At 36.6% G+C, this 72089-nt stretch overlaps 1 pseudogene across 1 annotated transcript; it reads right to left on the bottom strand.

Moving 5' to 3' along the window:
* Positions 1 to 14310: 14310 nt before the first annotated feature.
* Positions 14311 to 15330, bottom strand: LOC104680843 (annotated as a pseudogene). The gene has a single exon (XR_750514.2). The product of XR_750514.2 is annotated as a ras-related protein Rap-1b pseudogene (transcript).
* Positions 15331 to 72089: the final 56759 nt, after the last annotated feature.

Below are 72089 nucleotides of genomic sequence, written 5' to 3' on the forward strand. Positions count from 1 at the left end.
ACACAACAAAAAAAGAGAATTTTAGACCAATATCCCTGATGAACATTGATGCAAAAATCCTCAATAAAATACTGGCAAACCAGATCAGCAGCACATCAAAAATCTTATCCACCATGATCAAGTGGGCTTTATCCCTGGGATGCAAGGCTGGTTCAACATTCGCAAATCAATAAACGTAATCCAGCATATAAACAGAACCAAAGACAAGAACCACATGATTATCTCAATAGATGCAGAAAAGGCTTTTGACAAAATTCAACAGCCCTTCATGCTAAAAACGCTCAATACATTCGGTATTGATGGAACGTGCCTCAAAATAATAAGAGCTATTTATAACAAACCCACAGCCAATATCATACTGAATGGGCAAAAACTGGAAAAATTCCCTTTGAAAACTGGCACAAGACAGGGATGCCCTCTCTCACCACTCCTATTCAACATAGTCTTGGAAGTTCTGGCTAGGGCAATCAGGCAAGAGAAAGAAATCAAGGGTATCCAGTTAGGAAAAGAAGAAGTCAAATTGTCCCTGTTTGCAGATGACATGATTGTAACTTAGAAAACCCCATTGTCTCAGCCTAAAATCTCCTTAAGCTGATAAGCAACTTCAGCAAAGTCTCAGGATACAAAATCAATGTGCAAAAATCACTAGCATTCTTATACACCAGTAACAGACAAACAGAGAGCCAAATCAGGAATGAACTTCCATTCACAATTGCTTCAAAGAGAATAAAATACCTAGGAATCCAACTTACAAGGGATGTAAAGGACCTCTTCAAGGAGAACTACAAACCACTGCTCAGTGAAATCAAAGAGGACACAAACAAATGGAAGAACATACCATGTTCATGGATAGGAAGAATCAATATCGTGAAAATGGCCATACTGCCCAAGGTTATTTATAGATTCAATGCCATCCCCATCAAGCTACCAATGAGTTTCTTCACAGAATTGGAAAAAACTGCTTTAAAGTTCATATGGAACCAAAAAAGAGCCCGCATTGCCAAGACAATCCTAAGTCAAAAGGACAAAGCTGGAGGCGTCACGCTACCTGACTTCAAACTGTAATACAAGGCTACAGTAACCAAAACAGCATGGTACTGGTACCAAAACAGAGATATAGACCAATGGAACAGAACAGAGTCCTCAGAAATAATACCACACATCTACAGCCATCTGATCTTTGATAAACCTGAGAGAAACAAGAAATGGGGAAAGGATTCCCTATTTAATAAATGGTGCTGGGAAAACTGGCTAGCCATAGGTAGAAAGCTGAAACTGGATCCTTTCCTTACTCCTTATACGAAGATTAATTCAAAATGGATTAGAGACTTAAATGTTAGACCTAATACCATAAAAACCCTAGAAGAAAACCTAGGTAGTACCATTCAGGACATAGGCATGGGCAAGGACTTCATGTCTAAAACACCAAAAGCAATGGCAGCAAAAGCCAAAATTGACAAATGGGATCTAATTAAACTAAAGAGCTTCTGCACAGCAAAAGAAACTACCATCAGAGTGAACAGGCAACCTACAGAATGGGAGAAAATTTTTGCAATCTACTCATCTGACAAAGGGCTAATATCCAGAATCTACAAAGAACTCAAACAAATATACAAGAAAAAATAACCCCATCAAAAAGTGGGCAAAGGATATGAACAGACATTTCTCAAAAGAAGACATTCATACAGCCAACAGACACATGAAAAAATGCTCATCATCACTCGCCATCAGAGAAATGCAAATCAAAACCACAATGAGATACCATCTCACACCAGTTAGAACGGCAATCATTAAGAAGTCAGGAAACAACAGGTGCTGGAGAGGATTTGGAGAAATAGGAACACTTTTACACTGTTGGTGGGAATGTAAACTAGTTCAACCATTATGGAAAACAGTATGGCAATTCCTCAAGGATCTAGAACTAGATGTACCATATGACCCAGCCATCCCACTACTGGGTATATACCCAAAGGATTATAAATCATGCTGCTATAAAGACACATGCACACGTATGTTTATTGCGGCACTATTCACAATAGCAAAGACTTGGAATCAGCCCAAATGTCCATCTGTGACAGACTGGATTAAGAAAATGTGGCACATATACACCATGGAATACTATGCAGCCATAAAAAAGGATGAGTTTGCGTCCTTTGTAGGGACATGGATGCAGCTGGAAACCATCATTCTTAGCAAACTATCACAAGAAGAGAAAACCAAACACCGCATGTTCTCACTCATAGGTGGGAACTGAACAATGAGATCACTTGGACTCGAGAAGGGGAACATCACACACCGGGGCCTATCATGGGGAGGGGGGAGGGGGGAGGGATTGCATTGGGAGTTATACCTGATATAAATGATGAATTGATGGGTGCTGACGAGTTGATGAGTGCAGCACACTAACATGGCACAAGTATACATATGTAACAAACCTGCACGTTATGCACATGTACCCTAGAACTTAAAGTATAATAATAAAAAAATTTTTAAAAAGGCATATCTTTAAAACTGAAAAAAAAAATTCACACCTCAAAAATGTGCAGTATACCAGATGTTAATTATATCTCATAAAGCTATTAATATTTAATCTCAAAATTTTAGCTTTATTGCATTTTAGGGCATTATCCAATTTTGAATCTAATCCAATTATCATAGCTTCATGCAGTATTATGAAAATAATGCCTATAAAGATCCAGTTCCTCAAACACCCTTGGAACAAATTCTGTTTTCTGTATTCATTACCTTGGGCTGCTATAATAAAATACCACAAGCTGGTGTCTTTAAGCAACAGAAATTTCTTCTCTCACAGTTGCGGAGGTCAAAAGTCTGAAAACAAGGTGTCTGCAGGACCAACCTCTCCTCTGGATGCTCTAGGAGAGAATCTTTTCCATGCCTTTCTCTTAGCTTCTGATGTTACCATCAGAACTTCAGATAGTGTTCCTTGGCGTCTATTAATATTAACACACAAATCCTTTTCAGTCTCAGCTTCTGTCTTCACATGGCCCGCTCCACGTCCTATCTGTTTCTCTTCCCTCTTCTTATAAAGATAACCCATGTTATTGTAAGCCAAGACATCATTTTAGCTTGATTACATCCGCAAAAACTTTGTGTCCAAATAAGGTCTCATTTACCTTATGTGTATAACTAGGGGTTAGGGCTTGAACATATGGGTTTGGGTAGGGGAGCACAATTCAGGCCATGACATTCATTGTTTCAGTCATTAATGAATTAAGGGTGCTTTGATATTATTACATTTGAATGAGAGTGGTTTATAAAATTGCACTTTGTCATGTACTTCGTTCCACCCTGATGCTTAAAGGGAGTCGCCTGCCTCAGCCAATTAAACTATGTTGTCTCTGCAGTGCGTTTTATCACAAGAACGTGACTTTTAAGCATAAGAACACCTTGTATTCCACCACTAAAAACAGAAAAATGGAATCTACCTTCATTGCTTCCCTATTTCTCTCCATCTTTCCTGACTTGGTATTTTGTTGTTGCTGTTGCTTCCGGTTGTCGGTCAATTTTTGTTTCTATTCTTATTTTGCTGAGAATTCTTATAAATCAGTGCTGGATTTTGTCAAATTATTCTTCTGCATCTCTACAGATGATCATTTTATGTTTTTATTTCTTCGATAATTTGGTGAATGGGATTGATTAATTTTTAAATAATGAATATCCTTGCATTTAAGATAATATTTTTCACTATTAATGTTATCTCTGAAATGAAAGCTAAAACCAGTTAATGGATATAAGAGGTGCATGATTTTTAAAATTGTATAAAAATAGATATAAAAATACAAAGAAATATAAATAATTTTAAAACTATGTAAAAATGTAAATGTCAAATTGATAGAGCATTAAATGAAGCTTACAATATTAAATACAATCTTTAGAAACTCTTGCAGTGTAGAAAAAAAATAGAACTGAAAACAAAGCAGAAGAAATCACAGATATAAAATTAAAGAGGATGGAATTAAGCACCTGAATTCCCACATCTAAAGCGAAAATCTAAGAATTTAAATATCATTCAAATACAGACTAAAATACAATATAAAAGAAAATTTCCTGAGCTAATTTTTAAAATACTGCTTAATTTGTAGATCAAAATGCAGACTAATTTTCTGACTATATTACTACAAAAACTTACTACAAATATTTTATAATATTTTAACTCAAATTATAAGAAAAACATTTGCAATAAACACATAAGATTAATATTTTAATTTCTGAAGTATAAAATGTCTGGATAGACTCGAGCTTGTTTCTTTAGTTTTATATGTGAAGACAGGAAAAATTCTGTTTTGTTTTGAAAAATACTTTGAACTAAAAATGCTGTATTCCACATTTGTTAGGAATGGAAGTCTTTAAAATATGAAATGTTTTCAACAGAATAAAAATAGTGAAAATGAACTTAATCTGAATAAGTTTAATCAAAATTATATGTTGAAAACATAAAATAGTTATGTGTACTATCAGTGACTACTAACCCAACAATATAAAATTAAGTAAAAATATTATTACCATATTAAATACAAATTAAAATTAATTATAAAAGTTAAGATCTATGATTAAAGTATTAAAACAAAATGAGACTATATTCAGAAATTTAAAAGTAAATTTGTGAATGACATATTTTTTGAAATAATAAATTCTTTGGCATATTTTGTATTTTTTATTATAAATGAAAATTATTTATTTGAAATATTTAAAGAAACAAAATATTTGCAGCTCTATTTTATTGAGAAAGTAATTACAAAACAAAAACAAGGAGTGTTTGTAATTACAAAAGAATATATTAATAATGTTATTTAAAAGAACAAAACCAGAAAAACTTTATATTATTTCTAACAATAAATGCAAACCATCTAATTTTCTGAAAAGGGGTGGAAATCAATATTTAACAAGGAAGATATTATTCTTAAACTGTAATACATACATTGCCTAAAAATAAAAACGTAGTTGAAGATATATTGTGAAAAACAAAAAATGAAGAACTGATAATGTGCAAAGCAAACTCATAATATAGTGTACTAATTATAAATCAGTGTATTCACAAAACCTGAGTCCTCAATTATTATTGGCTGTTATTGGCATATTAATTATAGAATATTAAATATAGAATATAATAAAACAATTCAAAATAAAAAAGAGAAAGTAATAGACATGAATAGAGACAAAATGAAGCTGTTCAATATTAAAAGCCTTTCTAAATTGCTTGTGTTTTTCTAGTGACCTGTTTTGCTATGCAGTGTAGGGGCAGGTGTCTAGATTTTAGCTGCAGATAAACACAAATATTGTTTTCCAGATCTCAGAGTGATCAGTTACATAAAAATAGGCCATAAACCATATATTTCATTCTTATGGTTGACAAACCTCTAATTCACCTGAAAATATAAAAAAGAAAGAAGACAGAAGTGACAGTGGTTGGAAGTCAAGGATAAGATGAAGTTGGCAAAAATAAACTTTCTTCTTTTGGGCAGCAATGCATAATAATAATAATAAAAACCTAAACTAAATTCAGTTCATTTCCATAAACTAGGACTTATTTAGAAACTTTAAGAAAGTCTTTGAACAATTTCAATTAAGGAGTAAATAGGGGCCAATTTATTTCATAGTGTGGACTCTCAAGACAATATACAGCAGTGCTTCTCAAAGTTAAACAGTATATGAGTGACCTGGAAATGTTATGAAGATGCAGATTTAATAGGACTGGGGAGGAGTCTGAGATTCTCAATTTCTAATTAATTAAATTACAAAGAAGAGGAGAAAATAAGGTTATTACTTACTTCATATACATTCACAAACACAGGGTAATCAAATAATTGTTTAAAGTATTGCTCTGATAATAATTAAATTACATATTTCATAGGAAACATTTTCTTACATTTGGATTTAATCTATTATTAGAATAATAATAGACTCTTGACTTTATATAACTCTATATTCCAAACAGCTAGAAACTTTTGGATAGCAATTGTTCACCATTTAATAACATTTTTTCCAAGGTATCTAATGCACCCAAGGATAAAATAGCTGCCTTCCAGTGATTTCCAATTTATTCAATTTTCAGGCAATTTGTCTGCCCATACAATGACAGATTATAGTTACATTCTTGCCAGTCTCCAAACAGCTAAGTCAATTGTTTTCAATCTTTTTTCTTCAGCAACTCCATCTCTTAAAGTACTTCAGAGTAGTTCCTGAAAGGATTCCTCTTTAGTTAAATAGCTATACAGCTCTCCCATCATCCAAAGTAATCAATGGAGAGATAGCAATATTTTTCTTTACATTAGGTCAAATTCCATTGCTTCCTTCATCTTGTAATCTAATCAGAAACACCACTATAGATCCAATAATTGAGTTTAGAGTTTCAGAGTATTTGGGGTCACAGAACGTCTATGTCTATTTTGTAAAAATTGTTGCATATTACTGAAATAGCTAGTCAAACACTGCAGTCTGCTTAAAGTATCAAAATAGAAATGTTGAATGATGTGTCTGCACAGAGTTAACTTAAGCAAAGAATCTGCCAGGCTCTTATGTCTATTAATGCAAATTCCTGAATACAGTTGACCCCCACTATGGGTGGATTTAACCAACCATGAATCAAACATATTTGTTAAAAGAAATACCAAAAGTAATTTTTAAAACAAAATCCAACAATAAAACAATGCAAATAAAAAACAATACAGTATAACAATTATGGGTATAACATTTACACTGTATTCAGTATTCTTAATATAAGTAATCTAGAGATGGTATAAAGTTTACAGGAGGATGTGTATAAGTTACATGCAAATACTAGGCCATTTCATATAAGAAACTTGAGCATCTCTGGCTTTTGGTATGAAGGGATGATGATGGTAGGATTGGTGGTGGTCCTGGAACAAACACCCAGCAGGTACCAAGGGGGACTGTAGACCCCAAAGCTGTTTAGGAATGAGTCACAGCAGCAGGATTGAGGTAGGAATGCTCCCACAGAAAACACCAACCACCTGTTGATTTTTGAATCCGCTCCTCTCAGGCGTGCCTTCAAATGCTATAACCTGGAGATTCAACTAATTTTCATGCTGCTAAGTAGGAATAGGTGATTCAATTCCCCAAGAAAGTGACAGAGGTCCCTTAAATATAGATTTACATTAAAGTTAATGGTGTCGAATGCTAGTCATTGTCTTTTTGCTTGGTGGTATCCTCTCAGAAAAACCTTTTATCATACTTCTAATTCATTTACCAGATATGTAGAATAATCAAATTGTCTATCAATGTGTTTTTCAAATATTTTGTGAAGTGGCTAGGGTGATAACATGTTCGAACATACGTTCGTATTTAAATACAAATGTATTTTTGTTGAGTGATTACTCAAGGTCACTGAGGAATCCACAAGGTTAAACTCTTGACTCTAGAACCATTGTTATATAGAGATATGTAGATACCTGCTTTAATATTATAGGCTTAGCAAAATATTTAATAAATAAGGTCTTAGTAAAACAACACACATGTATTTATCCACTTATTTAATTTTGGTTTTTTATTTCTTCTGAACATAAATTCCTGAGGACAAGGGCCTTTTTTTCACAGTTCATTTTTGGATTCCAACACCTAGCCAGGTCTTTGCAAAGAGCACTGAATTTGAAATAAATTTCTCAGTTAGTGATTTGAATCATATAAAATATTTAGTAAATTTGAAAACTTAGTAACTGTGTAAAGTGATTAAAACAAACATACAAGACAGTAATAATCCCCTGCCCTTTGTCTTCTTCCTTTATATCCATTTAATTCCTATTCTTGTCTACCTCCTCTGCCCCACACAGGAAATGTGGTTAGCCCATGGACTGCAAAGATGGTTCTCATACAATATTGTTCTGATGGATAATGAGACTCTTTGAAAGTGGAACATAAACAGATAAAACAAAAACAAACAGAAAATAACCCAGAAACCTAAACTCAGCTTCAGTTAAAGCAGAAAATATCTGTCCAACCCAAACCAGGCATACTCAACTTCCTCTTCCTCTGTAAGAAGCCCGATCCTACTTCAGTCTGGAACCACCTGGTCTTCAGATTTGCCTGGTGCTCACCAGCTAAAGAAATCTTTTACAACCTTTATTCAGTCAAGTAAATCGTTTCCTTTTGGCAACTTGCATGTTTTTTTTTAGGTTTTCATTTATTTATTTTTTTTATATTCAAAGTCATATTTTCTTCCTTTTATTCACTTTGCAGGTCTTTCTCACTTTAATTTTTTTTTTGTCTTGTTTTGCATTTGTTTACTTTAACTTTTTTTTTAACTTATCTCTCTTATTTTGGAAATTATTCACATTATCAGTTTTCTTTTGCTAGGCAATTTTGATATTCTAATAACCATTATTAACATAAAATATAAAGTTTATTAACACCAAGCCCAAACAATACAAAGTCTTACAGCTCTTTAATTGCAATTATTTAATATTTGCTACTAAATTGTTCATTATTTATATTTACATTGTTTTTCTTATTCCCACAAATCACATATTGTTGGTGTGTATGTTAAATAAAATTGTGATTGCTTATATATTTTTTTCACATCCTTTCTCCTTCTAATATTTTGGAATTACTTCCAGTTAATTATCCTTTATTCTATAGTATATACTTTAGAAGTTACTACTCTTGCTAGTAAACCCTCAGTTTTTGGATTGTCTGAAAATGTCTCTATTTTGATGTATTTTTGAATTCTAAATCTAATTGACATAAAATTCTAGATTTGCCATTATCATTTCTTAATCCTTCAAAGATACTCCACAATTTTCTGACTTTCGATATTTTTATTGGTAAAAATGGTGATTGTTAATTGGCTTGCATATTCTATTTTGGATATTCCATTGTTTCCTTATAATTTGTTTATTTTTATAATTTGTTTATTCATCTTTACAATGAATAAATATAAAATACCAATGGCATGAGAAGAATTAGAATAGAAATAAATACAAGGATAATACTTATATTTCCCTGATGACAACTTAAAAATATTAGTACAGGTGGGTACATAAAATTTAGGGATTTGAATTATTACCTAATGCAATTCTGGTTATAACGTCACTAAAGGATTGTAAACATCTGCTGGAAAACCCATGGGGAAAAAATGCAAGTGCAACTGGTGTCATAGAAACACATTTTCTAATGGGAAGCTCAAGTGGTGAAATATAAATTGGAACCACTAAAAAATTTAGGTCTATGAAAATACTTCCCCAAATACAGTCTTCTTGTTGGATAGGAGGTTTTACTGTGATATATTATTTCTGACAGCCTTCTTTTTTTTTTTTTTTTTTGTTTAGCAAACAAGTAGAATTAAGTGAATTAACTATCATATCTAACCTATAAGTACAAATTACTTTCCCTTGAATTTACATAACTGATAATTGCATATCCTTATATGTGTTTGAGATTAACTCAGAGGAAAAAAAGGTGAAATTTTGTTTCCCATGTGACACTTTTATTTCCTTTTTAAGTTTTCAAAAAACTTTAAATAATATTTTTGTCTTCTTTTGAGAAGTGTCTGTTCATATCCTTAACCCACTTTTTGAGGAAGACATTTATGCAGCCAACGGACCTGAAAAAATGCTCATCATCACTGACCATCAGACAAATGCAAATCAAACCACAATGAGATACCATCTCACACCTGTTAGAATGGCAATCATTAAAAAGTCAGGAAACAACAGGTGCTGGAGAGGATGTGGAGAAATAGGAACACGTTTACACTGTTGATGGGACTGTAAACTAGTTCAACCATTGTGGAAGACAGTGTGGTGATTCCTCAAGGATCTAGAACTAGAAATACCATTTGACCCAGCTATCCCATTACTGGGTATATACTCAAAGGATTATAAATCATGCTGCTATAAAGACACATGCACATGTATGTTTATTGCAGCACTATTCACAATAGCAAAGACTTGGAATCAACCCAAATGTCCACCACTGATAGACTGGATTAAGAAAACATGGCACATATACACCATGGAATACTATGCAGCCATAAAAAAGGATGAGTTCATGTCCTTTGTTGGGACATGGATGAAACTGGAAACCATCATTTTGAGCAAACTATCGCAAGGACAGAACACCAAACACTACATGTTCTCACTTATAGGTGGGAATTGAACAATGAGAACACTTGGACACAGGGTGGAGAACATCACACACCGGGGCCTGTTGTGGGGAAGGAGGAGGAGGGAGGGATAGCATTAGGAGATATACCTAATGTAAATGACGAGTTAATGAATGCAGCACACCAATATGACACAAGTATACATATGTAACAAACCTGCACGTTGTACACATGTACCCTAGAACTTAAAGTATAATAAAAAAAGAAAAAAATTATTTTTGCCTTTCATAAGTATCTATTGAGTTACTGTTAGGTGTTGGGAACACAAGACCTAAAACTCCTGACAAATATATTCTATTTAGAAAGTCAATTTGTACATTAATAAATGCATATATAATACCAGACAAGATGGTAATGCTAACCAGTTTGACTTTGAGGCACAGCACTCAGAAGGTAAATGCCCCTGGAAAAATCATTGAATGTAAATGCCCCTGGAAAAAGAATGTAGTTGGAAAAAACATTCTGAGGTAAAATTATGCAATATTGGTATGAATAATTATAGTGACACACATTTTGTCACACATTTTTGTGCTATGCCATTGGTAGAAAAAGAGTCATAGTTGAAAAAATATTGCAATCACAAGATGTCAATGGAAATGAAGGCAAGGATATCTTTTGGTCAATTTTCTTGAAAATATTGTCTTTTTCAACAGGGCAGTTTCTTGAAAATGTAGTCCCAGTTCTTAGCAATTGTTTATATACTGATGGACTTATATCCAGGGTCTTCTTGATTTAAAAAAAAAAGTCAAAAAATGATTTTATACATTGAAAATATTTTAAAATTGTGATACATATGATTCTTGCCCTCTCTCTGTCATATTTTTCCAATTTTTTGTCTGTCTTTTCTTTTCTTGCCTTTTCTTATCTGTCCTTTCTCTTTCTTTTCTTTTATTTTTGTTTTCTTTGTCTGGTCTTGCTTTGAGTTTCTTTTCTTTCTTTCTTTCCTCAGGCACATTCTTAATCCAGATGAATTCATTGGAGGTGATATTTTTATGCATAATATACACAGCAAATTTCTAGGGCATTTCATTTTTTACAAATCTTTGTAAGAAAAGGTTATCTATTAACCTAATGACATTGTTACAATGTTTTCTAAATTTCAATGATTCTCAGTTTCTTGCAGCTATTACATTACCAAGTATACCTCAGTAAAAATTTAGTCAGTCACAGGGTTGAAGTTGCTGATTGCTCACTTGCTCAAGCCAGAAGCTTAGAATACATGCTTGGTTCTTCACTTTCCTGTGGGTTTATGTCAAATCAATTTCAAATCTATTGATCTTATCCTCTAAATAACATATAGCACGACTACTTTTTTCTCTCTCACATTAATTCAAAAGAAAAAGACTGATGATTCCTAACATCCTGGCTTCAGTAATTGGGAATGATGACATCACTACTGGAATGAGAAAACTTGGCGATAGTAACCAATATCTGAGGAAAATCAGTCTCCAGAAATATTCTCCCTACTTCCATTTCCCATATCCCTGATTCATTTTTTTCCCAGCAGATTCTACTGTAGTGGAAATTTGGCCAGATTTCTTCTCTTTTTAAAATTATTAAATGGATCTTCATGTGACATAGAATACAATCAAACTCTTTATCTCAACCTACAAGGCCATGTGTAATTTGTCTATTTTTATCTTTTAATTTTCTCAAATCACTAGCTCATTATGGCAAGAAAAACTGCTCTTAATTCCTCAAAATATTCCAGGCTTACACAGATTCAGGAACGGTGCATACGCTTTCGAAGTCTTTTCTCCACCTCCTTTTTAGTAACCTCTTCTTATAATTCGAGGTTCTGTTTAAATGACACTCCCTCACAGAAGTCTTCCCTATTCTACATGGATCCTCACTACTTATTTTCTGAGGCTCTTTTTGTTGTTGCTTTCCTGTGAAACACTTTTCACAACTGGAAATAATTTTATTGATGTGTGTGTTTATTTTCTCATCTATGTTCAATACAGTGGGGCCATTTCGGCCTCCTCATAATTGTATGTTTGATGCCAACATAGTGACTAGTAGGGAGAAAAATTCAATAAATATTTTCTAATGAATGGATAAAAATTTTTAACAAATTAGTGGCTATATTTTTGACAGCATACCTTAGTTACAATCTACTCCAGATTGTATCCTTCTGAAACTATTATTTTAAATACAGTTTGAAGTATTTCTGCTTTTATTATTTTTCTTGTAAGAAAGTATCTTCATAAATTACTCAACATATAGTTGTATAAAGATGACTTCCAGTTTTGTCTTAGAAAATTACGCAGAAAAATCTATCTTATACATCAAAATAAATAAATTTTAACTTACAATGTGAATTTTTTATGGTAATTTAAGAAGCTTTTTAATGAGCTTCAACACAAGGAAAAATAATTAACCAGCTCTTTTTATCTCTTTTGGATTTTAATGTTTTCTGCAAATAACACTTTCTCCAGATGTCCAATCTCCTATCCATTCTGTACAGTTTTCTTTTTCTATTTTGTTCAAACTCATCTCTACACAAACATACATTTTAGCTACATTTCAGGGAGATGGCCCTGTGTGTGGACAATATCATATTGTTGGACCACAGCCATGAATATGCTTCTGAGGATATTGCCAATTTCTTTTGCTAAGCATTACCTTGGTCTTAGTAATTTTTCTACTTATGCAGGATAAAAAGTGAAATGCCAAGTCAACTGTACAATTAAAAGTGCTTAAGAAACAGACATTTAGATATCTAAATGTTAACTTTATTAGAAATAGATTTTTAGTCATAATAATTAGTGATCACAATCCATATGCATGCTAAAACTGAAGAACAGAAGTTAGGTAAAAGTGAAATCTGCATATCTATGACATTGTTTAAAAGTTGTAGAAGACAATTAACTTCTATTCATCCTTCTGATAATAGTTCAAATAAAACTTTCTCTGAGAAGCCTAACCTGAATCCCTTTGCTGAATTTAGTGACCCAGCTATTAGCTCTGCCTTTTCTTGTTATAATCTTTGTAACAAGTTTTTAAAACGGATAATCTTGATAGAGTACAAATCAAATATATCTACATCTTTCTCCAATCGTTGCCTTCAACTGGCAACTCAAAGGTTTCTTTATTTTAAGCTCTTTGGTATTAAATTCTAATCTGACCTAAAATCATTTGTTAGTGAAAACTGATTTGATCACCTTTGAACTACTGAGAGTTTTATTCTCCAAAAACACTTAGGATATGTAACAGAAATACATATATATATTTGGCATGCCAATCCAAATTTATTAAACTACTGATGCTAAGTTATACAAAATTGCACCACTTTAATTAAGGCTTTTAGTTTACATTTGGCCACCTCAAAGTAGTTGTAACATTAGGTTGGTCAATTTAAATACTGTGGCTCCCTGTTGGATAGATACACAATCTTTACATCCAAACATTAATGCATACAAAGCAACAGGGCATTGTTAAATAAAACAGCAACAGTTACTGCAAATTAGGCCTTGTGACCAATTACATTTGATTAAAATTACTTCCCACATTCACATCCACAGTACTTGTCCACCATTTAACATCTCAACCAAAACATTACACATGTGAAACGATCACTAACAGGCAAAAATACTAAACCTGTATATTTGATATTGCAAATACACTTATGCATGAGCAAGCAAGGGGTTCACAATGAGAATCTACAGCTGCAGAAGCCTGAAAATGATTTACAAAAATTGTTAAATCATTAAAAAATTGTTTGAAAATATACAATTCTTGTTGTACACCCCCAGTGTACACACAACTATGTGTATGTAAACAAAAAAAAAGGAAACATATAATAAGAGATTTGAAAAGTCTGGACATTTCCTTCCCAACAGGTATTAAAGGCAATGTTTTTAAGACATTATACTGAAAGAACTATCATATTTTAAAAACAAGATCACTGTCTCCATAGGTTTTTTAAAAATTAAAAAACCTATATAGCTGTGTTAATCAAAGCGCTTATTTTGTACAATAATAATGACCCTGAATTTCTTAAAAAAAATTACAATAAGCTACAAGTATCAAAGAAGCGAAGTTATCTGGAGTAGTCTATCTAGGAGTTCTTTGGACTTTCTTTTATTATGCTAAAAATAGTGGTGCTTTTAGGATTTACATTATTGTACTCCTCAATATAAAGTATGGGGCATGTTAAAGTATACAGTACACCATTTTCATACACATACAACATTGGTGGATGAAGAATGTCTCTTAGCAGTAATACTGGATGTAGCCTCTGGTTTTACCAGCTGCATACTCTAGGACTATTATATAAGTAAAAATCTCTCTTGTGATACTGGAAAGTGATTAGAATATGCAAACTGATATAGTAGCTTTCATCTGCCTCTTAAAGGTTACACCACAGGAAAGTCCATTTAAGATGTTGGTAGGTTTAACAAAGTTGGAATGCTGGCACTGTTGAATTGGGCAACAGTTCTTCAAACCTATCTCAGAGCTACAATGCATTTAGTATATTAAAGCAGCTGACATGATGACTTTTTGCTAGCCTTCCCAGGCACTGGAGGTTTTCTGTTAATTTGCTGCACTAGGTCATAAAAGATCTCATTAACATTTCTTTTTGATTTTGCAGAAGTTTCTAAGAATGTACAGTTGTTCCATTGTCTTGCTAGATTTCGACCTTGTTCCTTCTCTACAACTCTTTCATCTTCCAAGTCACACTTATTACCAACAAGAATCACTGGAACATCATCAATGTCTTTAACTCGAAGAATGTGTTCTCTCTCAGGTCTTGTAAATCGTTAAATGTGGACTGTGCTGTGATGGAATAAACTAATGCAAATCCTTGTCCATTTTTCATGTACAAATCCCTCATTGCTGTAAATTGTTCCCTTCCTGCAGTGTCCAAGATTTCAAGCATACACTGTTGTGCATCTGCTTCAACTTGCTTTCTATAAGAATCTTCTATCGTAGGATCATATTTTTCTACACAAATTCCTTGAACAAATTGTACAGTCAAAGCAGACTTTCCAATGCCTCCTGAGGCAAGAACGACTAGCTTATACTCACGCATGATGCAAGCTTGTCAAAACCTAGTACCTCTCACACTGTCACCGGGTCCCCGCAGCCAGCGTCGCCCTGCGCTCCCTCGGGGTCGTTACTCTCGGCGCCACGGCGGTCCTGCCGCTGCTGCCGCCGCTCCGGCTGGTTTACACGCCTGACTCTGGGCGAGGTTTGGTGATGTCCCAGAAATACATATTTTATCATGAGTGCTATCCCAAACTCTATGAGTGTTTCTGAGTATATGATCTGTTATAAATTCCAGTCTCAGGAGTTTCAGGTAACAACTGTTGGGCTTGAACAGCGCATATATGTGAAAACATTATACTCTTTATTTTTAAATATGAAAAAATACATATTCATCTGATTTTGTTATTAAAAGTATGATCTCTTAAAAAGCCAGGTTTCTTTACATCCCATCAATTAAATTAGAAATAACTTCCATCAAGTGGTAAGCTGGTAGAGGCCAGGGACAATTTTTTATGCTTCAATGCCTCTGTGAACATTGTCCAGTATTTGGCACAAAGTAACTGTCTGCAGTATGGCTAAGTTAACAAAAAGAAGGAAGGAAAGAAGGAAGCAAGGAGGGAAGGAAGCAAGGAGAGAGGGAAGGAAAGAAGGAAGGGAGGAAGGAAGGGGAGAATGAAGGAAGGAAGGAAGGAAGGAAGGAAGGAAGGAAGGAAGGAAGGAAGGGGAGAAGGAAGGAAGGAAGGAAGGAAGGAAGGAAGGGGAGAATGAAGGAAGGAAGGAAGGAAGGAAGGAAGGAAGGAGAAGGAAGGAAGGAAGGAAGGAAGGAAGGAAGGAAGGAAGGAAGGGAGAAGGAAGGAAGGAAGGAAGGAAGGAAGGAAGGAAGGAAGGAAGGAAGGAAGGAAGGAAGGAAGGGGAGAATGAAGGAAGGAAGGAAGGAAGGAAGGAAGGGGAGAAGGAAGGGGAGAAGGAAGGAAGGAAGGAAGGAAGGGGAGAATGAAGGAAGGAAGGAAGGAAGGAAGGAAGGAAGAGGAAGGGAAGGAAGGAAGGAAGGAAGGAAGGAAGGAAGGAAGGAAGGGGAGAATGAAGGAAGGAAGGAAGGAAGGGGAGAATGAAGGAAGGAAGGAAGGAAGGGGAGAAGGAAGGAAGGAAGGAAAGAAGGAAGGAAGGAAGGAAGGGGAGAATAAAGGAAGGAAGGAAGGAAGGGGAGAATGAAGGAAGGAAGGAAGGAAGGAAGGGGAGAAGGAAGGAAGGAAGGAAGGAAGGGAGAATGAAGGAAGGAAGGAAGGGGAGAATGAAGGAAGGAAGGAAGGGGAGAATGAAGGAAGGAAGGAAGGGAGAATGAAGGAAGAAGGAAGGAAGGAAGGGGAGAATGAAGGAAGGAAGGAAGGGGAGAATGAAGGAAGGAAGGAAGGGGAGAATGAAGGAAGGAAGGAAGGAAGGGGAGAATGAAGGAAGGAAGGAAGGGAGATGAAGGAAGGAAGGAAGGAAGGAAGGAAGGAAGGCAGAATGAGAAGGAAGGAAGGGCAGGAATGAAGGAAGGAAGGAAGGAAGGAAGGAAGGGAGAAGAAGGAAGGAAGGAAGGAAGGAAGGAAGGGGAGAAGGAAGGAAGGAAGGAAGGAAAGAAGGAAGGGAGAAGGAAGGAAGGAAGGAAGGAAGGAAGGGGAGAATGAAGGAAGGAAGGAAGCAAGGAAGGAAGGAAGGAAGGGGAGAATGAAGGAAGGAAGGAAGGAAGGAAAGAAGGAAGGGGAGAAGGAAGGAAGGAGAGAGGGAAGGAAAGAAGGAAGGGGAGAAGGAAGGAAGGAAGGAAGGAAGGAAGGGAGGGAGGGAAGGAAGGGAGGGAGGGAGGGAAGGAGGGAGAGAGGGAGGAATGATAAACAGATTTGACTCAATTTAATACATGAACTTTAGAATATGACTATAAAATATACATATTAATATTATATATGAATATTTCATTCATATTATATTCACATTATACAAAAATTTAGACATTGTATATTATATATGTAATATGTGTGTAAGTACACTGCAGTATTATTGTATCTAGAAAAGAGAATTTGAAACATGTGAGGTTGCTAAGATTTCATATAAGTATGTAATCTATTAAATACCAAAATATTTTCTTTTGAATAATTTTAAAATAATGTCCTGTACTAAGATCACAGAACAACTCAACAGGAGTCTTTATTGATTTTCCTTATTTTTATTATGAAGATTTTTCAGACATAATGAAAATTTAAAATAATATTTCACACAAGATTAATATAATATCCACCTATATTTAGTAATTGCTAACATATTACCATATATTACTCATTTCACTCTCTAAATATCTCTTTAGATAGTAGAGTCATGGATATTTGAATATTTTGGCCCAAAACTTTTCAGCATGAAATTCCAATAAATTAGGGCACTCTCCCACAGTGCCAATGGGTAAGATTTATTTTTTACTGCTGGACTGAAACAGCTCTATAATTATCTCACAGAACATCTGAAAGTCTGGTACTGATTCTTGGCCAAAATGAGGGCAAGATTAAATACAGGCTGTTTAAAGTTTGAAACTCCTGTGGCTAGTTTGAGTATAGATGGCTTACACCTGGTATAACCAGGCATGCAGCCTGACAAAAGGTTCACCTGGAAATTTGGGAGACTTTCCTTCTAAGTCAAAATTCCTCGCAAAATCTTGATGGATTGTATTCCAGAGATGAAGTATGTCCTATCCAAACACACATACACAACACACACACACACCCTTGCAACCTTGGATAGAAGCACCTGAAATGTTTGCCGGAGCCTCTGGTGCTTGCCTGCCCTTGTTTCCTTTTACTCCATCATCCTCTGCTGCTTTAGTAAAAGCCTCGTGTGCGTATGCTCTACAGAGTCTTATGAGTCTTTTCAGTATCCCCAACTGTGAAAACACTAACAATAATCATTTTAACAACTATGAAAATTAATACTAATTCCATAATATTATATAATGTCTTCTCTATATCCAACTTTTCCTACTTGTTCACAATTCTCTCTTATATATTTCTAAAAAATAGTACCTCATCAATTTCATATTTTATATTTGTTTGGTAAGTCATCATATCATTTTATCTTTTTATCTATAACAATCTCACCACTTTTTAAACCAATATTGACTTTTTGAAGTTCAGGTTGGTTATTATTGCATAGAATGTTCTACATCCTGTATTTGTTTCATAATTTCCTGCTGGTGTGGAGTAACTTGCCATGTGTTCCTGTATTTCTTGCAAACTGGATATTAGCCTTAGAGGTATAACCACCTTTAGGTTAAACATTTGTATGGAATACTTTACAAGTGGTGTATTATTTATCACACATCGGAAGGTACATGCCAAGTTGTCCCATTATTTCTGATACTAAATTATATTTGTGGTTCAAGTTTTGCACTTCTAATTTTCTTTTGTAATTTATAAGTAACTATAGGATGATGTTTTGTTGGTCATGTTATAATCTGGTGCTGATTCTCTACATTTTTGAAGTCACTAGGTCTACCATCTAATTATGCCAACTAAATTAAAATTAAAATGAAATTAACTAGTTTGATAGAGTAGCATTTTTAGTCAGAGCTCTTTCGATTGCCAACACTTCTAACCAAAAGACCTTTAGGCTAAATGAGGTGTAACTGGAAGATACTGGAGATATCAAGATTCAAAGGGTGCTCTCTAGGAAGTGGAACAGCTCAAGGGACCTGGCAACTGGAACCAGGGATAGGACTCCATAGTGACTAAGGCTTCACTTCTCACCTCTGCTTCCATATGAGTGCGATGTTATTTTCTACATGACAGATACGTTTATTCTTCACCAATAAAAGGTAGGAAACTCACTCATAACCAAAGTTGGAGGAGACAGTTTTTTTTTTTTTTTTTCCCCCAGTTTGCCTGTTAAAACCATGAGGAATGATTAATCTGCCATGGTGCTTGATGTGGCCCAGGGATGTGCTCAGACTCAGTCATGTAGGGGCAGGTGGTATTAACATTAGTTCAAACTTGGAACCATGGCATGTGTTAGAAATAATGGCTTATATTAGAAACTGGACATAAAATTGTTGTGAGCAAGAAAGTTACCTCAATTTGAGTCTACTAGAAGTTTCAGAGTGCCATTTCACATGGCCACAAAGTTCAAAAGTTCAAAAAGAGACAAAAGTTTGACCAAGAAATCAGTGATTTTTTAAAAAAGAGAAATTGAGTTCAATCATGTTTTTTATATCTTTTACTGTACTAAGAAAGTTTTTTTTTCTCAATAATTGACTAAAAGTTCATTAACTACTGCACAGACTTCAATATTTAGAAATGTAATAATGGACTTGCTAACTACAATTGAAGTTAATGTATTGTTGGAACTAGCTATTGTTAGAAAGATTCATTTGCTTTTTATAATAAAATTTTACATATGATTTATAGATTTACAAATTATAACAATTTATAGATAATTACCTCATTAATTTATTGAATAACCTGACTAAATTACTTAGTCACTGAATTAAATACAACCCAGCCTTAATACTTTGGGTCAAGGAACATTGACCAAATATATATATATGCCACATGTTCCTTGAAATTTCTTACCAAAGTAAATTGTCTCATTAGAAATACAGAAATAAATTGGTAACTAAATAGAACATGTTCTGTATTTCAACTTGAAAAATTAAAGAAATTCATAATTCTTAAAATCAAAGCAATGATCATTTGTTTCCTAATTATTATTATTGTGAATATACTTAAAATTTTGGCTATGCTTTTAAGAAAGATGTACTTCTATTAAAAATTATTAAAATAAACAGCAGAGAGACTGACTTTTCAAAATAGTTTATCTGGGAAGAGCAAGGAACTGTGATTTGGGATATGTGTATCGTAGTGAACCATAGGCACATTTGAAAAAGCTGGGGGAGTCAAAGCTTTCTTAGGGGTAAAAGGTGAAGTTCCCCATCAGATTGCCATTGACATTCTTCACAGAATTAGAAAAACCTATTTTAAATTTCATATGGTATCAAAGATGACCCGATATAGCCAAGACAATCCTAAGCATAAAGAATAAAGCTGAAGGCATCACACTACCTGACTTCATTAATACAGAGCCTCGGTAACCAAAATAGCATGGAACTGGTACCAAAACAGACATATAGACCAATGAAGGTGAACATAGACCTCAGAAATACACCACACATCTACAACCACCTGATCTTCAACAAACCTAACAGAAGCAAGCAATGGGGAAAGGATCTCATATTCAGGAATAGCATGGGAAATCTGGCTAGCCATATGCAGAAAACTGAAACTAGACCCCTTCCTTACACCTTATACAAAAATTAACTCAAGATGGATTAAAGACTTAAATGTAAAACCCAAAACCAGAAAAACCATAGAAGAAAACGTAGGCAACAACATTCAGGACATAGGCATGGCGGGCAAATACTTCATGACAAAAATGCCAAAGCAATTGCAACAAAAGCCAAAATTGACAAATGGGATAGAATTAAACTAAAGAGCTTCTGCACAGCAAAAGAAACTATCATCAAAGTGAACAAGCAACCTACAGAATGGGAGGAAATGTTTGCAATCTACCCATCTGACAATGATATAATATCCAGAATTTATAAGAGACTTAAACATACTTACAAGAAAAAGACTAACAACACCATCAAAAAGCAGGCAAAGGCTATGAACAGACACTTCTCAAAAAAAGACATTTACGTGGCCAACAAATATATGAAAGAAGCTCAACATCACTGATCATCAGAAAAATGCAAATCAAAACCACAATGAGATGCCATCTCACACCAGTTAGAATGGAGACTATTAAAAAGTCAGGAAACAATAAATGTTGGAGAGGATATGGAGAAATAGGAACCCTCTTACACTGTTGGTGGGAATGTAAATTAGTTCAACCATTGTGGTAGACAGTATGGGCATTTCTCAAGGATCTAGAACCAGAAATACCATTTGACTCAGCAATCCCATTACTAGGTATATGCCCAAAGGAATATAAATCACTCTACTATAAAGGAACATACATATGTATGTTTATTGCAGCACTATTTACAATAGCAAAGACATGGAACCAACCCAAATGCCCATCGCTGATAGACTGGATAAAGGAAATGTGCTACATATACACCATGGAATACTATGCAGCTATAAAAAGGAATGAGATCATGCCCTTTGCAGAAACACGGATGAAACTGGAAGCCATCATCCTCAGCAAACTAACACAGGAACAGAAAACCAAACACTGCATCTTCTAACTTGTAAGTGGGAGTCGAACATTGAGAACACATGGACACACAGAGGGAAACAACACACACTGGGACCTGTTGGGGGTTGGGGGTTGAGTGGAGGGAACTTAGATGATGGGTTGATGGGTGCAGCAAACCACCATGGCACATGTATACCTACGTAACAAACCTGCACGTTCTGCACATATATCCCTTTTGTTTGTGTTTTTTCTTTCTTTTCTTTTTTTTTTTTTTTTGAAGAAGTAATAAAGAAAAAAAAAAGGTGAAGTTCATGGAAGTTATTTTAAAATAAACCTCTTTGACCCCAGAAGCTTGTTGCTGGTATGGACAAATACTCATTGGTGATACTGGCTATTGCTGGGAAGATATCTTCATAGAAAGCGTTGTATGTAAAATTTTTGTAGTTTTCAGATAGTCCTTGTGATAATTCTTTTAGAGGCATCCATGCATGAATGACCTTCCTTTATATTCTCCTGGCTCCATTTTGTTGTGGTTTGACTTAAGTGAGTCAATTTCTTTGTTGGTAACTTTCGCATTTCTCCATTTTGACCAAGAATTTTTTTCTGAGAGCGTTGCTGATTAATCAGCCTGTAGTTAGGTTTTGATTGTTTCTTGGTGCTGGAGTGGACCTTTTCTAGTTAGTCTGATCCTGCATCAGAGACAAATGGCCAGCAACTAAGAGCAGATGTCAAAACCTTTTTAGTCACATTTAAGAAACAAAGAAGTTCAGAAGGAGTGGCTCTCAGAATAAATCTGCCTGGATTTCATTGCTAAGTTCAATTGTGTCAGTTCCATAGGCATTGACTACCATTTGGAAGTTCTGGACAAGTGTTATTCTGTTAGATGCATCATTTCTGCAGAGGTTGGACTGGAAACAGATAAACAGTTTAAAAAGAATGATGTGGTACAAAATTAATAGTAACATGATAATATTGTCTATGACATGGACCCAAAGGCAGCCAACTAATGAATCAAAAGTCTAGGCAAGACTGAGTGAGATCTGTTGTAGCCATAAAGCCTGTCTTGCTATTTTATGCAATTAGGTCTCGATTTCCCCAGAGAAATATATTCAGGTACAGCATGTAGTTATTAGCAATGGCACAGACACTTCTTGTTCAACCAGTAGATAACTGAGAGTTATCTCATTCTGTTCTGTTCTGTTATCAATGGCTGCTCAGCAAGATACTTTAATGAGCACTGCTGGGTGGCAGTAGCCTTTGCAGTGAAGCCTGCAATGAAACCCAAGGTGGCAAATAAGTCATTAGGGATGTTGCCATAGTTACCCACTGGGTGGACTAAAGGATCCCTTAGGTCATGTAAAGATGTGGGTTTGACATGACAGATCCAAAATTTCATTCAGTTACAGAAGCTACTGAATGTGAAATTCTAACCACAGTGTTATCCTGCCAAGTGAAAAATGTAGGCATAAGCATGAAAAAAATAAGAAGGATAAGAGTCCATTTTTTTGTTTTACAGTGCCTTAGGAAAAGCTTTTCACAGTGTGAAGTCATCAACTTCTTACTCTGGTTTGCGGTTTGAATATTCCTGGTTATAGCATGGGTCATTTTAGTCAATTCTCTTTGTAGCCCACACAACAGCCACAAGATTTGTCTCTCGAAATTTACGTGGAGTTTTCTAGCTCCAACCTATAGGACTTTAGGAATAGGACAGTCTATGTTCTTAGTTGGATAATCATAGCCAGATGTTGGAGGAAATTAGAATAAATACCCTGTTTTATTTATAGATAGATAACAAAAACTAACAAAAGCTTGAAAACAACAAAGAAAACTACAATCTAATAACAGGTGTACTGCAGTTTTTCTTCAGAAATGTAATTTTTCTTTCTACAATCATCCCTGTTTCTACTAAAGATAATCAGAGTAAGACTAATTTGTCTGCTGAATAAGTTTATTCTCATTAAACTTGGCATTATTATTAACAACAGTGTCGCAAGAAAAGTGATGGAACATGGGCTGTTTTTAAGTTTCTTTTGCTGGAATTTTTGGTAAGAAATCTCAGATTAGACTTTTAAAAGCCTTGCAAGGGTCAGAGGTCAAATGAGGGCAAGCATCAGACTTTGGCTGCAGTACCTACAAATTTGCATGAATTTCTCTCTTCTTGAGGTCTCCAATATATCTTGAGGTTCCTGGCCTGTCAAGAAGTAAAAATGTTTATTCACTCACTGTGAGCTTGGGAATCCTTGAAGCTAGGCATTGTATGCATATTCTCAAGTATGACATTCAAGTCAAAATCTTCATAATACAACCAATGTTTCTAATTCTATCCTGTTACAAAGAGAATAGATTTTTATTGAATTTATGCAAATAACTATGTTGCCATAAAATAAAAATATCAACAAGAGCTCTCTGAAGACTGCAGGTTCAGGTAGGAAGGAAAAATAAATATTTCCATTTTTATTTATAAAAGTAAACTTGACCAAATTGCCGTATGCTATAGATAGCTTTTAAAAAGTTTTCTCAAATCTGGAAAACAAAAAATGTAAAAAAACAGCAAAATGTTAAACAAAAAGTCACTCCAAAATATTGCCATCAGTTTGTTTAGTCCTATTCATTAAACTTACTCTACTTGATCTTGGTTAGATATTTTAAGAAGCCATTGTTTCTTCATTAGCGTTCTGGAAATTCTTTCCCAGGCTAGTGGTGTAATCTTAAACTCATAAGAAACCTAAATTCCAGCATACTTGTTAGAGTCCTTTTCATGAACCTCCTTGAAGAAGAAGTATTTTCCTTTATTCATTTTAAATTTATTCTCTACAATACTTCATTAGGGAGTTCAATGATTTGTACTCAGAAGTTATATAGCCAAGAGGCAAGCAAGTATAATAAACATCAGAATTGGACTGAGTTTTTTGCACTGAAGGCCATGTAGTCTTTTGCTTCAGGGAAATAAGAACAAAAATAAACAAAAATAACACATAGCTCCCTAGGCTCCAAAATCTTGATAGAAAATAACATCAACATTTAGTGAAATTGTAGGTGTTAACACATCATGGGAAAATAGATATTGTGCAAAATATTAAAATTAACACCTGGCACTTCTTTTGCCTAGATGATTTTTATTATAAACAATAAAATATATATAATATCTTAACTACAAACCTTTCATATTGAAAGGGCCTCTAACATGACTTGTTTTAACATTATGAAGGGAAAAAGTTTAGGAATTTCAAAGTGGAAACAATCCAACACTGACAAACTATAGTGATCAAAAATATTATCTTTTAATGAAAAACAAGCAAAATCCATAAAAGTAGAACTACCATTTGATATAGCAATCCCACTACTGGGTATCTACCCAGAAGAAAAGAAGTCATTATTCAAAAAAGATACTTGCACACACATGTTTATGACAGCACAATTAGCATTTGCAAAAATGTGGAACCAGCCTAAATTCCTATCAATGAGTGAATAAACTGTGGTATAGATAGATAGATAGATAGATAGATAGATAGATAGATAGATATGCGATGCATATGTGTATATATATGCTTAAATACATATATGTGATGGAACACTCCTCAGCCATAAAAAAGGAATGAATTAATGACATTCATAACAACCTGGATGGGATTGGAGACTATTATTCTAAGTGAAGGAACTCAGGAAAGGAAAACCAAACATCTTATGTCCTCACTTTTATGTGGTAGCTAAGCTATGAGGATGCAAAGGCATAGGAATGATATAATGGACTCTGGGGCCTCTAGGGGAGAGAGTGGGAAAGGTGTGAGGGGTAAAAGACTACAAACTGGGTTCAGTGTATACTGCTCAGGTGATGCGTGCACCAAAATCTCACAAATCACCATTGAAGAACTTACTCATGTAACCAAATACCTCATGTTCTCCAAAAACCTATGGAAATAAAAAATTTAAAAAATTACAGAAAGGGAATGTATTATGAGACAAGCCAAGTTTCCAGACCAAAACATGCTCATAATTTGAGATGAAACAAACCAGAAACCAAGCCAGCAAAGTTGCGTTGATTCCTTGAAAACAATGGTTACCTATTGTCCAGCTTGAGTAGCCCAAGGATAAAGGAAACACTGAGCATAAAACACTCTCTTTTCTTTAAACCTACCACTCATACTACCTGCACTGATCACTCTCATCACTGCTATGGTAAAGCATGTAGGATGCAATTCAATTTCAATTCAGAGCTGTTACCTCCCCATGCAAAGCTGCCACATGGATGATCCAGACTTGGTGTTTTTCCTGAGAGCCACCGGTCACACATTTTCATGAGGTGACCATGACCACACACGTCCAGACCACTGCCTGACTAGGCCCTGTTCAGGAAGCATCCTGAGGTATCCATTCCTCACGAAGCCAAATAGTTCCCTTGGTCGACTCCTGAGTCCCCTTGGCAACCCAACAAGAATTCAAGCATTTCTACTGCTAGCCTTGTGTTGGAGCATGAGCGAATGTAAAAGGAGTAAGGCTCTTCATAAACCACAGCATACTTCAATGTGGTGCTGGGCCAGCCCGATTCTTGGGTACTGAATTTCTTTTTACTCATTTGTTGGAATTTTAAATCTTCTATTTATTTCCTTAAATGGCAGGTATCCTACCACATCTTCAATGAAATAAAAAGTGTATATATTATACATTGGGGAAAACAAATAGGGGGACAGTTTGATAGTTTAGCTCCATTTTTTTTTTTTTTTTTTGCTTTTATTTAACCTTTGAAAGTAAAACACAATTATTACAATAGAACACGTGAGCAGTAATAAGTGTAGCCCTATGTATCAATATTGTTGTACAAATTGGATGTGGTGGCTTAATCCAGAGCTGACCACCCTGATAATAATCCAGAAAAAACTATTTTTGCGTCTGTTTGTAAAAAGACATTTATTATTCTCAGCAGTAGCACATCATGAAATGACTCCTTCATCTTCATTTACATCACCAAGGGAAACATGGCAGGCTACAGAAACTGAGCACAGCAGTGAGCAGGGCTGTGCCCTGGGTGCCCTGATGTCACCCACATTTCCCTTGCACGTCCCAGGTCCTAATGAGCAGTGTAGGACAATGCCGAGTCAACCTACTCACCCTCGCCCATTCCTTCCCAGAAACTTAAAGGTGATCCCTATAATAGCACATATGTCCTTTCCCAAATTGTGTCTTGCTCCCCTAACCCCATTCTGGGCAGAAAAAAAAAAAACAAAAGATCTCTTGACTTGAATATTTGCTCATTTTAGAAACCCACATAATCACCATATACATAAAAAAAATTAAATCAAAATGTTGTTTTCACTAGGTTGACACCTATCTGCTTCAAGAATTCTCTAAACATGTTGAAAACCAGAGTAACTTCCTTAGGACCTTTCTCCCAACTGACCAGTCTTCCTGTGAATCATTTCAGCAGTTCCTTTGTGGTGATGTTTTCAAAGCATCTTCTAAGTCCCCTAATTCTATGAACTTTGCTACCAAAATAGTGAAGAATAAGCAAGGGGGAGAAAAAAACTTGCTGACAGCTATTTGGAAATCAGCAACAATGCGAAAGGAAAATGTATCACATGAAAGTTTGAAAGACATAGAATAAATGAGCTCCTTGGAAATTTGCCCTGGTGGAGTGATGATTCCCACTTTATCTTCTTAGGCAAGATAAAGATTCACCTTGTGTAATTACACAGCTTTGTTTAAGCATCTTGTAAAAGACTGAAAAATCAACTGCCTTCTAATTCTACAGGCAAACTAGAAAAAGGATCTTCTTGCTTACTGGTCCCTCAGGATGTTTTCCTGAAAAGAAAACCAACTTAGATATACTGGCTTTTCCTCTGTGACAAAGTGTCCTCTTAAAGCCCAACCCAAACTTGTTTGTACACTTACGCTTCTGAAAGCCTAGGTCCAACTATAGGGCTGATACCGGGAGAAAAGTGAAGTAGCTGGGTGGTGAGGAAGTGGTCTCTCCTTTCACATCTCTGTGCAGTAATGATATCAGGACCCCTCATGGACATCTCTATTCCATTCCTCAGTCAGTGACACCACAGAGCTCTGTTTGATACCAGGAGACTTAAAGCAGGGAAAGTCACAGAAACTCCAACTGATAGTAGGATGAAAATTATAACCTTCAAGGATCATTGAGCCATGAGATCTGCAATGCTACCAAAAGGGTCTCTGATCCTGATGTGGGTCTCTGTCTAGGATCCTTGAAGAAATTATGGCACCCACATCCAACCCTAACATAACTTCCACTTACGAAACAAGGAAGTTGTAATCAACTCTGGGTATGTAATAAACTGGAAGTTAAAAAATATAATTTTAAACAATCTAAAAGAATTTAATGTTGGTCTCCATTGCACAGACTTCCAGGAGAATATACCAACTTGATCTGGGGAGGCTGCAGAGGTACACAGAGGAGTATATGGGTTAAACCTTAATAGATCATCAATTTCAGAGATGAAGCAATTTTGTATTGTAGCTGACTGCAAATGCTTTTAGAAAAGAATGAAAGCAATTAGTCCCTGTGGATGACAGACTTGGAGAGGCCATGCTTAAAAATCTCATGGAGTTTATTATAATAATAATGTAATTGACAAAGAAATTTGATTATTTCTGTGGCATACAAAACTTGAAGATAATAACCAAGATTATGACTGATAACATATCAGATTTTGAAGAATTTAATATAATTTTGAAATATATATCAATAACATATTCTGAAACATAACTTAAAGAAGGTTTAGCACCACTTAGTATTTGACAATGCTACATATATAATTTAATATATCAAGTAAGTCTGATTAGTTTAATATATCTCTTTACAATGTGAGATACACATTCTTTGATCTTTCCAGGGATCCAAATGAGAAATATCAAAATTAACTTGAGGGCAAAAAGAGTTAATTTAAAATATCATTTTGGGAAGTTTGTCAAAAACATCAACTTAAAACACTTTATCAGAGTATAATAACAGCTAACCAAAGTGAAAATTAAAAGATTTCAAAAAATATAGAAATTTACATAATTGTCAACAAAAACAGATTTTTAATACTGAGAACACTTACTTTTCTCTTTTTTTTGTTTAACTTTTATTTTAGGTTCAGAGGTACACATGTGGGTTTGTTATATAGGTAAATTGTGTGTCAAGGGGTTTGGTGTCTAGATTATTTCATAAGCCAGATAATAAGCATAGTCCCCAGTAGGTAATTTTGTAATTTTTATCGCCCTCCCTCCCTCCACTCTAAAGTAGGCCCTAGTGTCTGTTGTTTCATTTGTGTCCATATGTACTCAATGTTTAGCTCCCCTTATAAGTGAGAACATATGGTATTGGGTTTTCTAGGATAATGGCCTCCAGCTCCACTCATGTTGCTGGAAAGGAGATGATCTCATTCTTTTTATGGCTGCATAGTATTCCATAGTGCATATCTACCACATTTTCTTCATCCAGTCTACCACTGATGGGCGTTTAGGTTGATTCCATGTCTTTGCTATTGTGAATAGTGCTGCAATGAACATATACGTGCATGTGTCTTTATGGTAGAATGATTTGTATTTCTTTTGATATATACTCAGTACTGGATTGATGGGTTAAATGGCGCTTCTGCTTTGAGTTCTTTGAGAAATTGCCACACTGCTTTCCACAATGGCTGAACTACTTTACATTCCCACCATCACTGTATAATCACTCTCTTTTCTCTACAACCTCACTAGCGTCTCTTAGTTTTTGAGTTTTTAATAATAGCCATTCTCATTGGTGTGAGATGGTATCTCATTGTGGTTTTGATTTGCATTTCTCTAATATTAGTGATGTTGAGCATTTTTTCATGTGCTTTCTGACCACATGTATGTCTTCCTTTGAAAGTGTCCGTTCATGTACTCTGTGTGCATTTAAATGGGATAGTTTGTTTTTCGCTTTGTTGATTTTTTTTTTAAGTTCAGCAAATGCACTGTGCTGGGGGTCTGTGATAGTCCCTAACTGCTGTGCACCCTCCCAAGCCTGAGAGCAGCAGGAGGGAGGGTTGCGAGACAGCAAAAAGGTGAACTGCCTCTCTCATTGGGAGCTTCATACCTGAGAAGTATAGAGCTGCTCTCAGCTGGAGAACTCAGGAGGACTAGGGTGGCCTCACTAGCATCCCAAGCCAGTGGGCCTTATCCCACAAGGTTCAGTGGTGGTGAGGTCTGTAGTCTATCACTGCTCAGCCCCCATGGACTTGGCCCCTTTTCTGGGAAACATGCAAGAAATTTGGCCTTCCCCACTGCTGGAGCTAGAGCCCTTGGTTTTGGGGTACCCATGGAACCAATGCTCCTGGGACTCCACACATACCTAAGAAGCAGCTTTATCCAGATACCACATGGTTCTCTGTTTTGGTCTGGCGGCCCCAGTTGGGGTATCTCCTGAGCCCAGAGATTCAAAGGTTTGTGGCGGAAATATGCATCCCATGGGACTCTCACTCACTCACCGTTTTCTTGTAGGGGGATTCCCCTGGATTCGTGCCACTCCTGGGTGAATGGTTGATCTGTCTCACTCTTCTCTGTGATCCAAAGGTCACACTGTGTCACCGATAAATCCTAATGTGTCCACCTGGATGTTCTGGTTGAAGAGCTAGTGTCTACTCACCTCACCACTCTTTCTGCTATTTGTGAGAGTGGCACACACTAGCTGCTTCTAGATAGCCATCTTGGCCCTGCTCTGACTCACTTTTCTCAAGTAATCAAACACCTAATAAAAGACAGCACAAAGCATAAGAAATTATCTTGATAAACAAAAATCTTGGTTTCTTAGGCCAGTTATCTAAAAGGTAGAGAAAATGTTTCAGTATTTTCTATTAAGATCAGATCAATACTCAAAGAAAACCTTAATGTTTTTGCACAGGGGACAAATTTCAAGTTTTCTGTTCCTGTACTTTTGATAATAGTACTCAAGCTTTTAGCAATATTTATAAATAATTCCCTTTTAACTTTAACCAATTCTTTTCACAAGATTAATCTTCCACAAACCTACAAATTTGTCATCCAGTTATCTTATTCAGTTTTTGTCTACATTTTTTCTCTTTTTCCTTTTGGAACAATAAGATATACTACTTTTAGACAAAAATTATTCTCATTTTCCCTTTACAAAAATGCATCCTCATACTTATAGCTTTCTTTATGTATCTTCCTTCCTTCACATAAAGATTTGTTTCCCTTCATTATTTCTAGTTTATGTTACTCTAATATTAATTTTATTTGATTCTTAGTAACCTTAATTTTTAGTGAAAATTAGTAAGCATTTTGAACTGCATCGTATTAGTATTTTGCAGATAAACACCATCTCATGACTTTCATTAACAGACCCAAAAATGTCTAGCTTTTCCATAACATATAAAACCAAGAGGCCAAATTTTAAACTTCTGTTAAGCAATTGATGTTTCAGTATTTTCCTTAGAAATGACTCAAATATTAAATCAATATATTACTTAATTTAATATAACATGACTTTAACATTTCAAGTCACAACAAAAGATTTTTGAAATTCTGACTTCATTATAAACCTTTTATCAATTTACATTCACTTAATTTACTCATTCTTAACAGTTATGCTTCAATTGTTCCTTAAACACAAAAACCCAACTAGCCATTGAGTGGATTTACAGCTTTATGACTTTATACAACTCAGTAATAGCAAACTTGTTTCACCAGTAACTTCAAGTTTATAAACTATATCTGTGCATTGTAATTAATGCCGACAATTCCGAAAACATTTCTATTTTACCAACAAAATTTAAAACTAGCTTTATCTGCCAAAGATTATTTCATCACATGAGCCAAAAGGCAATTGAGTTTCTATTTTTTTTGAGAGAATTCTCAGTTTAAGCACTTATATGTTTTCTCTGTAAGCTGTTCACGAATTTTGGTAGAAAAAAATTATACATACATACACACGTAGACATATTTAAAAATACAGACAGAGAAAGATCTTACAACTTTCATTAAGAATTTTTATTTGACTTGCAAATAGTTTCACTCCCTCTCTCAGACTGTCTTTTTTTTGTTTTTGTTTTTTTGAGATGGAGTCTCGCTTTGTCACCCAGGCTGGAGCGCAGTGGTGGGATCTCAGCTCACTGCAATCTCCGCCTCCCAGGTTCATGCCATTCTGCTGTCTCAGCCTCCTGAGTAGCTGGGACTATCTGTCTTTTAATGATCTGTTCAATCGCCCCACAAACAAGTATTTGTTAAGCCATTCAAAATGTGTACTTCCAAAGAGATGATTTTTAGGTGAAGGAATGTAGAAAATTTAAATCTCAAAGGCACAGAACTTAAACACCATTATTTGTTGAGATGAAAAAAAGCATATATAGGAAGCATTTAAAATGAAATGGTCAAGGGTAAGTTTACATAGATTTAGGTCTTTTGCTTTGTGAAAGCATCTAGTGCTTTAGGGGCTAGAGAGGGAGATATTCTTACATAGCAGAGATTATCATTACAGGCTTACATTTGTTACAAAAACTTTCAAAATAAACAGGTAAATGCCAAAAACTTACCTTTTAGGGACTGATTTAGTTCGCTAGTTGGTCTTTCAACTTAATGTGTTTTCTAATGAGATTAAATTCATGCATAAATAACCAAACCAAAAATCAAACCAAAAGAATACTCACCAGACAGGATGTCCTTTACAAGAGCAGAACCCCCAAAATGTAAGAGTTCACTGAAAAGGTGGGAGCTCAAACCAAGAGAGGACTTACCTGGCAGCATAAAGACAGCCTGTACAAGTGAAGATCACGATAGCCTCAGGTGAGTATCATACACAATTTCAAGTATCGCCAATCCAAAGAAGGCTTGTCCCCTTTGCATCTTGCTTCTGACATCAGATTATGTCAAATTAAACAACAGAGATACTGACTCTGTAAAATAAAGAGTGTGTTCAGGAAATAGCAATAAATTGCAATTTGAAATACACATGCTATGGTGGACCTTAAGCACCAAAGCAGCTGAGGGACTGTATTAGTTTGTTCTAGCACAAAGAACTACCTGAGACTGGGTTATTTATAAAGAAAAGAGGTTTAATTGACTCATGGTTTCACAGGCTGTACAGGAAACATGATTGGAGGAGGCCTCAGGAAACTTACAATCATGGCGGAAGGCAAAAAGGAAGGAGGCATGTCTTACGTGGCCGGAGCAGGGGGAAGAGGGCAAAGGGGAGATGCCACACACTCTTAAACAACCAGGTCTCATGAGAACTCACTCACTATCACAAGAACAATAAGGAGGAATTCCATCCCCATGATCCAATGGCCTCTTGCCAGGCCCCTCCTCCGACATTGGGGATTACAATTCGACATGAGATTTGGGTGGGAACACAAATCTAAACCATATCAGAGAGGAAAAAATTTTTAAAGTAAAAGAAAGTTTATGTAAGTTTTGTAATAAACCTCATGGGCCAGAGAAGCTTATTACAAGAGGTGGCAAATACTCATTGATAATATTGGCTGTTGCTGGAGAGATGTCTTCACAGAAATATATCTAACATTTTTGTGGTTTTGAGAGAACCATTGCAGCAGTTCTTATTATAGACATATGTACATGAAGGCCCCTCTTTCATGACCTCCCAGCTTCATTTTTTTATGGTTTGATGTAAGTGACTCCATTTTGGTACTCACAACATTCACATTTCTCCCTTTTGGTTGAAATATTTTTCTGAAAGCATGTCACACTTAAAAGATATAGACTGGCCACGCATGGTGGCTCACGCCCATAATCCCAGCACTTTCAGAGGCAGAGGCGGGTGGATCACCTGAGGTTGGGAGTTCAAGACCAGCCTGACAAACGTGGAGAAAGCCCATCTCTACCAAAAATACAAAATTAGCTGGACGTGGTGGCACTTGCCTATAATGCCAACTACTCAGTGGCTGAGGCAGGAGATTCACTTGAATCCGAGAGGCAGAGGTTACAGTGAGCTGAGATCATGCCATTGCAGTCCAGCTTGGGCAACAAGAGTGAAACTCCATCTCAAAACAACAACAACAACAACAACAACAACTGAAATAATTGTAAAAACTAACCAACTATAGTTCTCAGTAATGATAGTTTCATTACTGACAGCTGTTAGTAGAGTTAATTAACTCCTATCAACCTCATATTTTCCATTTAAAAAATAGAGAAAAAGTTTGATATGGGTTTAATGAGTAAATTTATATAAAATAGATCTAACTACTATATTTATCACAAAACAGATGCACAAACTATGTATTTTTCCTCTCACTTGTTCGTATTTAATATATCGTATTTTAATTGAGGAAATCATTGAGCATAGTGTAACAAACATTTTCCTAAGTTATTATAAAAAGGGTTTGAAGGACTTCTTAGACAGAGTCTGGCAGTGGAAAAAAAATCTGAATAGAAAATGAAAACAGCATGTGAATGTTGAAATAGCGTATTAAATATCTGCAACTCTAATATAGTTTATATTTGAATTTTAGTATAGACAGAAAAATTAAATTTATTTCTTTAGTCTTTTCAGTTGTTAAACATTTTATTGAACTCTTTATATGCCTTTCATATATATTGTGCTTCAAGTGTGTTTGTAGCAGCTTTTTCTGTTTAGAAATGCTTGAATGTCTCCATTGTCAAACAATCAGAAGGCAGTAATTGTATTTCCAATGTGAGGACAAACAATACTAGATATCCTGCAATCCTATATTGCAAAAAAATATTCACATCAAATGCCCCAATGGATAGCCACATAAGTGACCATCTGTAATTATTTAGTCAATAAATGAATATTTTACATTTAAATACTTTGAATGGCTTAAAACAAACTAAATTTTTAAGAAAGCAACTACTATGTAAATTGAAGAGAAAAAGTCTTTTTATTGTAGAAACTTCCGAGAGTCTTTCAACATTTACAAAAATTATGTTGCTAATGGCAATACCTTAGTTATTTAAATCACCAATAGAACACACTATAAAAACATGCATTGTCACATCTGTACCCTGTCACATGCAGGATAACGATAGTATTGAGTATATAATTATTTAGCCCTTACTTTAAAACATCAGATAACAAGCATCAATCAATTTCTATCAAATATTTCAACTTGGGTATTATAGCATAAGCAGAAGTATACTTTTACCAATATCCCAACCAATTTCTTTTCCTAATGAAACAATAAAACTGAGAATGTAGAGAGCATTTAGTAAAGTTGATATATATGTGTACATATGTGTATATATATACATGTATAATGTAATTAATATAATAGATGAGGTCAAAGAAGCAAGTGATACACAACTTTTAATTTGGATGGGATGTCCTTGAAGATTCCTGTATTAGCCCTTTCTCACATTCCTATATAAAAATACCTGAGACTGAGTACTTTATAAAAGAAAGAGGTTTAATTGACTCTCAGTTCCCTATGACTCGTGGGGCCTCCGGAAACTTACAATCATAGCAGAAGGTGAAGGGGAGGCAGGCACTTTCTTCACAAAATGGCAGGAAAGAGGAGGAACTTGTCGAACAGTTGTAAAACCATCAGATCTCGCGACAACTCACTCACTATCATGAGAACAGCTTGAGAGAAACCACCTCCATGATTCAATTACCTCCACCTGGTCTCTCCCTTGATATGTGGGGATTATGGGGCTTACAATTAGCCATGAGATTTTGAGTGGGGACACAGCCAAACCATATCAACTCCTAAATCTTAATAGACTTTATTACTAGCTGATATGCTTTGGATCAGTGTCCCTGACCAAATCTCATGCTGAATTGTAATCCCCAGTGTTGGAGGTGGGGTCTGGTGGGAGGTGACTGGATCATGGAAGTGGATTTCCCCTTTTGATGCTGTTTTCATGATAGCATTCTCATGAAATATGGTTGGTGAAGATGTGTAGCACCTTCTCTCTTCCTCTTAGTCCTGCTTCTGCCTTGCAAGATTCCTGCTCCCACTTTGCCTTCTGCCATGAGTAAAAGTTCCCTTTAGCCTCCCCAGAAGCAGATGCTGCTATGCTTCCTGTTCAGCCTGCAGAACTGTGAGCCAATTAAACCGCTTTTCTTTATAAATTACCCCATCTCAGGTGTTTCTTTATAGCCGTGTGAGAACAAGCTAATACACTGGCCTTCCTTCTAGAATGCATCTTAGCAAGCTCTAAAGCAGAGTAACCACATATATTAGAGAGGGCCAAAACTGACAGAATCCCACCTTGACCAAAGTTTAGTCATTCTCCTTTAGTCCCTCTTCTCAGGCCCAGTTTTAGCAAAGACTCCTGCTAAGCCAGTTCACTGAGAATCCCTTCACCCTTGATATCTTATCACTTTGGCATGCCTTTAGCAAGAATGCAGTTTAGCAAGAACCGCACCTCCCACCACCCCCACTCCCGCCACCCTTAATGTCTAATTAGTTTCTATCCACTGACCAACTCATTCACACTCAGCTCTTTGCTTATGCATTCCCAGCTCCATGCTGGGAGAAATTTTAGTTCAGTCTCTCCCTACTATAGTTATATTATTTCCCCCATTGCTGTAGTCCTGAATAGAGTCTTCCTTGGTATTTTAAACAAGCATCCAGTGTACACATTTCCTTTTAACAAAACATAGTGTCCATATGTAGAGGCAAGAGGAAAGCTAACAAAATAGAAAGTCATCCAAACCACACAAACCCTGGACAAGCTTATCATGTGTGGGAATAAAATACTGGAGGTGGGTTTGGCTTCTGAATAAAACCAGTGTGTAATTTGAAATTTGGTATTAAGAACAGTTAAATTCCCAGATTCTTTATCATCACTGAATACTTTATTAATTATTCTTCATTTAACACAACAGGAGTTAGGAGATTTATTCTCTGGAGAGACTTGTTCAATTAGTATGGGGATATGGTTGCTGTGTTGAGCAGAAATTTGGCTTATATAGACCCAAAGCTCAGAAAAAAAGTTATAGATCTAAAATGACAATCATTGACACAATAAAGTTCATGGAAACCATGATGGGAAGCATCTACGTGGAAATAAAAAGTTGGATTTTCAGTAGAGAGATTGGTAACAAGGTAAATTTCCTCTTAAAGTCAGGTGAGAACTAATTCTGAAGTCAGAGGAGGAAAGTAGCCTACAACAGAGCAAAGAGTAAGACCATCTTCACAGGATCAGGGAGGAAGGTAATAGTTGCAAATGGAGACAGGTATATTGATTTAGTGCCAAGTAGTCGAAAGACTGTGAGTATGAAGACTTACTTATATTTTCTCTGTGTTTCAGTAGCAAAGTCATCTGCAGAGAGAGAGAAGTGAGAAGGCAGAAGGGAGTGTCAGAAATTAGAGGATTGTAGAGACTGAAACAGTTATGTCAGGCACAATTAAAAACCCAGTTTCCAATGGTGATCATTGTCTTAAAATATTATCAGTTTGTTTTCTTGTATGACATTCTTCAGCAGCAATCATGGACTGAGAAATATGTAGAAATCAAATAGTTGAGTTCATCTAGAGAAGAGGTTGCGATGGGCTTCTATAAACGACAAAACCAGAAACAACCGAGAGAGAGAGAGAGAGAGACGGAGAGAGAGAGAGAGAAATGAAGATGTGAAAAGGGATAGGTCAAAAATCTGTAATTTTTTTTAAGTAAAGGGCCAGATAGTAAATATTTTTATTTTGTGAGCCATGTTGTCTCTGTAGGAAGTACTCAGTTCTCCCTTGTTCTGCAAAAGCAGCCATGGAAAATAAGAAAATGTGGCTGCATTCCAATAATAATTTATTTAAAAAATAGGTGATGGATTGTATTTAGCACAAAGGAAACAGTATGTCAATTCTTGTTTTATGTTACTGACAATTACATTTTAAAATATTCAGTAATGGAATCTACAATATTGATTCCCAACTACGGCTGCATATTAGAATCACAATAGAATGCCAGGTATCTAGCCCCAGAGACACTGGGTCAGCCAATCTCAACTGGGGCCAAGGCCCTAATATGTATCTTTGAAACTCCTCAGGCAATTCTAACATAAAGCCAGTGTTGAAAAGAGCCATTGTTAGTTTGCTTGTGGGAGTACCTGGCCACAGGAGGATCATAATGCAATAGGAGAAGGCTGAGGCACCAGTGGATTGAAAGTATTACTGAGGTAGGAGAACAGCTGCAGTGGGAATTGTTGACACACTGAACAGACAGGAGACTGATCAAAGGAAGGTGTGCTTATTTAGTCGTTTCAGAGGAATATCGTGTTTTGTCATTATACATTTCATGGGTTTGGTAAACTCCATTCCACTCATACCCCTGGTAGAGGTAACCCCTTGAGGAATCTTCTATTCTGTTGTTCTAACTGAGTTTATCTCACTTCACTATCAAATACACTATGGCAAAAGTGATGGATATCACTTCCAACATTAGGCGGCACAAAGACTGTGGCTTCTGTCTTGGGAATCCTCTCTGTTTCTTTAATTGTAAGGGAAGCTGACTGCCTTGTTGGGAGCTGCCTATTAAGAAGTCCATATAGCACGAAGCCAGTGTCACCAGTGACAGCCAGCAAGGAAGGACCTGAGGACTGCCCCCAGCCACATGATTAATCTTAGAAGTCAATCTTCCCTGAGTAAGGCTTTTAAAGGATGGCAGCCTTATGAGAATCCTTGAGCTAGAGGGCCTTACTAATTCTGATACAGTTCTTGACCCAGAGAAGTTGACATAATGAATGTTTGTTGTTTTAATCCACTAAGTTTTGGAGGTAATATGTTAAGCATCAACAGATAACTAATAAAAGGAGTGATTCTGAGCAAGAAAGGCTTAAGTAGAGAAAAGTTAAGGTCGAATAGGTTATGAATATCATCCTGTAAGACTACAGGGCTTGGAGATTTGAAGGTGGGAGCAGAAAAAATTTATGTAAGCTTGTCATTAACAATGTGACTAAAAAAGTTCATTATACTGAAGGATAAATGCTTGTGTGTGCCTCAGAGAATAGATGTTTTTATTCCTGGGTAGAAAAATAAAATTTTTCAAAAAAACATAAAGATTAAGTAGGATGAAGTTTCCAGCTTTGGATTCTGACATTCAGGACATGGGGAGGGTGATGAGCTTCTCCTGGAGGGCTGAATTTAGGACACAATCAAGTTCATGAGGGAAGCCCTTATGAGGTAGAGAGGGAGTGCATCTCAGCTCTTTTGATTAATTAAATGATTATTTGAATTGGAGAAGGTATGGGTATTTTGTCTTGTTTTGGTGAGTGCATTGGAATGGTTTTCCAGCATTCCTTCGAGATTTTCCACAGCATAAGTTAAGGTAAAAGTACATTTTCACTTGTTTCAGAAAGCACACTGAGCAAGCTTTAATGTTACTATTAAGTCAGTAGGGAAATCACCAATATTATAAACGCAGGTTTCCAGCCTCTCCTTTTAGTACTTTCAGAACGATTCCAGAAGAACCTTGAAAATGTTGAGTATTTATATTTATTTTATGCCCTTTTGTTGTGATTTTTTAATAAATAAGTTTTTTTTTGGTAAATACTGGAAGTTAATATTCTATAGTTTAGAAAAGCAATTTTGAACTTTCAACTAGTGAGCCCATATAAAACTACATAACAGCACAGAATATAGTAAAATAATAATATAATGAACTTGGGAGACAAACTAGGCACTTTGCGCCAAGTTTTTCAAGGAAGATACAATTTCAATACCAATGAAATAAACTCCCACAAATTGATTTTTCTTTGTGTGCACTCATCAGTGTAAATACAATTAAGTAATAAAGCCTGTACTTGTTCAGGAAAGATGTTTTCTATTCATAGTCTGCTATCTGGGTGCTTTGGTTTCTGATAATTTGTTATGTAAAAACCCTGCAAAAAAAAAAAAAAAAAAAATCAGCAACTCTACATTCATGAGCCCTTATCACAGAGGATTTAAAACCTGTGCATTTTCTTTAAACTGAGAATATTATTTCATTTTTATAATCAAGTGATGAGACCATAATAATTTTCTGAAATAATTCGAAATAATTATACAACGTAAAAGTTAATTTGCATGTGCTGTAATTTAAATAAAAGGACAGTTAATTTTTTGCATTACAAAACATGAAAAATAAAATCAGTAATCCCAGCACTTTGGGAGGCCGAGGCAGGCGGATCACGAGGTCAGGAGATCGAAACCATCCTGGCTAACACAGTGAAACCCTGTCTCTACTAAAAATGCAAAAAAAAAAAAAAAAAAAAAAAAAAAAAAAATTCGCCGAGCGTGGTGGCGGGCGCCTGTAGTCCCAGCTACTCTTAGCTGAGGCAGGAGACTGGCGTAAACCTGGGAGGTGGAGCTTGCAGTGAGCCAAGATCGCACCACTGCACTCCAGCCTGGGCGACAGAGCAAGACTCCGTCTCAAAAAAATATAAAATAAAATAAAATAAAATAATCAAACGTTGCATCTTTACTTTTGTTATTGCATAAATTCCTTTACATTATAGTGCCCCCTAGCACCATGCAAGTTTATAAACTGCTTTCAATTTTAATTATGTTATTATAATAATAATTTATTTAAGAATGTATTATTAAAGTCAGTAATTTAATAACAATAATTTCAATAATATATGCGTCACAAAAATACCTGAAATTACGATTAGTATCTCTGGTTTACTGACGGGAATACTGTGGCTCAAAAATATCATCTCAGGCAGGGTGTGGTGGCTCACTCATGTAATCCCAGCACTTTGGGGGGCCAAAGCTGGTGGATCGCCTGAGATCAGGGGTTCGAGACCAGCCTGGCCAACATGGTGAAACCTCATCTCTATTAAAAATACAAAACCAGTCCGGCATGGTGGCACACACCTGTAATCTCAGCTACTCAGGGGGCTGAGGCTGGAGAATCACTTGAACCCATGAGGAAGAGGTTGCAGTAAGCCGAGATCGCACCACGGCCCTCTAGTCTGGGTGACAGAGCAAGACTCCTTCTCAAAAAAAAAAAAAAAAAAAAAAAAAAAATTCATCTCACCCAAATCATGTAGCTACAAAGTTATGGTTTAGAATAATTCAACTATTTTACTGACACCAAAACTTTTATTATTAACCAATCAGTTACACTCACCCTGTGTAACTGAATACCAAATAACGTCATGTTCCAGTAATTTTCATTCGAGTGAAAAGAGAGCACACTGGTACCCTGGACACACCCAGATACACTAAATCAGAATCTCTAAAATGTGGTTACTGTAAAAAGAATTTTATTCTGAGTCTGAAACACATGCTCCATGTTTCTTAGCAAGTTTCTGCAGCACAGGAGTCAGTTGGCAGAAGGTAGTGCCCCACTCCTGGTTATGGAAGGCAAAGGGTGAGTTCTGCTGTGCATATGAAGCTATGGAGAGAGCAAGACTGCATAGGAGCAGGGTACGGTCTCTGGATTTAGCAGACAGATAAACCTGGGTTACAGTTGACCCAGTGGAAAATTGCAGGCCAGGAATACGTTTCCAGAGACCTTAATAGGACTGAACATTTGATAAATTTTGAAAGTTCACTGATAATTCGTATGTGCAGCGTAGGCTGAGAACTCACGGAAACAATATAGACATTTTTTGCCTCTCAGGGATATGCAGACACCCCAGTTCAGATACGATGTCTTCATGATGATCAGAAATCCGGATTCTATTATCTTGTTGCTTTGCACTCCCAAGTACTGCTGCTTATCGTGTTGTCACATGGCTGCCCCAGATCTAGCCATCACAGCTGCCTTTCCAAGAAGGAAGAAAGCAGAGAGATAGGATATGCCCCCCTGCACATAAGTCAACTTCTCAGAAGTTACACACATTACTGCCCCTTATACAACATAGGTCAGAAATTGGTCACATGTGTCATGCCCTACATTAAGAAAAGATTGTGAATATAGCATTTATTCCTGGTGATCCTGTGTCCAGCTAAGCATTAGAGGACATTTTTACTGATGGTGAAAGGGTGAATTGAGATTGCAGTTAACCAGTCGTCTCTGTCCAATGGGTACTTTATTTGGTGACAATAATTATAGGAAAGGTAACACTAGATAGTTTTAATTCATTAAAGTTATTTTGGGTTTTTCTTAATTTGCTTGTCTGCTTATTTGTTTTATCCCTCAGAGAAATGCTAGAAATTTTGTAACTAAATATTTCATTGAACACAAAAGCATAACATTATGGAAAACAGTAAGTGTTGTTTGGGTTAATTTCTATATGTTAGTGTTTTTACTGACTAATCTCGCCAATGGAGACAGAACATTTCTAAGATTTATTATAGGTATTGTGTTTGGATCTTTCTTTCAGAAAAGTAAAAATCAGCTTAACCCAAAAATTCTTTTAGTGATTGGCATATCCAGAAGCCCTGTGCTACACTCTGCTATGTTTGCACAAATTCACAGCTACTTGAATACCAGTAATTGTTAATCCTGGTCAGCTTTGAAAATACTGTTCCTTAGTTTTACTCTCTGCCTGATTTACTTGGATTTAGGTGAAACCCAGGAATCAGTTGATATGAGTATGTAGCCAATGTTGTAAAACACTAATTGCTCTAACTTCTCTAACTTCTAATAGAAAAATATCACTATTTTTTTTTAAAAAAGTTACTTAATTCATGTGTAGGAACATACTCTTTTTAGCCTGGAAGTAAAAAATGATCCAGTCTTGCCCTATTGCACTGATCATGGCCGTATATAATTTATAATAACTAAAATAATGACAATATTTTGGTAAAGCATGCTCTATTAATTTGAATGCTCATAAATTAACACATAATTCAATGTGATATGTATTACATTATAGAAAACCGTGAAGTAAAAATCATAGGCAGCACTGAACTTTTTACTTTCCCAACTTTGCCTCACTATAGGGAGGGATGCAGCCCTAAAGTTCAAGAATTCCATAAAGACCAACCTGGAATTCTGGTGCCTGGCATCTTGTCACACCTTCTTCCAATACACAAACATCAAGGAGTGTAGAAGTTGAACATGGTCTGTTGTCACTGCCTCATAGAATCAACTTCTGGCTTGTTCACACTAGGGTGTGAACATTTAAAGAGGGTAGGGAAGAACCACCTGGGTGGATTTTCACTGGAGATTTTATAGTAAGCTCTCAAAATCCCAGATTGAAGCAAGGGAAGGGATGCTTAGTCTTATGTAATTAGGAAAAAGAGAGGAATTTTGAACCCACCCCTGCATCACTTAAGTCAAATAGAGCCAATGTAACTGTTGAGACTGTTGCAGGTACGGTGTGCTAGGTACCAAGCCACAGTTAGGTAATCAATGCCTTTTACAAGTTTATTTCCATCTCAGTACACCACATGCTTCTCGTGCTGCTTGCATGTATGTAAGTTACACATCTAAGATTATATTATTGGGTTACACTACTATGAATTATCTAAGGAAAATAGAATGATCATAATTGTGTGTGTGAAGATGACTTCTGAAATTAATACAAGTAAGAGATTTCTTCTTTGCATATTTTCAATCAGAAAGTGGACTAAATTATATCATTGGAACATAATCTCTTAAAAATATTTATTGCCAAATAATTCTTTGCTGCTAAAAATTATTTATTGCATGAAATAGAAAAGATCTGAGACTGAAACTTCCATTTAAAAACATGAATTGTTTTAAAAAATAGAGTAATTACATAACAATTATGAAACTCAGATGCCTGAGTCAGAAACCAAGTAATTAACTATGTCAAGCAATTACATTATGATTACAAAGCTCCTTATGTATTCATCCCACAAGCATTTTGCCATTTTTTGAGCTATTTTTATGACAAACATCAAAAGCCAGAAAACTAATGCTTAATGTATATTTTAAGGCCCAGAACAATATAGAAAAAATAATTTTCTCCTTAAAGCTTTTCTTAAATATTTAAAGGAAACATTTACAAAATTATTTAATCTATGACCCAATCTGAATTACTTTTCTCTTCAGATTCTAACGTCTCCACAAAAATTCCGATATCTCCTTGAAATTAGCTGATACATTATAAGAAATGATAGACTGTCCTGTCGTATCTGGTATACACATAAAAGTTACCCCAAAGGTTTAATTAGGTAGTGAAGTACAAAAATACAGATTTTTAAAATATTAAATATATAAACAATATAAATCTCTGTCTTGATAAATGACTTGATAAACTAGGTTAAATAATTGTTAATAGAGTTGACTAAAGGCAGTGATGTTGGTAAACTAGTGGTCCAAATAAAAAGTAAGTTGGCCGGGCGCAGTGGCTCATGACTGCAATCCCAGCACTTTGGGAGGCTAAGGCGGGTGAATCACGAGGTCAGGAGTTGGAGACCAGCCTGGCCAATATTGTGAAACCCCGTCTCTAATAAAAAATAAAAAATTTAGCCCCCTGTGGTGCCACAGTGCCTGTAGTTCTGAGAGGTGACAATGTGCTAGCAGCCCTCACTCTCAGTGACTCCTCAGCCTCCGGGTCAACTCTGGGGGTGCTTGAGGAGCCCTTCCGCCCGCCACTGCACTGTGGGAGGCGGCTCCCTCTGCTTGCTGGGGAGGTGTGGAGGGAGAGGCGGAGGCGGGAAGTGGATCCACGCACCGCGCTCACAGGCCAGTGCGAGTTCCCGCGGGCGCCGGTTCGGGGCCCCACACTCCCAGTGGCAGGCTGGCGCCACCGGCCCCTGGGCAGTGAGGGGCTTAGCACCTGGGCCAGCAGCTGCGGAGAGTGCGCCAGGTCCCCCAGCAGTGCCGGCCCTCCTGCACTGCACTCAAGTTCTTACCGGGCCTCAGCTGCCTCCCTACGGGGCAAGGCTCTGAACCTGCCACCCGCCATGCCCAAACCGCCCCCTACAGTGGGCTCTGGTGCTGCCGGAGCCTCCCCGATGAGCACCGCCCCTTGTCTGCCGTGCTCAGTCCCATCAACTGCCCAGGGGCTGAGGAGTGCCCGGTGCAGGGTGCAGAACTGGCAGGCAGCTCAGCCTGTGGCCCTGGCGCCAGGGATCCACTAGGTGAAGCCAGCTGGGCTCCTGAGTCTAGTGGGGACTTGGAGAACTTTAATGTCTAGCTAAGGGATTGTAAATACACCAATCAGCACCCTGTGTCTAGCTCAACGTTTGTCAATACACCAGTTGGTACTCTATCTAGCTAACCTAGTGGGGACTTGGAGAACTTTTGTCTAGCACTGTGTTTAGCTAAAGGATTGTAAACACACCAAACAGCACCCTGTCAAAACGGTCCAATCAGCTTTCTGTAAAATGGACCAGGCCGGGCGCGGTGGCTCAAGCCTGTAATCCCAGCACTTTGGGAGGCCGAGACGGGCGGATCACGAGGTCAGGAGATCGAGACCATCCTGGCTAACACGGTGAAACCCCGTCTCTACTAAAAATACAAAAACTAGCCGGGCGAGGTGGCGGGCGCCTGTAGTCCCAGCTACTTGGGAGGCTGAGGCAGGAGAACGGCGTAAACCCAGGAGGCAGAGCTTGCAGTGAGCTGAGATCCGGCCACTGCACTCCAGTCCGGGCGACAGAGCGAGACTCCGCCTCAAAAAAAAAAAAAAAAAAAAAGGACCAATCAGTAGGATGTGGGTGGGGCCAGATAAGGGAATAAAAGCAGGCTGCCCAAGTCAACCACCGGCAACCCCCTTGGGTGCCCTTCCATCCTGTGGAAGGTTTGTTCTTTAGCTCTTTACAATAAATCTTTCTGTTGCTCACTCTCTGGGTACATGCTGCCTCCCTGAGCTGTAACACTCAATGCAAAGGTCTGCAGCTTCACTTTGATGCCAGCGAGACCACGAACACACTGGGAAGAATGAACAACTCCAGACACGCTGCCTTTAAGGGCTGTAGCTCTCACCGAGAAAGTCTGTAGCTTCACTTCTGAAGTCAGTGAGACCACGAACCCACCAGAAGGAAGAAACTGCAGACACATCTGAACATCTGAAGGAATAAACTCTGGACACACCATCTTAAAGAACTGTAACACTCACCGCGAGGGTCCGCGGCTTCATTCTTGAAGTCAGCGAGACCAAGAACCCAGCAATTCCGGACACAGTTCCAGCTACTCAAGAGGCTGAGGCAGGAGAATCGCTGGAGCCAGGGAGGCAGAGGTTGCAGTGAGCCGAGATCATGCCACTGCACTCCAGCCTGGGCAACAGAGTGAGACTCTGTCTCAAAAAAAAGAAGAAAAAAAGAAAGTCTTGATCCATGGTGTACGCTGACTTTCAAAGAGTAAGTCCTCCCACACCTGTTTTCAAGCTATTACCATTTCAAGATACTAACTCATGCAAGTGAAGTTGAGAAAAGATGTGCAAATGTAACTTGAAGGATGAATAGGAGGGTCAAATCTTCAAATTACAGGAAATTGCAATAAAAGCCTGAGGCAAAGATATTTCAAGGGTTTTGGTTAAACAAAAGACACACTGGCTGGCATGAACAAGAGGAATCCACTATTCAAACCGTCTTAGTCAATGGCAGGAAGATGGTGTTATGAGTCTACTAGTTATAGAAAATCTTTGTTTTAAAAACTCAGTTTTGTCAAATTAAAATTTATATATGGCAAAAGTCATCTTTTTAAGTATGCAGTGTGTTGAAAACATAGATGGTTATATAACAAATACCATACTCAAGATATAGAACAGTACCATCACCTAGAAAAATCCTCTTTTGTGACTTTTGAATGGATATTTCTACTGCCCTTAGTCTTTGGAAATCGCTGTTCTTTGTCCCTATGGTTTTATATTTTCGAGAATGTCATACACAAGGGAGCAAACAGCATCCTGAACAGGTCTTTAAGTCTGGCTTTTTAAACAGCCTAATAAATCTAAGACACATTCATGTTGTTATGTTATCAGATATTTTATTCCTAAGTAACATGATATTAAATAGATATACTATATAACTTTTTGTCTATTCACCAGTTTTTGCAATTATGAATAATATAAAGTCACCAATAGATATACATATGTATATTACATATATATATATAATATACATATAAAGCAGTGGATTTTTTTATTGTCAAAATGATTTTTCTATTATAATTCCTTTGCTTCTCTGTTGAAAGTTTTAGAATGAGCTTGTTGGTTATTTACAAATATCCTGCTAGGAATCTTAACTAGATTGAATTTTTGGATTGAATTTTTAGATTGGTTTGAACAGAATTAATTTGTTGTCACTATTGGCTACCAAGCTCTTTACTTGTTTAATTCTTCTTGATTTCTTTTACCAGTGTTTTTTTAGTTTTTGTTACCCATTTTTCCACATTTTTTAAGATTAAGAATTTCATGTTTCTTGTGCTACTTTAAATGTAACTTAAAAAAATTCTAATTTCTAATTATTCATTAATAGTGTCGTAGAGTAATGGGTCCCCCACCAGGGAACTTAAGGGCATATGTTTGCTGCTTGAGTCCTGAAGGCTGGATGGTGAGCAAAGTTCATGGTGCCCAGCCGAGGAGCAGATGTCCCTAAAAACCCAAACATCCGGGAGCATATACCAATAGGAACAGTTTCATCACATGTAGTAGGCAAAGAGCCAGAAAAGTAGCTTAAAAGCAGCTTAGAGGAAGATGGTGGGCAGCAGGCGGCTCTCTGGAGTTATCTCGCTGCCCTTTATCTAAGTCCTAATAAACTCATCTTCTCATGAAGCTGGGCTTGTCTGAGTCCTTGTTATTTCAGCTCTATCTCTTTGGTAGAGGGATGTTATTCTACACAGGTCTGGGTTTTTCCTGTAACAGTTGCATATGAAAAATAATTCTGTATATTAACATTATAGTGTTATTACAGTGTATAGTGTGAAATTACAAAACTCACATTTTATTTCTAGTAGCTTCACTTTTAATAATTTTAATTGTTTTGTGCATAATGGAATTTTGTGCATAGACCATCTACAAATCAAAGAGTTTTATTTCTTCATATCCAATTTGTATGCCTTTTATTTATTTTTCTTACTTTAGCACACTGGTTAAAATTTCCAGTATATGGTTAAACAGTTCTTGGCGACTAGTTTCCTGTACTACTTTTTTCGTGCCGCTGAATAACATATATTCAACTATAGAATAGATACAACACACAACTATGCTTGTCTTCATATAATTTCTTATCTTTTTTTTTAGTTTGTTTACATAGCTCCTGTATGTCTAGAATTGCTTTTTGGATTTACGATTTGATTGCCTTCACTTCTTTTGGAAAATCCTCATTCATTATGTTATTAAGTATCGTCCTTGTTCTCTTTCATGAATGGGTTCAAGTTAGGCCTTCAGAGCTGTCCTTCAGCCCTTGGATGCCATGTTCTGCTATTTATCACTCTTCTTGTTTCTTACTTGTATTTGTTATTCAATTTCTATGTTTTTTTTATCTTCAATTTTACTGTTTCATTCTTTATTCATATCAAGTCTCGTGATGAATTACTTCATTGGTGTTTGCATTTTGAGTTAGATACAACAGTATATCTATTGAGACATTACCGCAATTAAACCAAAATTTAACAAATTTTAAATAAAAATTTATCCCCCTATCGCATAAAACTTGTAAAAGTTAAAGTCATCAGCACTTAATATTGTCTGCCATGCTAGGCAATCGGCACTCGCATTCATTTAACTCTAAATTGGTACTTAGTCTCCCTTTTGATTTTTTTTAACCCTTAAACACTGGCAAAGAGAAGCATACACATAGAGTTTTTTTTACATTATTATGTAGTTAGTTTTTAGAAACAAGGTCTCCTTCTGTCTCTCAGGCTGGAGGGCTGTGGTGCAATTATGGCTCACTGCAGCCTCAAAATCCTGGGCCTAAGCGTACCTCCCACCTCAGCCTCCAAGTGACTCGGATTACAAGTGCCTGCCTCAGTACCTGGCTACTTTTAAAAAATGTTTTGAGGCCGGGCACGGTGGCTCACGCCTGTAATCCCAGCACTTTGGGAGGCCGAGGCGGGCGGATCACGAGGTCAGGAGATCGACACCATCCTAGCTAACACGGTGAAATCCCATCTCTACTAAAAATGCAAAAAATTACCTGGGCGTGGTGGCGGGCACCTGTAGTCCCAGCTACTTGGGAGGCAGAGGCAGGAGAATGGCATGAACCCGGGAGGCGGAGCTTGCAGTGAGCCGAGATCGTGCCACTGCACTCCAGCCTGGGCAACAGAGCTAGACTCAGTCTCAAAAAAAAAAAAAAAAAAAACTTTTGATAGACATGGGGTCTCAGTTTGTTGCTCAGGCCGTTCTCAAACTATTGGTCTCAAGCAATCCTCTTGCCTCAAGCTTCTAAAGTGCTGGGATTACAGGTTAACCAGGACACCTGGCCCAGAGGGGTTTTTTGTTGTTTCAATTTACTTAACAGTGTATTTAAATTTTGTTGACAATAATCTTAACAGCAACATTAGTGTCTACTTGAAAGGCATGCATTCTATATATAATTCCTTAGATATAAATTTAAGTATTGAAATATTTGAAAACTCTTTAATTTTTAAATATTGTGTCCCATTTCTTAATACGGAACTATATTAATTTTTTTGAATTTAGTACACAGTAAACAGTTCTTTCATTTAATGTGATAATATAAATTTAACAGTGAAACTTTCAATTATTCATATTAACTTACCCTGATAGATTTTACAGCTTTAATATAAAACTTCTTATAAATGTAAAATTTGACAAAGCACAATATTCTCCAGGAAGTTAGAAAAAATATAATTTTCTATCTCTCAGAATGTATTTTCTAACCTCTAAATATAAATTAATGGACTAATCTTTAAAAATTCAGAATAAAATATAATTGCTTTGGTTTGATCGAGAATTCTTTTTTCATTCCATCATTTTATAGTTTTTGCCTAAATAAAATACTTAAGGAAGTTATTATTATATTGTATTTGAAAGACGCTTGATGGAGAAACATTCATACTTCTTTTCTATCCTTATGAAAGATTATATGAAAACATACATACATATATATATATATAAATGAACATGTGGATAAAGTACAGAAAATCCTATCACTGCCTCTGACTCATGGTAATCTTTAATATAAAGATTTGAAACTTTCATGGAACAGTATATCAGAACTTTATTTCCAATTTGTTTATATATGCTTACAGATATCCTGAGTATCAAGATGTCACATTCAATTAACATATACATTATAAAACAATTCCTATGTGATAATTCTAATAAGTAAACATAATTTTAGAGGTAGTAATTACTCAATCAAATCTTCATATTTTAAAGATTAAATCTTCATATTTTAAAGCACACTACATCAGTTTACAATTCGATATTGACTACTGGGTAGAATTTATCAATGAAATTTTGAATGTGGCATACTTAATGCAGATCATGTGAATTAAATTACAAGGCAGAGAGTTTTTTAATTAAAAAAATAAGCTGGTTTCTAAATCCAATGCTAGACAGTTTATAAAAGCAATACATATAAATCTCCCAGATACCTCCCAATCTTGGTATTTTGAAATATTTTCCTCTTTTTAATATTATCTATTTAAATAAAAAAATTATCTGCCTTTAAGCAACAAAACATGAACTCTTGGTAGAAAATTCACTAATTGACATAGGGATCTAGACTTATAAACCTGTAAAAAATGTGAAATAGAAGGTATAAAATATTTGAATCAATAAATGACTAAATGTTTTAATTAAATCAGCTTTATACAAAAGCAAAGGTAAACACATCTTTGTATAAGCACCCCTACATTTTTTAAAGTATATTTGCCTTTTCATAAACTCTCAGTTGAGTAGTGGTAACATTCATCATCACAGCTTTTTAGAGGCGATGAAATTGATGTCATTTGAGGTCTTTATCTCACATTTATCTTTTATTTTCTTATTTTGTCATGTTTAGCAAATGGATAGTAAAAGTAGAGGATCATTCAACCAAGAAATACAGGGAAACTGATCCTTGTAAATAGCACCCTTTATAGACTAATGGATGTTTTAAGAGCAAGATGTGCTAGAAAGCAAAATAAGGTGATCTCTTAATGCTGTGCCTTTTCTTCCATTATATTTTTAGATTATATATTATCCCTTGTTTATTTCTGTAACTGGGGAAAATATTTTTATTGAAATAGAATGTTTTTTGAAGTCTGCAATTAGGTAAAAAATAAATACCAAACTCCTCTGTCTTTAGTTTAATAGAAAATAAAATCCCTTATTACTCTGTTTCTGCCTTACTGTTGGTAGAAAGACTTGACTAATTTTAGTAGGACAACATTAAGAACAAAAACATGAATCAGAATACTTTTTTAAAATATACACATTTTTACTATATATATACACAAATATAAAAGCATATATACATATATGTGTATATATATGACTTCAATAACAGGCAAATAGATTTTCCAGATTAAAAACCTAAACATCTCATCCATAACAAAAGGTTAGCCTGTATATCAATGCTTGAATGAAAACTGTCATATCCATTTAAACAAATGCCAACACATGCATACTTTTAGGCTGTAAAAATGAAAATGTTTCAGAATTGATTCTTAACAAATGGTGGAAGCTAAAGTTGTCTCTTCCCCACCTCCACTTTGTTTTCTGTCTCCTGCCTTCACTCGCATTTTTTTCCTTCCTATCTCAACAATGTAACCCTCCTGCAGTGTGCCCAGTGTGGACACATACCTGCTTTTTTCAGTTACTGTTTTGGACAACATTTCCCTACTGAGCATTAAATCACTTTTTCTTAAATATGTACTGAAGATTTCCATGGCTGAAAAGCTAGTTCCACATACATTAATAATCCTTGAAGAATTAAATCAGATACAACCTCTACATCAGCACACTATTTCAAGGTGGTAAGGGAGTGCTACTGCTGTGTTTGCCTTCACTTAATAACTTTATTAATGATGTGGATGAGTGAACAAATATGAAAAGAAAATTTATAGGTATTACATATGTAGATTCTGCAGAAACAAATAGGTTGGAAGGTGATGACTGTAGAATGACCTAGAGAGGTTAAAAAAAGAAAATAGTCCAATATTATTCTACCTTTAAATAAATGAGACCATTAAGCTCTTTAAAATAACCAGTGAATAAAAACTCAAAGCAAGGATAGCTACATCAACAAAGTAGGAAAGAAGGTGAATTACATGTTGCATTGCTATAGAGTACATTAAAGCATTCCGTATATTTCCTGAAAATTTCTTAAGCACTGTCCTTAATGTTTATTCATAAACAAAACAAAAGCAAAAGCCATAGTTCATTTGTTTCTAAGAGTACAAATTATTTATGTGGAAAAGTACGTATAAGCTCACATAAATAACATGAATGATGTTTTCTTTGGGAAGATATTCATAACATTCAAATGACTTGAGATCTTAGGAACTCTGCTTCTTCATTAATTTTAATTAACATTTAACAATCAAGATTCAATTTTCAATAAATCATGATCTAATAACGAAAGGGGGAAACTATTTTTTTTAAACTTTCATTTCAGTTTTATCCTTTACTCATAAGTTGAAATTCATTCTCACTCTTTGCAAACTATTTTGAAACACTTCCAGGTAAAATTCATATATATATTTTTTCCTAATTTTTGGAAAAATTTTAGACTATTACAGTTTGAGTTAATAGCTTAATTCCTTTGTCGATCCAGTGTAAATATTTTTTTCTTGCTGTATTAAAAAACCCAGAGTCTCTATAGCCAAGTCTATATCTATATCGATATCTGTCTGTCTATATCTATCTGTATCTCTATCGATGTATGCATACACACATAATATCTGAGGAAGAATTTTTTTTTTCATGTAGTGCAATATCCACAGCTCTTCTACTTCAAACATAATTCAAGTTAATAGCATTTTATTGTCTTCTATTGGTTTTACCTGGAAAAGAAAGCACATCATATACAATATTATAAAACAGAAATAGAACTAAATACAGTGTTTTAGAAGGTAACAAAGTTTTATGTTTAAAGATATTAAATAAAATCTATTTCTTCCAGTATTTTTTTCACAATCTGGCTTGAATGGAATCTGCAGATATCTTAACAAGTTGACTACTAGATTTTGCAATGTATTCCAATCAGATCTCTATCTGAGGCCACTCTTTTTTCTTTTTTTTTTTAATCATCTAGGCTTCTATAGACAATGTGGAGATACTTTTTAAATTATGACACCCTCCTTTTTCTCCCTAACTAAATTAGTACACAAAATTCTCATTATTTTCTTAGTTTTAATAATAAAGCAATAGAAGATTCACTCTCTGTATTCAATTTCTTTGTTACCAATTCTGCTATAATTAGAATTTTTGAAATTCTTAGTTATAACCTTTATTTTTGATAATTGCATTTAAAATGCAATGATGAAGCAAATAATTAAAGTGCTAGGACTAAAACTGTCCTTTATTAATCATAAAGTTCCATAAATTTCAGCTGTCCTTGATTTCTCACTATTCTCGTTCATCAGTTTTGTAATTAATCATTAAGCATTATTCTTCCTCTATATTAAAAATATTAGCAATTATAAAATCCCTATTTAATATAAAATTCATTATTTTAGTTTAATGCTTTATTTTTTTTTAGTAATATGTAGAGATGACAAAAAACTGATGTACAGCCTTTGTGTTCCATTTTTTGTTGTGTAAAATAACATTTTATCAATCCTGGATCTAACAATTCCTAGGCCCATGATTCTATTTGAAGGAAACACTAACTTCTCACATGATTATTTAGAACACACATTTTCTCAACTCATCTTCCATTTTAATGGAGCTATAAATAAATAGCTTTGGCAAATTTTTCTGCTTTGCTGTTAACTTAACTTAGAAGATTAATTGAAATTTTAAGACACTATGTTATGCAAGATTTAGGTTATGTGACTACTCTTCCCTCCTATGTGGAGGTCGACATTGCCACAGGCTAATATCATAGCTCCCTTAACTGGTCCCCTCCCAGAAGTGAGTTGTAAGTTCCTGATGACTTTGAGAATTATTTCTCCATGTTTATGTCATTGTGATGCAAGAGAGGTCAAATACAGAGCTAGGTCATCAAAATATTTAGACTATGTCGTTCCCACAAAAAAACAACTTATATGCCATGTTTTACTCACTTTCTATGCCATCTGTCATACCAAGGTCTTGTTGAATACTATTTAATTTCTCTAGCTGGGAGACAGCCTGGCAGGCATACTGCCTGAGCACCAAGTTGTTATATGTTTCACTGACCTCTCTTACCTTATCAAATCACCCACAATAATTTTGGTAAAATTGCATCTAACTTGGTATGGACTAACTACCTGCTTCACCCCCAAAGTTTGTATGTTAAAACCCTAATTCCACTGAGATGATATTTGGAAACAGGGCCTTTGGAAAATAATTAGGTCATGAGTCTCTCTCTCTGGTCTCTCTATGAGGACGTGACAAGGAATGGAGGTTTTACCTGTAACCATTGGCTGGCACCTTTATCTTGGACTTCTCAGCCCCCAGAACTCCGAGAGGTAAATTTCTATTGTTTGAGCCACTCAGTGTATGTTGTTTTTGTTGTTATAGCAGCTTGAATTAAGACACAATTTTCCTAAAACTTAATGTCAGATTGGTGGATAAAATTGTATTTCATTGTGTTTTTTTCTTCAAGCCTTGTACCTCTGACTCCAAACTCATAGTAACCAGTGTAAGACATGGTAGAATCTTTCCACTAGTGCTTGGGACAGTACTCGTAGCAGTTACCTGATCTAATTTTAATGAAAAAGTTGAAGGTTGGTATAAAACAATGTTCATCATCTCGGAGTTCCAGGATCAGTTCAACATACTTGTGATGATCTCATGTAGTAGCAGTGGCAGTCAACTACAAATGACACCTAAACAAGGACATTTCAGAGACTATCAGGGACATATAGAGACCTGAAGGGACCTGGAGGGACCTCGAGAGCCCTGCAGGGATAAATAGAGGTAACTAGAGACAAGTAAGCAAAGTAGAGATAGGTAGGGAAAGACAGGGACATGCAGGAACAAACAGGTATCATAGTGACAAAGAGACAGGGATAGATAAAGACTAGCAATATAAGGTCAGTTCTCTGAAGAGGTACTGGTCAGTGCCCTAAAACACGTACTAGAGACTAGCGAAGACTAAGAGAAATTTGCAGGGACAGACAGGGACAGATAGGGTCCTATAGGGACTAGAGCCAGGAAGGTCTGCTGGAACAGAAAAAAAACTAAAACCAACTAGATGAACGAGAAAACCCATTACAAGTCTGCCGGCAGCAACATAAGGTTAGTGCTCTAAAAAGGTACTTGTCAGTGCCCTAGAAGTACAAAGAATGGAAGTTTTTCAAACAGGGTAACATGAGGAAGAATTTGACTATGTCTTGTCTGTTTTTTGTTTGGAGTTTTGGTACATATCTTTGTTATTTAGCATTTCTTGCCCCACCTACAGCACCTATCGAAAGTGGTGGACAGGAGAGAGAGAATTATAATTGGCTTGCATCGTCCTTTTGTGGCTACAGAAAGGCTAACTTCAGCTTTGGCTTTCATGCATCGTAAATGTGCACTGGTACCTGTGAGATGTGCAGAAGACTTGGGAGGTTTTCCGGGAGCTTGTGAAGATGTGGAAACTGAATTTCATTGCTCTGTAGTACTGACTCAGGCAATGGCTAATTTGGTAGCTGACAGATCTGAAAGCCGCCAAGGGTCAGGCCCTAAAGTGGAGAAGTGTTGTAAGTGTAGAAAAAAATGGACATTTCAAAAGAGAACGCCATCAGACCTCTGGGAAAAAAGATCCTGTAACGCAGTCCCCCAACACAAAAAATGCCAGGACTTTGCCCTTGATGCAATAAAGGAAATCACTGGGCTAATCAATGACACTCAAAATTTCATCAAAAGGGCACACCCCTGTCGGGAAACAAGAAGGGGGCCTGGACCCAGGCACCTCAAACTATGAGGTCCTTCCCCTTCTAGGCCACAATTGTGTTTCAGGGGTGGGTTTCCAGAAGTACATTGATTCCCTCTCCCCAGGAACAGCTGGAAACACAGCATTAGATAGCCTAGTTACAGAACAAACTACATTAATTGAAAGAAACAAATTCACTAAGAATCACATTGGTATTCGGGGATCTTTGCCAACAAAATACACGGGATTGATTTGGGTGAAAGCTGTCTTAACTTACAGGCCCAGGAGTTGTTTTCATTGTGCACGAGAAATTCAGGTAGTGATAATGTCACAAGACTTTTGTGTTGCTGAGTCAGCAGAATGTTGCTCAATTTTTGCTTGTTCCCTGTAAATTGTATCCGTCTCTGCATAAGCAGCAGCGAGATGGTCAGCATCTAGTGGACCCACCTGTACACTTGACCATGGGAAGTTTAATGATTGCTTTTTGCTATATTGTTGTATGAGAAGGATAAGCCTTGATTTGCTTTCTCTGTGCCTTCTGTTAATCAGAAAGAGTCTGCTTCTCGTTACCAGTGGAAAGCTTTACTCCACGGCAATTAACCAAAGAGGCAGAAGCTGAGTTACAAAATCTCCAGCAATAGGCATGCCTCCTGGCTACAGCAAAAAAACTAAAAAAAAAAATAAAAATAAAAAATAAACAAACATTTGATTCTGTTCTGTAGATATATTAATGTGTCTGGAATTGGTGGGTTCTTGTGGATCCTCACAATCACTGTTACAGTTCTTAAAGATGGTGTGTCTGCAGTTTCTTCCTTCTGGTACATTCGTGGTCTCACTTACTTTGGGAGTAAAGCTGCAGACCTTCGTGGTGTGTTACAGCTCTTAAAGGCAGTGCATCTGCAGTTGTTCATTCCTTCCCGTGGGTTCATGGTCTTGCTGCCTTCAAAAGTGAAGCTGCAGACCTTCCCGGTGAGTGTTATAGCTCTTAAAGGTGGCATGTCTAGAATTGTTCATTCTTTCTGGTGGGTTCGTGGTCTCGCTGGCTTCAAGAATGAAACTGCAGACCTTCGCGGTGAGTGTCACAGCTCATAAAAGTGCACAAACTCAAACAATGAGCAGCAACAAGAGTTATTACTAAGAACAAAAAAACAAATCGTCCACACACCGAAAGTACCTAAAAGAATTGGCAGGGTAGACTCCAGCAGCCTGCCTTTATTCCCTTGTCTGGCCCCACCCACATCCTGCTGATTGGTCCACTTTACAGAGAGCTGGTTGGTCCATTTTACAGAGAGCTGATTGGTCTGTTTTACAGATAACTGATTGGTCCATTTTGACAGAGTGCTGATTGGTGCATTTACAAACCTTTAGCTACACACAGAGTGCTGATTGGTGCAATTACAATCCTTTAGCTAGACACAAAAGTTCTCCAAGTCCCCAGCCCAGTAGCTAGACATAGAGTGCTGATTGGTGTGTTTACAAACCTTTAGCTAGACACAGTGCTGATTGGTGCGTTTACAATCCTTTAGCTAGACACAAAAGTTCTCCAATTCCCCACCTGTCCCAGAAGTCAGCAGGCTTCATCTCTCACTGACAGTCCCCATGGGAATTTGTGGCACTTAGCCCGGGAACTCCAGCAGCCCAGAGGACCTCCTCCCAGACAATCAAGAGGAAAAGAGGAAAAGTGAGAAAGAGAAGGAGAACTGCTATTGTGGGCAACGATCCCACGAAGAGGGAAGGGCAATCCATGCACTGGGATTCAGCCTCTGATCAAGCCCAGCAGGCGCTGGCCGGCCGCGCTCGCGCTCACTTGGAACCCCTGATGGCCATGAATGCCCCGGGCAGCCCCCCCCCGGCTCCTACCCGCGCCTCTCTCTTCATACCTCCCCATGAGCAGAGGGAGCCGGCTCCGGCTTCGGTCAGCCCCAGAGAGGGGCCCTCATAGTGCAGTGGTGGGCTGAAGGGCTCCTGGACTGCGGCCAGAGCAGACGCAGAGGAGGTGTGGAGAGTGAGCAAGGGCTGCTAGCAAGTTGCCACCTCTCACTAACATGGGGACAAGGGTGTGTTTATGTCTTTACAGAAGGTGAACAAACCGAGTGAGTGCCCTCAAGGTGTGTACAACCATGGAACAGGAGACTGGAGGGACCCATGGATCCCAACCATGGACCTGGTTCCCCTAGTATGAGCCATGAACCAGTTGAATCTGAATGTGAAGATGGATGGAGGACCGCTAGAAGTAGGGAGCTCTCCTCTTCTCCATGCTAATCTTTCCTTAAAACAGTTTCTTTTGGGTATATGTTACCATGTCTACGTTCGTCGCTTCATTCAGTCTAGTAATGATGGTCTCAAGTAATAACCGTGGCAGTTGGCCACACTTAAATCTTAATGCTTTTGAATTCTAGAAGGAACTCAAAAAGAGACAAACAAGTCAGCCATAGTAGTAATGCATGGAAAATGAATTGTGAAATCCAAGAGACTGAATATCATGTCAAGCATAAGCTTTTTCAAAGCAATTAAACTGGGCTTTTAATGACATTACTTAGACTTTCCAGACAAAATGTGTAACCGTTCAGCTAATTTTAATAAAATGACTTTGAAATCCCCAAACTCAAATATAATCTCATGGAGTAATTGTTTGTGATAAGGCGTTAATATGTTTTATACCATCATTATGAAAAACAGTGCAAGAGAAAGGAGAAAAAAATTCTTTTTTGTGAGTTAAAAACTTTGAAACCTAAATCAATCATTTTTATTGTTTCAAGGAATGTTTCCCCAGGGCTATTTTAGTAGCAAAATCAAAGTCAGGAGCTCAGACTTCTGTAAACAAAGTTTAATTATATCTCCCCCCCCTTTCTTCTCTGTCTCATAATTTTCTCAGTACTTTTTAAGGAGCGAGAAGCATCCCCATGAATGACGCTGCTATAGGTTCTAAGGCAGAGGATGTGATGATGATGATCTTTGGGAAACCCTGAGGTGAATGTTGTCCACAAAGCTGCTTTCTAGTAGGTGTCTGTGGGAAACTATACCCCTTCTGTGGGGTCTTCTGAGTGTAGCTAACACTATTTTTGTTTGACCTGGAAGTTCTTTTTTATGATTATTATTATACTTTAAGTTCTGGAATACATGTGCACAACATGCAGGTTTATTACATATGTACACATGTGCTGTGTTGGTTTGCTGCACCCATTAACTCATCATTTACATTAGGTATTTCTTCTAATGCTATCCCTCCCCCACCCCCCACCCCACAACAGGCCCAGGTGTGTGATGTTCCCTGCCCTGTGTCTGTCCAAGTGTTCTCATTGTTCAATTCCCACCTATGAGTGAGAACATGCGGTGTTTGGTTTTCTGTCCTTGCAATATCTTGCTGACAATGCTGGTTTCCAGCTTCATCCATATCGCTACAAAGGACATGAGCTCATCCTTTTTTATGGCTGCATGGTATTCCATGGTGTATATGTGCCATATTTTCTTAATCCAGTCTATCATTGATGGACATTTGAGTTGGTTCCAAGTCTTTGCTATTGTGGATAGTGCTGCAATAAACATATGTGTGCATGTGTCTTTACAGTAGCATGATTTATAATCCTTTGGGTATATACCCAGTAATGGGATTGCTGGGTCAAATGGTATTTCTATTTCAAGATCCTTGAGGAATCATCACACTGTCTTCCACAATGGTTGAACTAGTTTACACTCCCATCAGCAGTGTAAAAGCGTTCCTATTTCTCTACATCCTCTCCAGCACCTGTTGTTTCCTGACTTTTTAGTGATCATCAATCTAACTGATGTGAGATGGTATCTCACTGTGGTTTTGTTTTGCATTTCTCTGATGACCAGAGATAATGAGCAATTTTAATTTCTATCCTCTCCATATGTCCATGGGGCTGTTGGAAATATTCTTTTTCTGGGCTTCATGCTGTGCCCAGAGCATTTCCTTTTTCCTTCTCTTTTTTAAAGCTAGGATGCATCTGTTTTCATAAGGTTTGTGATAAAACAACATTGCTACCCTCAAGTTTTGCAAGTTACACGATTGTCATCATCTCTCTAATTTTTTGTGAAATATGCATTTCAACTAATTATTTCCAAGAGGGTTTATTTCTAATGGAAAAAAATTAAACAATAAATAATTTTAGACTTACCCCATGCAATAAATGACAAATTCACTGAAGCAAACATGTTTAGGCTACACTGTATACAATCTACAGATTGCCTGCTCAGTCTCAGTTTCTTGCATATATTTCTTTTACATCTAAATGCTAATTTCCACACTTCCCTCTCTCTGAATCCCTGACAGATGGCAATGGCTAATGACTTTGCATTCACAAAGCAGAAAAACATGAATCTGGACACACTTCCGGGAGCATGGGACATGGTGGGAATTCACCGTATGATAGGAACTGGTATGTTATTTTGAGAGTGCTAAAATTCACCCAGTGAATGTAGCTTTGCCTAGATTTTACAAAACTTACTGGTTTGGGTTTGATAATTAAAAATATCAAAATTATCCTGGAGCAGGAGCCAAGGATGATAGTAAACAATGAGAAGTGAGTCCCATATGCCAATTTTGTCATTTTCTTCCTCGGATAAAGTGCAGAATTTTGTCATCAGTAAAATGAAAGAGGGATTTTACAGAAAAATTGCCAATTTTTGTCCATGAAGATGAGGGCAATATTCTTAAGTATCAATGGACTAAAAGATGCAATATATTTCTTAGTAGTAGATGCATGCAAGATTGGATTCCTTACCTGTTGACTATTACAGTAAATAGAAAATAATTATTTTAATTAAGTGACTACAATTTAGGGCATTTGTTACAGAAATTTACAAATGTTTCACATTGCTTGACTTCAGGGGGCACCATTTTTACATCATCTATTTCCAATGGCATGGCCCAGTGTACTCCAAGTAACCAATGATGTAGAGCATATGAGACAAAGTAGAAACATTTAGGGGGTTGAAGAAATTATCATCTGTATCTCCATGATGCAAAGGAAAGCAAAAGACAAAGAAACAAGCAAAAAAAGAACAAATTGTCACCAAGCTGGAGTGCAATGATAAAACCATGGCTCACTGCAAACTCTGCCTTCTGAGCTCAAGAAATCCTTCCACCTCAGCCTGGTGAGTAGCTGGGACTGCAGGTACCTGCCACCACACCTGGCTAATGTTTATATTTTTAGTAGAGACGGGTTTTTTCCATGTTGGCCAGGCCGGTCTCAAACTCCTGAGCTCAAGCAATCCACCCACTTTGACCTCCCAAAGTGTTGGGATTACAAGCATAAGTCACCACACCCGGCCGCTGCATTTTTTTTAATGAGAAATAACAAGCATATTCATTAGGTATAAAATTATATATTTAGAAATTTTGTAGGCTTTACAAATTCTGTTGTATAATGGAAAATTTTTATTGTATCTTTTGTGTATGAGAATATATGTTATAAAGTAAAATCTACATAGAGGGAATGGGATTGTGAAGATAGTAATCATAGGCGAGGAGATGGATGAGAGAAAGGTCTTACACTGCTATAAGGAGCTGTTACTATATCTTCATATTTTTATAAAATTTATCTTATTAGAAGACTTAAGTTACTTTTTTTTTTCCTGATATGTATATAATCACCTTCATTTTGAAGGCCATTAGTCTGAGAGAGAACATTGCTGAACCTATGAGAACATTGCTGTAGGCGAGCTCAAGTATGTTAACAACAACAGAAAATGTTCTGTGAATGTCTTTACATAATATAAGGTCTACATATTCTCTCTAGATCTATGCGCCATAAGACTGGATTTTGAGACTGGGTGCGGTGGCTCACTCCTGTAATCCCAGCACTTTGGGAGGCCTAGTCGGGCGGACCATGAGGTCAGGAGATCCAGACCATCCTGGCTAACACCATGAAACCCCGTCTCTACTAAAAATATAAAAAATTAGCCGGGCGTGGTGGCGGGCACCTGTAGTCCTAGCTAGTGGAGAGGCTGAGGCAGGAGAATGGTGTGAACCTGGGAGGCGGAGCTTGCAGTGAGCCGCGATCGGGCCACTGCACTCCAGCCTGGGCGACAGAGCGAGATGGGGGGAAAAAAGAAAAAAAAGAAGAAGACTGGATTTTGAAAAGCTGAGGCACAGATTGATAACTCTTTAACACACTTGCTTTTTCTTCTTTCTGGACACATAGCTTGGCTATATTTCCAAGCAACTGCGTCCCAGCTAATGTGTACCACTTTTAGCGGGTGGTCCATACAAATGTTTCTTCCAGTTCTTTCAACATGTGCCATTTGAAAACTCTGAAACCCTCTAGGAAGTTGGAGCTACAATACTGGAGGTCAATTTCCTGAATTACTACCTGATAAACGCCACCCAGACCAGAAATGCCTTTATTTGAATGTTATTAATGAGAAACACATTTTAAGCTTTCAGCCATTTTAACTTTGGGGATTGTTTGTTAAAACAGCGGGTATTACCCAAACTGTTATAGAAGTCTACTAAATATCATTTCATTTTTTTCTCTTCTCAAATTCAGAATCAATTGGGACATAGCCATGGGCATTAAACTCATTCCAAGAAGTACAGCTTAGCATTCAGGGCTGACCTCATGAGCTTCCAGAGACATTAGAATAAGTGACCCTTATTCTAGTTTTGAAGCTCTGTTCTAGTTCTAAACACGCATATAAATTTTAAGCAGGATTTCTTAGCCTGCAGGGGCTGAGGATGATTAATAAGTCCTGCTGTTATGCATAAATGCACTGACCTATACTGTGCCCTTCAGTCAAATTGTATATTGTATAATCATGATAAATGAAGGGCAGCAGGCCCAGATAAGCTAGTCCCTGGAATATGTCCAGATACGCCTGAAAGAAGAGTGACTCAAGCTGGGTGCATAAAGCTACACTTTGGAGGATAGAGCTTCCTGCAGGTGCAATGGAACCCTTACTTCTCACTTGCTCAGAAATTATGATCTGCAGTGTGAGTCTCCCCTGGTAAGGAAACTGGTATCCTGCTCTTTGAAACATGTTTTAGAGAACAGCATTTATTACCCTCCCATGAACTTGAACATGCTTCTTAGCTCTTGTGCATTTTAGGTAAGTAAGCTTTATTTGATTTCCCCAGGTGGTGTCAGTGTCTAGTCTTTTCACAAACTTGAACTTACTATTAACATGGAGAGGGCATCCATAGGCGGAAATACATTGCCATGTCTTGCATTAGAAGCAAATGAACCTCAAGTTTTTTTTGTAAACAACTTGCGAAGTTTCATTTGATTTCATTTGAGTTTTAATAATTCCATGAAATGCTTGGATAATTAGAGTAATGAATTCATTTCTGGTATGTTTTAAAAGTAATCCAAGGAAAATAATTTTGCAGAATCCTGTTTTAGATAACAGGAAGAGTGAATAGGAAAATGATGAAATTGTTGCTGCTTTTTATAGAGCCTTAGAATCATGGAAATCATTTGCTTTCAGGTATAAAAGGGAATAATTTCATTTTCTACTTTCTAGTTTAAATTTCTGTTATCTGGGTCTACATGCTTCTGTCCATTTCTTCACTAGTTTGTTTTTAAATAATATGCTTCTACCATTCTCTTAAAGCTTTTTTAATTTTTTAGCTTAAATATAAATTGGTTGATACTGGCTGCAAATTATTTTTGCTACTCTAATTTGTCTAGTTTTCTTTTTCTTGAAATGGAATAAATAAGCTACACACACACACAAACACACACACACACACACACACACACACAGCCCTAAACAAAAAAACCACACAGCACCAGAAAACTACTAGCATGTACTGTAGGATAAAAGCCCTACATGGCTCTGCATACAAACTTTCTGTATACTTCTGCACATTTTTATGCATTATTCAATCCATTAAAAATCACCTTGGAAGAAATTGCAAACACAATAGAAACTAAATGAGATAGTCACAGAGAACAACAAAAATAGTAATTTAAGTTCCCATACAACATCAAGTGTGTTCGGTCTATTTTTGGTTCTTTGGGTTCTCTTTAAAATTGAATTGAGTTTGTATATGCATATGTATGTAGGAGTGGAGGATGGAATTAATTATCCCAAATACCCTACACTCACTCTTCTAATATTTCTTAACATGCAAATCTGTTCTTTTCATTATTGTGATACTGCATTTAAATTATAACACAATTAGAGATCATTAACTTTCTCCTTTATAATCAGCCATTTTCACAGGCCTTTGATATACCAGCACCTATAATATATTCTTACTCATCTCACACTTTCATTTACCGACTTGTCAAAATAACATTTTTACATCATTGATATTTGTTTTGATTTCTGCAAGATGGCTGTTAGAGAATGATTACTTCTCTTAAATTACCTCTTACCCTCATCTTGCTATCTTCTTAAAAGGAAAGAAAAAGCACTATAAAAATCAGACACTTTGGGTTATGTACCTTTTATTTTGTGTGAAAAGATATTTATGTATGCTAAATCACACTGATGTGGAAGACAAACTGGCTCTTCATTCTTTTTTTTTGGCACTTTATAGAGGAAATGTGTGGAGAACAGATCTTTACTAAGGTATTATATTCATGTGACTTAAAGATTAAGAATACTCAATGTGCCAAGAAGTGCTATATATAAAAAAAAGTTTTTATTGATTAATGTATCTAAATTCAGTTAAAGTTTCTTTCAGTTTAATGTTCTTGCAGATGTAAAATTGCATGTTTAAGTTTTGCGGTTATGTATTAAATCTGGTGCTACACTTCTAATGTCTAATAGGTTTTACTCTATTTCAATTTATTTGTTTTATAGTTTGCCAGAATGTGCTTATGAAAGGCACTCTCAGGCATAAAAATAAAATTATAAGCAGGCTGGCACATAACTATTTTTTTTTTAAATAATAAACTTTCTGATTTTAGAGACTTGTATTCTTTTATAGGTTCTGGTTCTCTTTCACCCTCTGACCTGTAAGAACCCATACAGTGTGTATTGATGTGTATGGAAAAGCAGTCAAGGGAAGTACAGCCATCTTTTATGTCCCATGAATAGCAAAATCTCTTTCACTAATCTCTTGTTCACAGAGTAGGCCCACTCCTTGTTTAAAGAATGTAACTGGCTGGGCGCAGTGGCTCACGCCTGTAATCCCAGCATTTTGGAAAGCCGGGGCAGGCGGATCACAAGGTCAAGAGTTTGAAAGCAGCCTGGCCAATATGGTGAAACCTCATCTCTACTAAAAATACAAAAATTAGTTGGCCATGATGGTGGGTACCTGTAGTCCCAGCTACTCAGGAGGCTGAGGCAGGAGAATCAATTGAACCCTGGAGGCGGAGGTTGCAGTGAGCCGATATTGTGCCACTGCACTCCAGCCTGGGTGACAGAGCGAGACACCATCTCAAAAAAAAAAACAAAAAAAAAACAAAAGTGTAACCACTCTCAATAGTAACTAGCACATACTAGTTGGTTGATACTGCGTATTGTTTCGAATAGACTATATACTCAAATATATCTGCTGGATATAGAATGACCCCAGGAAAAAGTCCAGACACTGTAATCCATCTCACTTACCAGCATTTAGCGACCTTTCAGCTTCATTACTGACCTTCACCCAGTGTCCCTTAGGTGAGTGACTTGAGGCTTCTTTCATAATATTTAGCAGGAGAAAAGATGAGGTCATTGCTCCATCATTCCCTTCAAGTCATGTCTGCTCATATGTCATTGCCCATAACTAGTCACATGACTCTGTCCAAGTGCAAGGGGGGCATTGCAGGTGAAGGAGGTCCATCTCCATGTGCTTTGAAAAGAAAATAACCAAATATCAGGGGAAAACAATAATATGAGCCACAGTGCTGGATATATACTATGAAATTCATAGAGATTTAATGTGTATTAATCAGGATTCAATGACTGCAGGAGACAAACAGTTTCACAAACTAGGGTAATTAACTGGCTCATAGGCAATATCTCAAGAAAGGTGGGGTACTGTTACACTTTATGTGTTGCAGAAACACAGACGCTCCAATTTTACATGTTCTTTATACGTATGTATTGTCTTTGCCCTCTGGGTCTCAGCTTTATCTCTCAGACTGAAGTCTGTCACAGCTGTAGAGATAGTCATTGTCAATTCCTAGTTTCACAGTCTCCCATTTTCCAGTGGAGTCTTACTCTTTCTTTGTTTCCAGTTCAAATGTATTATTGAAGAACCCTGGTTCTCAATTTAGCTTCAGGATCTTTTGAATTAGTCTGTGGAAGCTGGAATAATATGATTAGGGCAGCTAAAATGAAGAATGCTTCTTTAGACCAATCACTATGTCCATGAGGCAGACTAAGAACTACGTGACCCTAATCAATTCTCATTTCTAGAGCTTCTTATCTGGATCCTGAAGCAGTTTCGGCCTTTATACTATGAGAGACTGAATACACTAACAGACAATGGTGGTTCCACACAAAAAATCAACTCTGACCTCTGCAGCAACCAGTCTGCAGCAATCAGTCCAAATGCTCAGGAATTAGTGGATAACTGCCAGCTTCCCTAAGTGTTTCCCTCCAGCTTCCAATTTAGAACCAACGAGAGAATGCTAATTATGCACCTTCACCAATCAAATAAGATGTTTTGCTTCTAGTTATCCCACCTTTAGATTCCCATGACAATAATTTCCATCCAGGGCATTCCTGCAGCCTTCTGGTTTTCCCACGATAAAGCTTTCTCCCTGTCCTGCCATATTGATTCTTTGCCACATTGCAAGTGATGGTGGCCAACTCCCTGGCTACAGCAAGCTCTGACTGAATAGCCTGTATTTCTTTTCATTTGAGCAATCTTAGCTTATTTTTATAACTATTAAGGAAACCTTGCAGCAACCCTTACACTAAATGAACCTAATTATGCCAAACCTTTATTTACTACCTAAATACTCTTCCAGACAATGTTACCAAAGAACGTCCTCTTTGTTGTGAAATCTTGTAGATACTGTTCAATTAGTAGAATCCTCTTACTTTCTTTTTCCCATCAGTTTTACAGTATCTTACTAGTCCCCTATATGATAGAAAGCATTTCTATAAGGTAACAGTATATTTCAACCCACGTTGTTACTATTGATGAGATTCCTTTGCTATTCACATCTCATAACATTAGCAAAAATGCATGAATCTTAACCTGCCTTCTTTTCCCCTCCAGGATGAAGGACAACCACATATTTAGCCGGCAGTGATTCAAACTCTCATTTTGTCCAAAACTGACTTAAATGGCATAACTTTAATTAACTCTGATCTTACGTTATCTGTTGACAGTTTTCACATAGAATAGAGAAATTAACCTTGTCTTAGATATTTTCTTATCTCTGAAGACTCAATCTGCCTGGGTAGCTGAATCAATTTTTGTACCTGGAACTCACAACCCAGCCTGAGGCAAAGAGTGAAGAGTGTATGAGAGAGAGAACATTTACGAAGATAGTAGACAAGCACTAGAAATTGTACATGATTTTGGAATGAAGGGCTCTTAGGTTCATTTTCAACTCTTAGCTGCAAGTATAGAAATTAAAAAGAAAATTAATATTTTATCTGACTCCTTAAGAAATTACATGTTAAGTTAAACATATCCACTCCAGTGAGATAGAAATGAAATCTAATGTTAATTCTCAGGCATATTGCTTTGCAAGAAATGCTTCTCTTCATAGAAAGCTGCCCAAGTAAACAAAATACTTCTTTTTTTTTTGAGACGGAGTCTCGCTCTGTCGCCCAGGCTGGAGTGCAGTGGTTGGATCTCAGCTCACTGCAAGCTCCGCCTCCCGGGTTTACGCCATTCTCCTGCCTCAGACTCCCAAGTAGCTGGGACTACAGGCGTCCGCCAACTCGCCCGGCTAGTTTTTTGTATTTTTTAGTAGAGACGGGGTTTCGCCGTGTTAGCTAGGTTGGTCTCGATCTCCTGACTTCGCGATCCACCCGTCTCGGCCTCCCAAAGTGGCCTTGAGCCACCGCGCCCGGCCTAAACAAAATACTTCTTTATGGTAAACATTTATTTCTCTTGGTATGAAAAGTTACTTGTAAAAGAATTTTAACTAGGTATTGAGAGTTATTTGACAGTTCAGTGATAGCTACTTGGTGTCTCCTAAATCCATACAAATAACATTAGCAATCACACTGTGTGGACCTACCTAAACTACTAAAGGTAACTCGGAATCTGTTACTAAGATATCAGTGGATGAGTTTGTCTAGAGAAGAGCAAGCGTGCCTTATCTGTAAATTCTGTAACCACCACAACGCTGATTAATCTGTAAAAGTGGGTCAAAACCTTCAACCATTGTTACAGGCACTTTAACCCCCTATAAATGGACACTGTACAAATACCTTAGTCCCAAGGAAACCAATATGTCCGGGAGATTGTTCGTGAATGTCCCTGGTGGGGCAAAGCCTAGGTATAAAATATTATTGGTGTGTTTTCCCCACCTGGGATCTCCTGTCAACCTTGTCAAGTGAAGGAAGGGCTCATTTTAGAAGGAAATGTTTTTGATGATTTTGCACGGTTGTCTTTATCTCTAAAGTATAATTATACTTATAATCTGCAAAGTATAGAAGAGAGAGAGATATTTAGCCGTGTGTTAAAAATAAATAATCTGAATGTTCAGAATGACTTCATCTCTCTTGTACTATACTGCTTCTTTTAGTGTTAATGGCCATGTGATCCTCAGCTTTAAATCTTACAGGCTTTTTCTTATAAAGTGGTAACTGTAAAAACCATGAACTTGGATCTAGTTACTCCATTCTCTAATTCTTCATTTTGTTGTTGTTGTTACTTTTCTTTATGAGACAGCATCTTGCTCTGTTGCCCAGGCTGATGTACAGTGGCATGGTCATAGTTCACTGCAGTCTTAAACTCCTGGGCTCAAGCAATCCTCCAACCTCAGCCTCTTGAGTAGCTGGAACTACAGGCATGCACCACCATACCTGGCCATTTTCTTTTGTGTGTGTGTGTGTGTGTGTATGTGTGTGTGTGTGTGTGTGTATATATATATATATATATATATTATATATATATATTCGGTAGAGAATCAGTTCTTCATTGTTGTGTTAAGTTTATAAAATATCAGCCAGAGGCCAGGCACAGTGTCTCATTCCTATAATCACAGCATTTTGGGAGGTTGAGGCAGATGGATCACTTGAGGCCAGGAGTTCAAGACCAGTCTGGACAACATGGTGAAATCCTGTCTCTACTAAAAATGCAAAAAATTGCAAAAAAATTATCTGGGCATGATAGTGCCTGCCTGTAATCCCAGCTACTTGGGTGACTGAGGCATGAGAATTGCTTGAATCCAGAAGTCAGAGGTTGCAGTAAGCCAAGATCGTGCCAATGCATTCCAACCTGGATGACAGAGAGAGACACTCTCAAAAAAATGAAAATAAAAATACAGCCAGATATCGATTTAACTATTAACTATTGTTTAATGTAGTTGCCTACATACCTATCATATAATTAAAATTCAGTATTGAAATGGTTGTCATAGGGACACTTCGAACCAGATTAAGTTTATTTTAAAAGTGAATTGAGAGATTTTACTTTACAGAAAATAAACCAATTTGGTTAGTTTGCCATTTAGGCTTCTAATTTTGATCTGAGGCCTGCTAACCCTGGAGATTACACAAAGACTTTGTGAGGTATACTGCAGTCAGGCAAAGACTTTTAAAGAACAGGTTTCCAGGTGTCACCTTTGAATACTTCTTTCATCATTCTTTCTGTTCCTCTCTCATTTCTTTCTTTTCAAAAGAATTCTTCTCCCACAATGTTTCTTTTTTTTAAGAGAAAAATATTTCTCCACTTTTTTTAACTTTACCTTGGTGCTTTGTCCCTAGGTGTTGAAATTTCTAGGATGCAAAACGAAGGAGCAATTTAAAACATTCATTTCCATTTCTCAAAAGTAAGTCACCTTGATGACTGGGTAACAAAATCTTGCTAATCATTTGTGTTTTTTGTTTTGCTGTGTTTTAGATTTTTAATTACTTTCAAAAATTTGAAGAAATATCTAGCTGAATTGTCAATGGACACCTGATTATAAATCGGTTTTTGTGGAGAATCACTCTGCAGTTTCTGTTGTCATTCTTGAAAGGAGTTCAAAGAATCAAGTATCATTGTTATAATAAAGCCCTTTCAATCCTATCCACTTATTTCTGAGAACAAGATTTCTCAGTTCTTAGCTCTTATAAAAATAATGATATAGGAATAAGAATGATGTGGAACCTGTCACCTTCTAGCAATAAGGAAGATTCATTTATAAAGACATGAATTTATAGGCAAAACATTGGGAGGTAAATTTCAAAAAATGCTTTTGAAAATAACTGAATTTTAAAATTAGTCACGTTTATGTTTTAATTCAATTTTTAGTAAATAACATAATTCAAAAGAAAAAGCGAAACTGTAAAGCAACAAAATTAAATATAAATTTACTTTTATAATCCATATAATTAATAAATGATCTTTACACACTAAAAGAATAAATTATACTGATAAACATTTTGTTTAGAAAGTAGAAATGAAATTCAAGTCAAGAAAACAAGATGTTTAGATGTAAAATTTCTGACCGTAAAAGAAGTGCTTCTTCCTTCCTTTTCAAAATGAATAATATTAAGTATAAATTAACTATGATTTCTAGATTTCTTTAGAAATATTTAAAAGTGTCATAGTAGTATTTTAAAATTTTAACATTTTCAATTTACTGGGAATTACAACTACTTAAACCCATAATGAATATAATTTAGCTACCAAGATAAATATATGTAAAGATATTATATATATTAAAAATTACCTTAGTGATATGGGAGAAAAAAAAATGTTTGAAAATGACTTGCAGTATCTACAGGAGTGGGGGAAGCCTTTTCTGTATTACTAAATGGTAGATACCATTGTTGCCTTCCTGGTTGTTAGAGTAATTTGTCCTCAAGAAAACATGTATTTGCATGTATTTTTGTGTAAATCATTTATTTGTTCCTTTAATATACAGATGACCCTTTTTAAAAACCGAAATGAGCTTATTGCCAAAGTCATAACACAGGAATGTTTTGTTCTCAAGGTCCTCGGAGCCATCATTTTGAAATGTAAGCATCAAGAAAGATGGCACCCTCGCTCATTTCCGTGTCATTGTGTGAGTTTAGCCCAGCTACCTTGATAGATATTTTATTTTTCCTCTGAATAAAGCAAGTAAGTAGGTCAGATGGGTCCTCCAATTACCACACACATTTAGGATGAAGTAAGAAAGAATGTATAGCAAATGGAATGTCGGGTCCTCTTATTAGGAGGACAAGTTGTTATTAATCTTGAGAATGTGCATGTAATGCCCTGGAGGTGGTTCACACCTATAAACTCAGCACTTTGGAAGGCCAAGGTTGGAGGATTGTTTGAGGCAAGGGGCTTGAGACTCACCTGGGTAAATTAGCAAGACTCAGGACTCAGTCTCCACAAAAAACAATTAAAAATAATTAGCTGGGTATGGCTGCGCATACCTGTAGTCTCAGCTACTTAGGAAGCTTAGTCCGCATGATTTCTTGAGCCGAGGAGGTCAAGGCTGCAGTGAGCCAAGATCATGCAACTGCATACAAGCTTGGGCAACAGAGTGAGACCCTGTCTCTATAAAAAGTAAAAAAGAGGCCGGGCGCGGTGGCTCACCCCTGTAATCCCAGCACTTTGAAGGCCCAGGCGCGCGGATCACGAAGTCGGGAGATAGAGACCATCCTGGCTATCATGGTGAAACCCCGTCTCTACTGAAAATACAAAAACAAATTAGCCTGGGCATAGTGTCGGGCGCCCAGGAGAATGGCGTGAACCCGGGAGGCAGGCGGAGCTTGCAGTGAACCGAGATTGCGCCACCGCACTCCAGCCTGGGGGACAGAGCGAGACTCCGTCTGAAAAAAAAAAAAAAAAAGTAAAAAAGAGAGAGCAAGAGAATGTGCAAGTGATTATTATATATTCTTGGCTATATAGAAAGGTGAGGGTTCCTTCCTTCTGTCTTTGCAATCTCGTTAGTGGATTGCCTGTCACGCACATCACACTTTGGTTGAATCTTTTTTCAGCAATAAAACTACAATAAAATGGAGAGAATGTTTTTCCCCTTTTCTACATTTGAGAGAGGATTTTCTGACTTGGTAAGAGAGTTTATTCTTAATATTTCCCCCAAAGCCTATGGAATGTAGAGGGATCTTTGGAAATGAATACAATAATGTACAGGAAGATTCAGAAGGAAGATAGGGAAATGACTGTCTCATTACAACTAGAGGAAAGGCTTGATTTCTTTGAAACTTTCAAGAAAACACCCTGAAAGTGAAAGTTTGAAAAGGATACTTTCAGGCTTCCTAATCTCAGTCTCTGAATGTCTGAGACATTAAAATCCTCCTTATAAAAGTAGAGACAAATAGTAATTTACATTGCTAAAGCCCTAGGATGTGGAGATTTTCGCACGACCATTATCCCAAATCTAGGTATGCTACCCTAGATGCAAATTAGTATGCATGACAGATAGGCAGTGCAGGATGCTTTGGGTTCATTGAAGGAAGTAATACATTATTACAAATTCGGATCATTTGACAAGAATGGCAGTCTAACAAACATGTCTAACATGTCTTTAGAAAAGTCACTTGGAATTTGGATAGAGCATACTGTCAGTAAATAAGAGACCTAGATGTTATCACAACCACTGGAGCGTTAAGAAAGAAAAAACATCACTGAGGCCAATTTCTGTGGTTAAATGTCTAAATACTTCATAGAAAGGTTTTCGACAAATAAACTGAAGAGCAGTGAAGGTCAGATTCCTGAATAGCCAGAAGTTTGGTGAAAATATCCATATGCTTACACATAGATTAGATCAAGTTTTGCAGAGAAGATGTACATCAGTATCCAAGCAAATACCCTTCTATCACCTCGTGTAAGGGATACTGAGATGAAAGGCTTTATTATTAGTTTTGTAAACAGGGAGTGCACACTAGAGAAAAAATATGGCAGGATAATTGATTGAGTCAATAACCATGACTGTTTTCCCCAGTTCCAGTGAATGAGAGGTGATATCTGCCAAAGAATGAGAAGTGATATTACCTCCTCA

This window comes from Rhinopithecus roxellana, chromosome 3 (genome assembly GCF_007565055.1).
Source record: "Rhinopithecus roxellana isolate Shanxi Qingling chromosome 3, ASM756505v1, whole genome shotgun sequence".
Lineage (NCBI taxonomy): Eukaryota > Metazoa > Chordata > Mammalia > Primates > Cercopithecidae > Rhinopithecus > Rhinopithecus roxellana.